The sequence below is a fragment of the Schistocerca nitens genome, chromosome 11, assembly GCF_023898315.1.
Source record: "Schistocerca nitens isolate TAMUIC-IGC-003100 chromosome 11, iqSchNite1.1, whole genome shotgun sequence".
NCBI lineage: Eukaryota > Metazoa > Arthropoda > Insecta > Orthoptera > Acrididae > Schistocerca > Schistocerca nitens.
The window spans coordinates 51,204,384-51,276,472 of NC_064624.1; positions in this window are offsets into that span (position 1 = coordinate 51,204,384).

The window sequence follows — 72,089 nt, forward strand, 5'->3', positions numbered from 1 at the left end:
TAACACAAACCTACTTTTTTTAAAAAATGGAACCACGTTAGTTTTGTTAGCACATCTGAACATATAAACAAATACTTAATCAGTGCCGTTTGTTGCATTGTAAAATGTTAATTACATCCGGAGATATTGTAACCTAAAGTTGACGCTTGAGTACCACTCCTCCGCTGTTCGATCGTGTGTATCGGAGAGCACTGCAACATACATCGCGTTTCTACAGAATGATCTGCCAACGTTGCTCGAATATGTCCCACTGGAAACGCGTCGACGTATGTGGTATCAGCATGATGGTGCACCTGCACATTCCGCAATTAACACTAGGCTGACCCTTGACAGGATATTCGACGGGCGTTTCATAGGACGTGGAGGACGCATAAATTGGCCAGCCCGTTCTCCTGATCTTACACCTCTGGACTTCTTTCTGTTGGGTACGTTAAAGGAGAATGTGTACCGTGATGTGCCTACAACCCCAGAGGATATGAAACAACGTATTGTGGCAGCCTGCGGCGACATTACACCAGATGTACTGCGGTGTGTACGACATTCATTACGCCAGAGATTGCAATTGTGTGCAGCAAATGATGGCCACCACATTGAACATCTATTGACCTGACATGTCGGGACACACTCTATTCCACTCCGTAATTGAAAACGGAAACCACGTGTGTACGTGTACCTCACCCCTCATGGTAATGTACATGTGCGTCAGTGAAAAAGACCAATAAAAAGGTGTTAGCATGTGGACGTAATGTGCTGTTCCAGTCTCTTCTGTACCTAAGGTCCATCACCGTTCCCTCTGGATCCCTACGTAATTCGGTGCTCTCCGATACACACGATCGAACAGCGGAGGAGTGGTACTCAAGCGTCAACTTTAGGTTACAATATCTCCGGATGTAATTAACATTTTACAATGCAACAAACGGCACTGATTACGTATTTGTTTATATGTTCAGATGTGCTAACAAAACTAACGGGGTTCCATTTAAAAAAACGTAGTTTTGTGTTAAAAAACATACTTCCGTGCATTTTTGTATGGTTTCTATTAAACAATTACACTAGCCCCTCTCCTCACGTTCGGTCTGTGGAATCGGTTCGTCAGTATTTGATGTGGTTTACGAAATATATCCAGCGGTAACGTTAGGTGACTCACCCTGTATATGTAGCATTTTATTCTTATTTTAGTTGTCATGTCACTCGGCTGAAGAGCGCGGATTGTGCTGCTGACAGCCCTTCCCTGCTCATATGGGGCAGGGGAATGAAATCACAATAATGAAAAAATATATAGGCTCATTGGGACAATGGGTCGCTGTTGTAATACCATATCGCTGTTCTAATATTATTACTCAACCTCATGTTCCTCCCAGCAGCTATTCGCTTGTAGCTCGGCATCAGGCTATTGTGAAAGGTTGCTGTCCTATCATTGTTACCCACCCTTCCCATGTAGGGCTATTGGCTAGAATGGCTGGAGCAACTCCCTAGTGCTTGGTTAACAGTGAACATACCTTCTCTACATCCTGCAGTTATTCACTAAACAGGATAGAGCTATTGTCTAGAGCAAGATCAGTGGCATCGCATCCTCAACTCACATGCTTCACAGCCAGAAGAAGAAAATTCGGATTTCCTTGCCAATTTTTGAATTTCCCACCAATAAGAATAGGGACATTCGGCTGCACCAGTGATCGGGATCGGCCATCCTGGATTGTGAACTCTTAATTAGAGTGTGTTAGTATTCCAAAATGATATGCAAATTCAGTTTCTATAAAGAATACATTATTATTAATTATTATTACCTCCTCTGTAATGTATTGTAATTAACTTTTGAATTTACCGCCAAAATCCGAATTTACCTCGAAATTTTAAACCTCCCACAAAAATTTGAATTTTCGCCATTTTTTCTAGGTAAAGGGAGGGGAGGGGCAGGGATTTCCCAGAAGGTTGTTGGGTGAAGGGGACACGCACACTAGCTGTGAAAAACCCATTATGTCATCAGGGGATGGGGGTAATTAGTTGATTAATTTAATTAATTTGCGTAATTCATTTCATATCAATTGGCATCAAAAGTGTCCTCGTACTACCATTTCTGCCGGCCGCGGTGACCGAGCTGTTCTACGCGCTACAGTCTGGAACCGCACGACTGCTATGGCCGCAGGTTCGAATCCTGACTCGGGCATGGATGTGTGTGATGTCCTTAGGTTGGTTAGGTTTAAGTAGTTCTAAGTTCTAGGGGATTGATGACCTCAGAAGTTAAGTCCCATAGTGCTCAGAGCCATTTTTGAACTACCACTTCTAATGCTTTTGACGACAAGAAGCGATGTGAAGTTGGATTGAATTCAAAATTCACGCCTCACTCACATCAATTGACTTACTTGATATGCACAGCCAATCTCCTTCTCTGGATAGCCGGATACATCGATCTCTGAAAGCTTCTTCTTCTCCTAAGAATAATGCTGGTTATAGGAATTAATCAGACTCAGTTCTACTCTTGAAATAATTGGGTACTCGCAGAATACTTTTGATTCAGTCATGGTATATTCCACTTTCCACAAAGAACAAATTCACTATTTTTCAACATCAGTATTTAAACTCATACAAGTCAACTGACTTGTCTAGCGTCAGATCTAATTTGAATACGTTTACAATATACAGTATTTGGCTTAATAAACACCAACACTTATGAACATGTCTTGATTATCTCAAGTTCAATACACAAAGTTACTTGAAAGTCTAATGTCAATTGTTCACTTTTCTTTTAAAATAATCATAGTCACTAAAACAGCAAAGAGTAATACATAATTACTCCTTGTTCTTTCATCATGGCTTTCGTGATGCTAGTGGCAAACACTTGTCGGTGCGGTTCGACAGCCGCGTCAACTGTCTTCTTACGCTAAACTTCGAACCTGCACACACAGACAGTTGGTGCCCAGTAAATAGGGTTCCTTTCTTTCACTCACATCTAAAATATGGGGTGTTCGAGACGGTGGAAGGCCGAGTGTTTCTAGAATTTAGACCGAAATTTTTGAAGCACTACATATCCCTCCCCTCAGCTCGAACACGCGATATTTTATACATAATCATCATGTACTTTAATATCCCAAATAATGCTAATTCACATTTTAACCAGTATACATTATATTCTTTTAATAATTGTGAATAGCCTTTTACTTAATACTTAGCTCTTCTTTTTTTTTTTCATTCTACTTTGATAATAACAACTTGAGCATTTCGCCTAATGTTAGAGGCATTTCTTTTATATCTAGGAATCGTGCGGACAAAATTTCTGATTTCTAATCGTAAAATCCAGGTGTCATGGACACCTGAGTATTTCATCCTCTATTCTAATTCTTTGTACTATTTTTTCCTTAAGCACGTACTAGTTTCATTATTTACAGGAGTTTGTAGTCTGGAGGAACTCTGGGAAAATGACAGTGTTCTTTCCGACACTTGTAAACTCACGTTAAACATAATAATACGAGAGGTGCGTAGAATTAAAACTTACCATAATAATTCCTACTAAATGTTGTGACTTCTGTCACGATACTGTCCTTTTGCCCTAGCATCAGTACCTATACCTTACACGCGGGCTGGCCCTATGAGTGCACTTCCTCCTTCCGTTGTTGTAGGTATGCCCCTTTTTAAAACATCCCTATTCTTCAGGCCACAGGTCGTCCTGCCTCTATGTAGGTATGACTGCCCTATATCTTAGCAAATACCTCGTATGTCTCCCTTATCCTTTAGGAGCAGGCCTCATGGTTCCTTGCCCTACTATACATTTTTATGTACACTACAATTAAATATTCTCGGGAAAACAATATAAGTCTTTTATGCACTTTGCATATCCTTCTTCATACTAAATCCAATCCCCTAGAGTCCTCCACCACTTCTCAACTCCTATACTCTTAATAGACACTATGTTTACCTATACTCCAAGTCTTAGTAGATACTATGTCTACCTATATTGTTCAAGTACTACGATCCTATTTTTCATCAATTAATCAGAGTATTTGCTACACTGACTTTTGCTAAACAAGCAGCACAACTGACTCAGATTTGGCTAGTATTATCCTTCATTACTCGTGCCTCTTTCTTATGTATATATATATATATATATATATCAGCTCTCCATGCTACCCTATCCTGTGCAAGCTTCTTCATCTCCCAGTACCTACTGCAACCTACATCCTTCTGAATCTGCTTAGTGTATTCATCTCTTGGTCTCCCTCTACGATTTTTACCCTCCACGCTGCCCTGCAATGCTAAATTGGTGATTCCTTGACGCCTCAGAACATGTCCTGACAACCGATCCCTTCTTCCAGTCAAGTTGTGCCACAAATTTCTCTTCTCCCCAAATCTATTCAGTCCCTCCTTATTAGTTATGTGATGTATCCACCGAATCTTCAGCATTCTTCTGTAGCACCACATTTAGAAAGATTCTCTTCTCTTCTTGTCCAAACTATCAATCATGCATCTTTCACTTCCGTACATGCCTACACTCCATACAAATACTTTCAGCAACGACTTCCTAATACTTAAATCTATATTCGATGTTAACAAATTTCTCGTCTTCAGAAATTCTTTCCTTGCCATTGTCATTCTACATTTTATATCATCTCTACTTCGACCATCATCAGTTATTTTGCTCCCCAAATATCAAAACTCATCTACTACTCTAAGTGCCTCATTTCCTAATCTAATTCCCTGAGAATCACCCGAATTAATTCGACTATATTCCATTATCCTCGTTTTGCTTTTGTTGATGGTCATCTTATATCCCCCTTTGAAGACACTGTCCACTCCGTTCAAATGATCTTCCAGGTCCTTTGCTGTCTCTGACAGAATTACAATGTCATTGGCAAACCTCAAAGTTTTTATTTCTTCTTCATGGATTTTAATTCCTAATCCAAATTTTTTTTTCCTTTGCTGCTTGCTCAATGTATAGATTGAATATCAGGGATAGGCTACAACCATGTCTCACTCCCTTCGCAATGACTGCTTCCCTTTCATGCCCCTCGACTCATAACTGCCATCTGGTTTCTGTACAAATTGTAAATAGCCTTTCACTCTCTGTATTTTACCCCTGCCACCTTCATAATTTGGAAAATAGTATTCCAGTCAACATTGTGAAAAGCTTTCTGTAAGTCTACAAATGCTAGAAACGTAGGTTTGCCTTTCCTTAATCTGCTTTCTAAGATAAGTTTTAAGGTCAGTATTGACTGATATGTTCCAACAATTATACAAAATCCAGACTGATCTTCCCCAAGATCGGCTTCTGCCAGTATTTCCATTCGTCTGTAAAGAATTCGTGTTAGTGTTTTGCAGCCATGACTTACTACACTGATAGTTTGGTAATTTTCACATCACCTACCTTTTTTAGAATTGGGATTAATATATTCTTCTTGTATTCTGAGGGTATTTCACATGTCTCATACATCTTGCTCACCAGATGGTAGAGTTTTGGTCAGGGCTGGCTGTCCAAAGGCTATCAGTAGTTACAATGGAATGTTGTCTACTCCCAGGGCCTTGTTTCGACTTAGGTCTTTCAGTGCTCTGTCAAACTCTTCATGCAGTATCGTATCTCACATTTCATCATTTACGTCCTCTTCCATTTCCATAATATTTTCCTCAACTAGGCCTACATCGTCCTTTTATAGACCCTCTATATACTCTTTCCACCTTTCTGCTTTCCCTTCTTTGCTTTGAACTGGGTTTCCATCTGAGCTCTTGATATTGATACAAGTGGTTCGCTTTTCTCCAAAGGTCTCTTTAATTTTCCTGTAGGCAGTATCCATCGGACCTCTAGTGATATATACCTCTACATCCTTACATTTGTCCTCTAGCCATCCCTGCTTAGCCATTTTGCATTTCCTGTCGATCTCATTTTTGAGACGTTTGTATTCCTTTTTGCCTGCTTCATTTACTGCATTTTTATACTTTCTCCTTCTGTCAATTAAATTCAATATTTCTTCTGTTACCCAAAGAGTTCTAGCAGCCCTCATATTTTTACCTACTTGACCCTCTGCTGCCTTCACTATTTCATCTCTCAAAGCTACCCATTCTTCTTCTATTGTGTTTCTTTCCCCCGTTCTCGTCAATGGTTCCCTAATGTTCTCTCTGAAACTCTCTACAAACTCTGGTTCTTACAATTTATAAAGATCCCACCTCCTAAAATTCCCACGTTTCTGCAATTTCTTCAGTTTCAATCTACAGTTCATTACCAAAGATTGTTGTCAGAGTTCACATCTGCCCCTGGAAATGTCTTACAACTTAAATGCTGGTTCCTAAATCTCTGACTTATCATTATGTAATATATCTGAAACGTTCTGGTGTCTCCAGGCCTCTTTCATGTATACGATCTTCTTTCATGATTCTTGAACCAAGTGTTAGTTATGATTAAGTTATGCTCTGTGCAAAATTCTACCAGATGACTTCCTCTTTCATTCCTTACCCCCATTCCCATATTCACCTACTACCTTTCCTTCTCTTCTTTTTCCTGCAATCGAATTCCAGTCACCCATGACTTTTAAATTTTCGTCTCCCTTCACTATCTGCATAATTTCTTTTATTTTCTAACCTACCTGCCCAATTAAGGGATCTGACGTTCCACGCTCCAATATGTAGACCACCAGTTTTCTTGCTCCTGATAACGACGTCCTTCTGCGTAGTCCCTGCCCGGAGAATCGAATGGGGGACTATTTTACCTCCAGAATATTTTATCCAAGAGGACGCCATCATCATTTAACCATACAGTAAAGCTGCAAGCTTCGGGAAAAATTACAGCTGTAGTTTCCCCTTGCTTTTAGATGTTCATAGTACCAGCACAGCGAGGCCGTTTTCGTTAATGTTGAAGGCCAGATCAGTCAGTCATCAAGACTGTTGTCCCTGCAACTACTGAAAAGGCTGCTGCCTCTCTTCAGGAACCACACGTTTGTCTGGCCTCTCCATTGTGGTTGCACCTACAGTATGGCTATCAGTATCGCTGAGGCACACAGGCCTCCACACCAATGGCAAGGTCCATGGTTTATATATATATGTGATAGTCCTTATCCAAATAAGCGATGTAGAACTGTCATAATAAGAAACGATGTGTGCATATTTCCCTATGTACACATTTCTTTCCCCCTACACCACTTAGCGGTATTTACATCCTTCCAATCTCTAACTTCATTTTTTGTGTATTCGTATTTCTTTGTGTGTATGTCGAAGTGTGTTCGTGTAGTCTGTGATGGTTGTCTGAAAGGTGTGATATGTGTTGTCATAAACCATGCAGTACCCACACCTTTCACAATCGATACAATACCTCCATTCCACATAACGTATCATAAAAAGTGTAAAACATTGTCTGCTAAATAGAAAATTATGCACTACTGTATAATAGTTATTTAAATTGGTCACATAATATTATGTTTTACACAGATATAATATTCCATTCAATTTACTCCATTTATGATGTCTAAATATCACTCCATTTCTTATTCTGTGATTTTCTAGGATTGTCTTTTCCTTGACTGTCATATCCGGTTTTCTACATTCTAAAATTATATAATAGTTTACGAATTCAAGAATAGATGACAAAATAGTTTAAGACTTGAAGATAATGGGGTGCAGGAAAACTGTTTTTGAAGAAAGACCGAAAACAACTCGGGATCCGACGGCCGTCACTCCAGCCATTAACTGAGAACGTTAACGCCCCTGGGGGAATAGATGACTCCGTCTGGATTCCATGGATCTAATATTAACCTTATTTGAGTACTTGCAGACCAATACTTCTCTTTACATTTCTTTGGACATTTTTCCCATTGCAAAATGTCTAGGTAACACAACATTAGGTGATGTTACCCTATTATCTACTTGGTCCTGCATGAGTTTGGTATTACCAAGTGAGATGCAGATGAACTATAGTAAGAATTCAAACATAATAAATGTATCCCACAAAAATTACGACAGTCACACGAAAGATACCCAACCTAGTACGCACTTTTTCACACGCAAAACAAATTTTTATCTTTGATCGAAACAGTGGAATTTACAAGCGAGAAAAAAAAACACACACACATATAAAACACACAAATATAGAAAACACACAAATATAGAAAACAAAACAAGACAAACAACGCAACGCCGATCAACAACGCCGTGAATCTTTTGAAAGTCTGCTCAGAACAACGCAGAAGTTGTTTGAGCGCTGCAGGGGAAAAAAAATTAAGATTATAACACGCTCGCAATCTAACGTTTCAGAGATTCCAGAGTCTAGCGCAATCACAGAACAGGGTCGCCATGTGTAAGTTTGCTACTTTAATTTTGCTATGATGAAAGCGGTACTGATATACAATGAAACCGGGTTAAAAGCTGTGAGCTGTCTGGGGAAGTTAATCTTGCATTACTAAGCAACTGTGTCATCAGGTATCTAGTCTAAGTTTACCAAATTCCCAAACAGACTAACATTAATGATAATCTTTTAATAGTCATACAACAACCGGTAATATATATATATATATATATATATATATATATATATATATAAAGGAGAATTTAGATAAAAAGAAAGAAATCAGTTTATATTAGGAAATTTATTTTAAGATTGATCATGAAATTCCAGCATATTAAATTCTAGTCGTAACAAGCTGGTGCCTTATTTAGGATTGTGAAAATCTTACGGAACACATCAAATATAGAGTCAAGATTGGGAGTCTGCATACAACACTGCATTCATAAAACAACACACAAAGAACATTGAAACACATGCAACAGAAAATTAACCACTACCAACAGATTCAAATTTTCACCCAAAGAAATTACGTTCGTAGCACAATCCTGTCCGTCATGTAATTACCACACACTGGTATACTAAATTCATATTAACTCTTTGTGAAATCTTCCCGAAAAGAATAGCTGAGGGCTACTTTGGTGATTACACCACATGCTTCACGTGGTCAACTTGGTTTACACAAAGAGTGTAACTCCACAATAATTCTGATAACTAAAATAAATTAGATCAAAAGCAATTTCCAAAAGAAAATCCTCGAACTGGTTATTAACGTCTTACTGTTAACGTGACGGGTCAAACAGTTATATAAGCACGTGGTACTGGTCTCGCAAAGTACATCCCACGTGGGTTGAACATAAAGAAAAGTTGCTATATTGAGAATATTGTCAAGACGAGCCGTTATAATCACACAAGCATTTGCATTTAAGATTGATCTTAGTTAGAGTTACTCATCAACACGTGGTTCCACTTTACTCATAAAGTAGTGACAAAGCAACAACCGGAAAATAATATGAACTTCACACGAGAATTACACTACGCTGCAATTTAAGATAACCTTAGATATTTTAGAGCTAAACCCGAAATAAAGGTGATTAAATTTTCAGTTAGGCTGAACTTAACAAATCCATTGTCCTATGGACTTAGCAGACACACGCTTAGCCGGAGATCTTACCACTTCAGACGCTCGCCACCGCCAGACTGCAACTGCGCTACTACCGAGCGTGCCTCCTGAGGGTGGCTCACAAAGACAAACGGAAGGGGCCAGAGGGGCAGCTTCCTATACCAACATGACAACGGACGGACAGAACCATAGTAAGGATAGAAACCTCTCTGCTTTAGAAAGCGTAGCTACCTGTTCCGACGTTGGTCCTACTGTTCTCCAGCAGACAGCCTTGTCTGCTACCCTCAAGCATGCAACTACAAACACATTTGATCATTCATCCTCTCACACAGAAGGGAAGGGGGATGACAGTATCTTATCATATACAGTATATAAAAGAAAGCGGGTGTAGGTTCCGTATGGGACTGTGTGACATGAATTACATATAAATTGTGTTTTAAAGTGTAGTAGTGTGACAGATCGTTCTTGTTTATGTGTAAAAGTAACACGTTCCACTACTCAGTCTCCTCCCAGATAGTCAGAAACGCCACAGTAAATTTAGAAGAGGAATTTATGCCGTAAATAACAACAGATTTAAGAAATCAAACATGAATGGAATCCAACAGAGACCTTTCATAACCCCAACGCTCCGGGAAAAGACTGTGCAGGGAATTTTCTGGCCATGCTAGGACATTCCCAAGCAGGCTTCTCACACCCTACTTAAACCAAAAGTGTAAAGAAAAGGCAAAAGGTCACCAGCTACTTGCTAAAACACAATAATTTCAACAAATCTTTAAAATCTACTAATTTCAAACAGAAAAAAAAGGACACAATCTGTGACACCTATTTAAAAGATAGTGTAGACCTAATTCGGTCAGCAAGTAAAAACAATGGTTCCTGTGTCATTAATATGAAAACAATTTCTGGTTGTTACCCTTATGGAGTTCACCAGTATTTGCTCATTGCAAGAGCCAACTGATCACAGGAAAATTTATGACTGTATTAACAAGCAAAATTTATGAAAATAGCAAAGGTGCCACAGCAATTAAAAAAGAACATGAAATAACATCAGTATTATAAAGCAGAACATTACAATGCACAATCCGCAAAAGAGAAAAAAAATGATAAGAAAAAAAACATGTTTTACAAAGTGGTTATCGCAAAAAAAATTATATATCTTATGAAACTAATAATTTGTAGAATTAAAATAACTATGTGGCACTAATTTAATCACTCTACTATATTTCAGTTAGTTAGCAAACAATGATCACTGTGTCGTTATACTGAAACTACAATTAATTAAGTGATTGTTACCCTTATGGGGTTCCTCACTATAAATATGCCCCATGCAAAGGCTAATCGATCACAGTTCAATGAGAATGAAAAGCTATCTGACTGATAAAGGAAGCAGCGCCACAGCAATGAATTTACGAAACAAAATATCACAAATCTAATACATCACACAAGAACAAACATTGATCAATAAAACAGTACAATAGTCAACATCTAAAAAAAAACACCAATAAATGAAATACCTGCAAAATACAAGAATCAAAGTCTTAAAAAAACAATAAATAGAACACCTGCAAAATAAAAGAGTCAAAGTCAAAAAAAAAAAAAATAGAACACCTGCAAAATACAAGAGTCAGTCTAATAAACACCAATAAATCGAATCCCTGCAAAACACACGAGTCAAAGTTTCTGTGACAGAAACACACGTATATGCATTGAACTAAGAACCGTATAATCACTGTTCACTGATACACTCACTAGTTCCACTGTTCCGAGGCACAATATAAGGGGAGGGGGAGGGGGTTCGTCGCCGCAGCTGTCAGTAGGGATTATTGTCCATCAGTTGCGTGCAATCCCGCCGTCTCTGCCCTCTCATGAAGTTTCTCTTGGTGGTCTGTGTCACGTACATCTCGATTTGGTTCCATATTTGTGTTGTCAAATTCGTGCGGTATCCTCGATTGACACGCCAGGTTGATATTCCTGGGCAAGGATGACACTTAATGGTCTTCTTTTGTGCCACCCTTAGCGACCAGAGAACATCGAACCATGATTTACTGTCGCTTGACAGCAGGCATCCATCAGGAAATGTTGATAGGGGTCGTTGAAGTCTGCCAGTTTCTCTGGACAGTATGTGTCAAAAGGCTCCATGCCCCTTGTGTCGTTACATTATTGAGTTATCCTCAATTGGCTCGCCGGTTTGATATTCGTGGGCAAGGATGACACTTAATGGCTCTTCTTTTGTGCCACCCTTAGCGACCAGAGAACATCGAACCATGATTTCCTGTCGCTTGACAGTAGGCATCCGTCAGGAAATGTTGATAGGCGTCGTTGAAGTCTGCCAGTTTCTCTGCACAGTACCTGTCAAAAGGCTCCACGCCCCTTGTGTTGTTTCTCCGCGGCCGTCTCGTCACGGTCGCGTGCGTGTGGTGCGTTGCCAGCAGATGGATTTCCGCGCGGTGGACCGCTCGCCCATCTCAGGTCGTCGCCTTCAGGAAGGGTCGCACGGGGCGGCCGCCCATTAGCTCCAGGTACAAGGGAAAGTGTTTGCTGCGAGCCCTTCTTTTGTTGTCGGCCGCGCTCCCAAAGTGGCCCGGTTGACAGCGTGTCCTGCTGGGAAACCCGCCAGTTTACAACTAGTCCGGATGCTCCCGCTGTCTCGTAAGAGTTTAGCCGGTTCGCTTTCACGTTCTCAACTGCATTCACAGAAATTTTTTTTATCATAGTTATGTGATTACACAATGTCATACATCATACCACTTAGTATTGTCTTTCACAATTTTTAAGAACAAAAGTGAGACTTAATTTTTTTTTAAATAAAAAATTAGATGAATCGACAATATAAAATAAAAGTTAAATGACATGACAATGTAAAAAAAATAAATGATGACTAACTGACAACCTCAGCTGCTGATAGGTGTTGTTGTTATACCTCGATGTGGACAGCTGAAAATGTGTGCCCCGACCGGGACTCGAACCCGGGGCACACATTTTCAGCTGTCCACATCGAGGTATAACAACAACACCTATCAGCAGCTGAGGTTGTCAGTTAGTCATCATTTATTTCAGGGAAAAGCTGCACGGTCATCAACAATAACTGTTCTTTCGAGAACAAGTTACTGTCTTTGTATATAAAAAAAATAAAATTAATTGACTGACAACATAATATTTAAATCCTCATCACTAATGTGGTTCACTTACGTTTTAATAAATCAAATGCTACTTATTAATTCACTAAAATGAATAGGATTATGCCTTGTGCAAGTATAGGTCAGGACAGCATAGGGTTCACATGTTATTTACACACACACATGCACACCTGTTGTCTATTCTACAAACTAACTACCCATAAACATGCATTACTCAAAATTCTACTTCACTCCACTACTAGTTAAGCCCACAAGCTACTTCAATGCTATTTCAACACCGTGTATATACCACTACAACATTGTTCTAATTCGTCCTCTTCTTGACGCTCGCAGCATACGTCTTGTCACATGATAAATATGGAGAAACTTTCCTTAAACATACACAGTAAAAAGAACAATGGTTATTTACACGCCAAAACATTTATACCAGTTCACACACCTGGAAAGAGACTCGCAATTATACATTTATCATACTCATATATTCACACATAAAACACTAAGAAAATTTCATCTTAAATTACGTTATCACAAGAATTAATCACACAGATGACTCTGAGAAGGTCAAGATGTCTGCACTATACAGGTTATACTACATTTTCTTACCCATTTTGCTGCGATTTCGTTCCTTCTTTAAGTTACCTTTCGCTTCCAAATCAGTTATTTCGCCTGTGGTGGTTATTCTGGATTCATTTCTCATGAATGGCAAAATTGTGGTCACCTCTATTCTGTAAAACAGTTTCATCTTAACATATTGAACTTACAACAGACACAAAAGATCCGAATCCTCCTGTAGTTTAAATGACAAATGTTTTGCTTTATCCTTATTACCTTAAACCAAGCTTTCCTTCGGTCCCATAATCAAAATTATTTAATCATCCTCTACCTTCAAGAGGGAAACTTCCTCAGTACAAATCATATAGGCTGCAGTGCATCCCGCACCAGCGAAAACAGTAAGCTGTAATGCTCACAGCATCAGCAAAACACATAAACGTCGCTTTTCTGGGACAAGTATTAACGCAGAATAAGTTTTCCAGGCTTTGGCTCAACATCAATCAAGACTACAAAAAGGACCCATATTTCTGTACCATTCTCCATTTGCTGAAAAACTGCTCGTATTTGACTACCACAATAATATTTCAGGGCCACGTAAATTACACAAACCACAATTCTTCTTTCACCTTGAAGGGAATCAATATACTTACGAAATCCACAGAAAGCACTTTACGTACTCAGCTATAAAGAACACAAAAGACATATATCATCAATATTAACATATCATCACATATTGGGAAGCCAATGGTTAAACAATCGTATTATCGCATCCTGTTTTCAAGAATCTAAACTTACTCATTCCTTTCTCAGAGTTCTCCTATCTTAAAAATATTCATACAGCACGCATACTATAGTAAGAGATCCTCATTTATACTGACAGATATAGAATAGTAATAGATAGATAGTAGCACTGAAAGCAGAAAATCGGAAACAAGGCTACTAACAGCTGGGGCCCTGGGTTTGCCAGACCCATAATACCCACAGATCGGATATTCCCCTGAGTTTTTGCATTAATTCAACACAGATCTTGCTTCTCTCAGGAGCGACTCTTTTCAATTTACACAAAAAAAACAAACAGCATTTCACTCGTTCACAAGGAAACCTTTTATGTTCACATTAGCATCAACCTAAATCCTAATTGCACAAGGAAAGAGAAAAAAAATTAAAAACATTATTTCAATCAATCACATAGAAACATCTTTATCATTATTTTTACCAACATATTATTCAAAATGCATTTATCACAAATGTAAACTAATCAATTGTTTCTCTTCTCTATATACCGTATGCACTCCTTTGCCATGTCGTTCATTGGTTCCGATTGGGCGCCTTCTGCGCTGGTCGTTTGTCATTGCCGGTTTTGTTCATTTCCATTTGCTGGATTATGTCTAGGGTTAGCTGGCCGAATTTTAACATCATGAGGTGCTCCGCCTATAGTCCTATTCCCACCGTGTTCACCGTAGTATCGATTCTGGTTGCCGTAACTGTTCCGTTCACGATTCTGTCCACGTCCTCGATCATTTCCGCTGTTCCACCTGTGTTCGCGACTGTTACCCCAGTTTCCATACGGCCGGTCCCGATTATTGTTCTGTTCGCGTCGCGACGACCAGTCACGCCGTTGATTAGTAATACGGCCACGACTGCGGTCGCGCTGCTGTGCCCCGTAATAACTTTGTGCCTGATTAGGCGGGCATTCTGCTGTATTATATTCCAACTCTTGGAGAAGTGTTTTAAACGTTTCCACGTCCTCTTTGCATCGTCCCGCAAGAATGACGTGCCGCAAGTGCATCGGCAATTTGGTGATGCATATCCTAATTAGTTCCGCAGGCCCGTATGGGTCGTATAAAAATTGATTTGCCTGCAGCATGTGGTCGAATAGGCGTGCAGGGCTGCCGAAACCAGACTGGTTCAAATTTGGCAGCATAATTATGCCATGTTTGACCCTATCTTGTGCCGCTTCCGACCAATAGGCGGACAGAAAGGCTTGTCGGAACTCCCGAGTGGAGTTGCAGTGACGCGCTGCCGACCTCATGCGAATCGCCGGTTCGCCTTCCAAATAGCCACACATATATTCTATCTTATGTGAACTTGCCCAGTCGGGAGGAAGACAGAACTCAAATTGCTCGAGCCATGCTCGTGGATGTATTCCTTTTTGTGAATTTCGGAATATCTCAAACTTTCTTACAGTAAGGAAATGTTTGAAATCAAATCCCCGCATTTCCTCCTGGCAAGGCCCTTGAATGTTTCTATTTTTCTCATGTCTGCCCCTCAAATTACATTCTTCCCTGTCGTCAAAATCTCCCTCGTGGCCGGAGTCCCTCTCTGCACTGTTCGTACGGCTATTTTTAGTGCTATTGGCGAGTTCGGAATCACACGCCATGCGGTTTTCCAGATGCGCCACGCGTTCTTGTAATTCGCCTGTTACAGTTTTGTGTTGTCTGTTCACTTCGAATTGACCCTTCTGAAATTTAAGAAGCGAACGCACTTCTTCGGTCTCTGCGGCCGCTACCGGTGTAGTATTGTTCTCGCTTTCCGTCAGCTTCATCGTGCCTACAATGTCCGCTAATGCCGCAATCTTATCATCTATTTGTCTCTTGTCCTCCGCCCCAGTCTGCTTCAATTGTTCTATTTGCTGTTCCAACGCGTGGATCGCTAAACTGTTGTCCGCTATTGTGTTGCTAACGGCCGTGGGACAATGCGTTTCCGCCTCTTGGACCCTCGAGAGTACCTGCTGGTGCTCCCTTTGGCATTCTTCTCTCAGCACTTGGAAATTCCTAAGTAGCTGTTCTTCGCTCTCTTTAGATTCGGCATCGCCACTCCGCTTGCTCTGTTCCAAGGCTTGCAGACGGTCATCGATTTGTTCAAATGTACGGCCTAATTCTTTCATAATATCACTTTTTATTTCACTTGCCAGATTGTTTATTCTTTATGAGATATCATCGGACACTCTCTGCATCGACTTGTCGACTTTATTTGTCTGCTGGATTAGTTTTTCGTCTATTTGTTCGCCTAGCTCACGGATCGATTTTTCAGATTTCTGCGTCATTTGTTCGCCTAGCTCGCGGATCGATTTTTCAGATTTCTGCGTCATTTGTTCGCCTCGGATAGATTTTGCGGATGATTCTTTTTGTTCTCAGAACGATTTTTCTGATTTCTCTGCGTTTTCTTTATTTTGTTGCAATAAGGCTTTCATGAGTTCTGCCAAATCAATTTGGTTAGTTGGAGGCAAACTAATTTCTGGCTCTGCTGTGAGCCCGTTCGTCCTGTTTTGCATTTCGTCTGAAGTATTCCCCATTGCATTTTCGGAACCGCCCGACGCGTTAATATTCGAAATCAAATTATCCTCATGGTCCATGTTGCTTAAGTTGTCGGACCGCTTACTTTTAGCTTGGTTACGTGTCTGTATTAGTGCACTTTATACCCAGTACGCAACACACTAATCACAATAAATGTATCCCACAAAAATTACGACAGTCACACGAAAGATACCCAACCTAGTACGCACTTTTTCACATGCAAAACAAATTTTTATCTTCGATCGAAACAGTGGAATTTACAAGCGAGAAAAAAAACACATACACATATAAAACACACAAATATAGAAAACACACAAATATAGAAAACAAAACAAGACAAACAACGCAACGCCGATCAACAACGCCGTGAATCTTTTGAAAGTCTGCTCAGAACAACGCAGAAGTTGTTTGAGCGCTGCAGGGGAAAAAAAATTAAGATTATAACACGCTCGCAATCTAACGTTTCAGAGATTCCAGAGTCTAGCGCAATCACAGAACAGGGTCGCCATGTGTAAGTTTGCTACTTTAATTTTGCTATGATGAAAGCGGTACTGATATACAATGAAACCGGGTTAAAAGCTGTGAGCTGTCTGGGGAAGTTAATCTTGCATTACTAAGCAACTGTTTCATCAGGTATCTAGTCTAAGTTTACCAAATTCCCAAACAGACTAACATTAATGATAATCTTTTAATAGTCATACAACAACCGGTAATATATATATATATATATATATATATATATATATATATATATATATATATATATATATATATATATATATAAAGGAGAATTTAAATAAAAAGAAAGAAATCAGTTTATATTAGGAAATTTATTTTAAGATTGATCATGAAATTCCAGCATATTAAATTCTAGTCGTAACAAGCTGGTGCCTTATTTAGGATTGTGAAAATCTTACGGAACACATCAAATATAGAGCCAAGATTGGGAGTCTGCATACAACACTGCATTCATAAAACAACACACAAAGAACATTGAAACACATGCAACAGAAAATTAACCACTACCAACAGATTCAAATTTTCACCCAAAGAAATTACGTTCGTAGCACAATCCTGTCCGTCATGTAATTACCACACACTGGTATACTAAATTCATATTAACTCTTTGTGAAATCTTCCCGAAAAGAATAGCTGAGGGCTACTTTGGTGATTACACCACATGCTTCACGTGGTCAACTTGGTTTACACAAAGAGTGTAACTCCACAATAATTCTGATAACTAAAATAAATTAGATCAAAAGCAATTTCCAAAAGAAAATCCTCGAACTGGTTATTAACGTCTTACTGTTAACCTGACGGGTCAAACAGTTATATAAGCACGTGGTACTGGTCTCGCAAAGTACATCCCACGTGGGTTGAACATAAAGAAAAGTTGCTATATTGAGAATATTGTCAAGACGAGCCGTTATAATCACACAAGCATTTGCATTTAAGATTGATCTTAGTTAGAGTTACTCATCAACACGTGGTTCCACTTTACTCATAAAGTAGTGACAAAGCAACAACCGGAAAATAATATGAACTTCACACGAGAATTACACTACGCTGCAATTTAAGATAACCTTAGATATTTTAGAGCTAAACCCGAAATAAAGGTGATTAAATTTTCAGTTAGGCTGAACTTAACAAATCCATTGTCCTATGGACTTAGCAGACACACGCTTAGCCGGAGATCTTACCACTTCAGACGCTCGCCACCGCCAGACTGCAACTGCGCTACTACCGAGCGTGCCTCCTGAGGGTGGCTCACAAAGACAAACGGAAGGGGCCAGAGGGGCAGCTTCCTATACCAACATGACAACGGACGGACAGAACCATAGTAAGGATAGAAACCTCTCTGCTTTAGAAAGCGTAGCTACCTGTTCCGACGTTGGTCCTACTGTTCTCCAGCAGACAGCCTTGTCTGCTACCCTCAAGCATGCAACTACAAACACATTTGATCATTCATCCTCTCACACAGAAGGGAAGGGGGATGACAGTATCTTATCATATACAGTATATAAAAGAAAGCGGGTGTAGGTTCCGTATGGGACTGTGTGACATGAATTACATATAAATTGTGTTTTAAAGTGTAGTAGTGTGACAGATCGTTCTTGTTTATGTGTAAAAGTAACACGTTCCACTACTCAGTCTCCTCCCAGATAGTCAGAAACGCCACAGTAAATTTAGAAGAGGAATTTATGCCGTAAATGACAACAGATTTAAGAAATCAAACATGAAAGGAATGCAACAGAGTCCTTTCAATATTAGAACAGCGATATGGTATTAGAACAGCGACCCATTGTCCCAATGAGCCTATATATTTTTTCATTATTGTGATTTCATTCCCCTGCCCCATATGAGCAGGGAAGGGCTGTCAGCAGCACAATCCGCGCTCTTCAGCCGAGTGACATGACAACTAAAATAAGAATAAAACGCTACATATACAGGGTGAGTCACCTAACGTTACCGCTGGATATATTTCGTAAACCACATCAAATACTGACGAACCGATTCCACAGACCGAACATGAGGAGAGGGGCTAGTGTAATTGTTTAATACAAACCATACAAAAATGCACGGAAGTATGTTTTTTAACACAAACCTACGTTTTTTTAAATGGAACCCCGTTAGTTTTGATAGCACTTCTGAACATATAAACAAATACGTAATCAGTGCCGTTTGTTGCATTGTAAAATGTTAATTACATCCGGAGATATTGTAACCTAAAGTTGACGCTTGAGTATCACACCTCCGCTGTTCGATCGTGTGTATCGGAGAGCACCGAATTATTTAGGGATCCAGAGGGAACGGTGATGGACCTTAGGTACAGAAGAGACTGGAACAGCACATTACGTCCACATGCTAACACCTTTTTATTGGTCTTTTTCACTGACGCATATGTACATTACCATGAGGGGTGAGGTACACGTACACACGTGGTTTCCGTTTTCAATTACGGAGTGGAATAGAGTGTGTCCCGACATGTCAGGTCAATAGATGTTCAATGTGGTGGCCATCATTTGCTGCACATAATTGCAATCTCTGGCGTAATGAATGTCGTACACACCGCAGTACATCTGGTGTAATGTTGCCGCAGGATGCCACAATACGTTGTTTCATATCCTCTGGGGTTGTAGGCACATCACGGTACACATTCTCCTTTAACGTACCCCACAGAAAGAAGTCCAGAGGTGTAAGATCAGGAGAACGGGCTGGCCAATTTATGCGTCCTCCACGTCCTATGAAACGCCCGTCGAATATCCTGTCAAGGGTCAGCCTAGTGTTAATTGCGGAATGTGCAGGTGCACCATCATGCTGATACCACATACGTCGACGCGTTTCCAGTGGGACATATTCGAGCAACGTTGGCAGATCATTCTGTAGAAACGCGATGTATGTTGCAGTGCTCTCCGATACACACGATCGAACAGCGGAGGAGTGGTACTCAAGCGTCAACTTTAGGTTACAATATCTCCGGATGTAATTAACATTTTACAATGCAACAAACGGCACTGATTAAGTATTTGTTTATATGTTCAGATGTGCTAACAAAACTAACGTGGTTCCATTTTTAAAAAAAAGTAGGTTTGTGTTAAAAAAACATACTTCCGTGCATTTTTGTATGGTTTGTATTAAACAATTACACTAGCCCCTCGGTCTGTGGAATCGGTTCGTCAGTATTTGATGTGGTTTACGAAATATATCCAGCGGTAACGATAGGCGACTCACCCTGTATATAAGGCGATAAAAATGGAGAACATAAAACAGAGTAAGGGGAGAAAATGGAGGTAAAAATACACTGACATGGAGATATTCATGGGGAGACAATTAATAATGTCACCATAAAGTTAAAAAACACAGTTGGTGATTCTTAAAACACAAAGAAGACACTGAATGCATATGCACAGGCTAAAAGTCGGCCACAGTATTAAAAACACTCCAGAACAACACACTTAAAACCCATGTGGAACGCACACGATGAAGAATAAAAATGCCAGGTGGGACCTGCCGAGGGAGAGCTTGAAGAGGATGGAAAAGGAGGGGAGAGCAAGAGGCAGCAGGGGAGGCGGCAGGATGAAGAAAGTAGGGGTGTCAACGGGTACACTAAGAGGCAGGAGGCTGGTGGGGCAGGAGATGAAGAGGGAAGACAAGGCAGGAGGGAGTGCAGAGAAACTGAAAGGGAGCACAAGAGAGAGGGGGGAGTAGGAGGGGGAAGCCGCTCAGGAGAAGAGAGGGGGAGGAGAGGGAGCCCTGAGGAGGAGGCAGGAAGATGGGGTTAGAGTTGGTAGGAAGGGTAGATAGGGCGAAGTTCAACTTCCGGGAGGGGTAGACGGTGGAAGTTGCATTGGGAAAGGAGGCGGAGGGTGTGGAGATGGAGAGAGGGTGGCACAAAACGGTAAAGGCACAGAAACAGGTTGGGGATGGAGAGGCAGGGAGACACCAGGGGGGAGGGGGATCAATGCAGGGGACAACATATAGTGTGCGGATGTGTTCAAGGAAAAGGAGAAGGTGGAGGAAGGGGATGAGGTCGTAGAGGATGTGCATGGGGGACAGAAGGCGGATGCGGAAGGCGAGGCGGATTGCACTGGCCAGTGAGCCTATAAATCACTGCCCGTATATAAAGGACTCCTGTAGCGACATCGTTGGGGAAGGAAACATATTTAACCTATTAACGAGTCGCAAGTCTTATCTTAGCCAACAGAAACATGGGAAATACATCGTACAAATTTTTAATGATAGTAATGTTCGTTACCTTACTTGAACATAGCATCTCAAGACGAAAAAGAAAACTGACAAGTGACCTTCAGTGGAGTTCAGCGCTATCTACCGTGTGCATCGTGTAAATGTATAGTTGGCCACTTGGGATAGCCTTAAGCCACGTCTTCCTGTCGCTGAACCCTGGTGAAAATTCCTAGCACTGCTGTGACACAATGCAAGACAAGCATGTGTGACATGGACTAACTGACATAGAGTCCTTAGTTTAAAAAAATACCCTTTACTCAGTCTCAAGTGAGGATATTGTTTTGTCAATACACCTTGAATTTATCACGTGAATTGTAGATAGAAACTGGACCATACAAGTGTTTTCACATCGCTAAAGTACTGTTATTTGTTGTAAAAATCCGGTACAACATTATGGCATAGGTTACATTTCCTCTAAGCATTTTCTAATCAGGAAGAAAAATATGTTATTATCAGCTTAATATCTAACATGTCCAACACCGCAGGACTAGAACATTAAGTTCACTGTTGGTTCATGACGGAGTTACAAGAGCATGTTCCACCTCTGTCCCAGGATACCTCCCCACTTTCGAACTAACTTAAAGTAACCAAACGACTGTGTTACCTATGAAGTGTTTCAAGAAAGCAGCACAAAGGAGTTGTAAACATCAGATTTATACTACTATCACTGTACAAATTCGGTAATATAGCTGATTTTATTACGATGACCATCTCTCCCTGTGTAGGTGGGATATTGAAATTCCGTTAACAGGTCTCGTTGCTACTCAAAAAAACCCGTTACAGGCACTTCTGTGACGTCTCTGGAGGCTCACCACAGCCGAGGTAGTCATTTCCACTGATACCAAAATGGGTGCTAAACGCCGTAAAATAGCTGAAGACAGCCAACGCTAACGCTTTCTGACTCTCAATTGCCTCATCACGCTTGTGGAAGTAAGTCACTTAGAATTCTGCTATACTGTTTCCGAACTAATCATGCTGAGACCTGGGGAGAGTAGGATGTTTCACTCTCTACTCCACCTATCTAGTAGTCCCCCAATGCTACAACTGTGGCGATTTGGACCACATGCACAAGCACTGTGAAAGAAAGCCGGCTTGTTCCCGGTGTCGGGCGGAGGATCACGTCAGAAAGAATTGCAGTAAAACTGGGGTATGCATCCGTGCACAAAAAGAGGAACAAAATCGTGTAATATCACCGGAAGGGGCTGCCCTACGTACAGCATGCTAGAGCAGAGACTATTGTCTCGAATTGATTATGGCTGAGGCTACACCTGGACACAGGAAGCTGAAGAGGAAGTCTCCAAGCAAAAGGTTGAGGGATGCAATGAGGGCGAATAAATTTAGAGAATTTATTCAAAAATTCACAAAGCCACAATCTCACACAATAGTGATGAAAGACGCATGCATTCAAACAGACCTCTGTGGTCAGGAAGATGCTCCGTCTCCTCGAAGCCAGGGACTAAGGTCGACTGAATATCACAGATGGCCACAAGTCATCCTGTGGTAGGGAGTCCGCCAATGAAAAAGGGCAATGAAATAAGTACTAAAGAATAAATGCAGAGCGATGACGTACACAAGCTCACCCACAGGGTCACCACCTCAGAGAGGGATGGGAATTGATCCTGCTAGGAAAGACCCCAACCTGGAGCATGCTTTACACTTATCTCGTCTAGAGGAACTGGCTGGCCTCACCACAGCCTCAAGGCATGTGGCGCGTGTCAGCCACGAATACGGTAGAGACATTACCTTCCCAGTAACGGAGGCTGTAGATAGAATTCAGCTCAAGACAATGAATCTCCCCACTGACTCTGGGGCCCTATGGGATGTGGTAAAAAAGGTCTTTGAAAGACATAACGAAAAATTTGATCTCGATGAACTGTACAACCACTCTCTCATCACTAACGGAAGAGTAGCACACGACTGGAGTAAGAACTGGCCAGAGTCACACATTCATACATATTTTCCACACGAGCCGTTTAAACGTGGGACAGATAAACACTCACAACAGTAAATTAGTCCTGCAGGAACTCCGAAGGGTGGTGGAGGAGAAGAGTCTGGACGTGCTCTGTCTGCAGGAGTCGTACTCCAAAGCTGGGTGGATCCCGTTCATGGCTGCCAATTGGCAAGTGATTTACTGTGTTGTGGAACCAAGGGCAGCAGTTATAGTCACCAACAGAGTGATGAGAGCCACAGTGCTCGCGCAGTTTTCCGATGACCACTACAACGTTGTGGAGCTACAATCACCAGCAGGAGAGCTATATATCAGTAATATTTACTTCCAATATGGAAGAGGAATAGATGAATTCTTGGGTAAGCTAACACAAGTAGCCACGGCATTGCGGGGGCGCAAATTCATCATGACTGTAGACATAAATACGAACTACCCTGTGGTTCACTGGCACTCAAGACGACCGAGGGGAAAAGGCGGAAGAAATGACCATGGCACTGCAACTTGTGGTCTTTAACAGGCAAGGAACCCCCCCCCCCCACCTACTCCGGCGTAGGGGCGGGGGGGGGGGGGAGAGGTACAAACATTGACGTTACATTAGTAATGTCAAATCTTGTCACAAAAATTACAGACTGGAAAGTATGGGACCGGATAATGACAAGCGACCACAATTTAATAATCTTTAGTATAGGGGACAGGGAGTGCCACTGGGACATGGAGTGGGAGATACAGCTCAATCACAACAAGACAATCTGGGACCACTTGGCGAGGGAGTGCAAGATCCCACTATTGCCGGATGGTCATGAAAATGTGGAGGAATATGCTGAAGAACTGGTACAAGTAGTTACCAGGGCGGTACGCACTCTGTCTTCAGGCTACAAGTGGCCCATCAGGACCATCCAATTGTCATGTCATCCTCAGTTGAGGATGCGGGAATTCCCAGCAATTTGGAAAAAGCAAATGTAGTAATAATCAAAAAGGGTCCGGGAAAAGATCTCACAGAAGTTAAGTGATACAGACCCATTTGCTTGTTGGACCTACTGGGCAAACTTTTCGAGAGGTTTCTAGCAGACAGACTGACAGCACACCCTGTACTGTGCAGGATGAATGACAGCCAATTCGTTTTCCTGTTGGGGCGATAGCGTCTGACGCAATTGCCCTGGTTGCGGCTGTCTGTGACTCTGCCCCACACAAGTATGTCGTCGGCATCATGGTGGATATCAGTGGCGCCTTTGACAACCTGTGGTGGACCTCACTCTTCACCTGCTTGGGGGAGAAGGATTGTCCAGGGCCACTATATGGCTGTCTTAGGAGCTATTGTGAAGACAGGGAGGTCTGGCTATCGGCCCCTACCGACAAAGTCAGTAAGAAGATAACCAAAGGATGTCCTCAGGGCTCTGTCCTAGGGCCTCTCTTTTGGCACTTCAATATGGAACCACTTCTGGAAGACCTACAGAGCTGGTTGGCGGTCGAAGCCACAAGGACTTTGAGCTCAAAGTAGAGAGAGCTATAACTATTCTGACTGCATGGTGCCGCAAAGCAAAAATGACAATTGCGGCTAGTAAGTCTACATATCTGTTACTCAAGGGTCAACTTGCTAGAAATCCAATCGTAAGAATTAACAGCTCACCAGTTCTTCAGCGCCGTGAGGCCCGATACCTACGTGTAGTCATTGACGAGAGGTGGAACTATATGTCACACATTGATACTGTATCACAAAGATCCCTGGTATTGGTAAACAACAATATCGAAATAGGTCATAAACGTTTCCATCTCCCACCTGACCTAATTAAACTTTACCACAAATGCATCGAAACATCGACAGTAGGATACAGATCAGGGGTCTGGGCACACAGGCTCACGGAGGGCCATGCCTGCCATGGTTGTAAAAAGGGTGCAGCAAAATATGCTCCTGCGTTCAGTAGGAGCATGTAGAACAACTCCTGGGGAGGGGGGGGGGGCGCTTCTAGTGCTAATGGGTATCTGTCCACTAGATATCAAAATTAGGGAGCATGCTGCCCGGTATTGGGTGAAGAAGGAGATGAGGGAAAAAAATAATGGAAATAATGGGAGTTTATGTTGGGGACAAGCCTGGAATAAAATGAAGAGGGTTAGAACTATGGCAGGATCAATGGAATAATGAGGAAACGGGGCGCAGATCTTATTATCTGCTGCCAAACATAGAGGAACGTTTAAAGCTCGCATACCTCAAACAAACGAGAGGACTGTTGCACTTCCTTACTGGACATGGGCCCTACCCGACATACCTGTGTCGGTTTGGGAAGCGGGCTGCACCAACGTGTGACTGTGCTGCTGTGCAGGGCACTCCAGACCATGATGAGTGTCCCCTCTGCGATGATGTTGCAAATCAGCTCAGACAACAACTTGCAAACAACGACATGCACCACTTGCTTAGGCAAATAGAGTAATTCAATGTCCTTAATAAGCTTTCAGATGAGATCTCTAAAAAAGTCCTTAGAGAATTTCTGAGGAACAACCAGTAAATAATTACACTGACTTAGACTCCATGCACCTTCCCTGTTCCGCCGGGGCCTGGACTTGGCCAGCCGCTTCACAGCTGGGATGCACCTTGCCTTGGATTAGGGTGCATCACCTACCGATCAAGACACGCACCAAATTAGACGATAGACATAAGAAATAAGTTAGTTGTAGAAGGATAGGATAAAACTTCTTAGCATTGCACTGCAGCGAAACTAAGCCATCAACCAGCCCTGTGCCAGGGGCACGCCCACTGGGTTAGCTGAGTGGGCAAGGCCAACAAAACTAGGTTTATAGATTACTGGCACACTTGTAACGCTGCAGGTAGTATAGGTTAGTAGGATAAATTAAATGTACGTTAATAATAGAGTTCAGAGAAAGATATAAAATAACAAACACTTAGAGATAGGTAGAAACTGAACAATAGACGATTAGAGTTCCCTGTAATGGTAGAGGAATTAAAAGCATTTACCTGTAGTGTAGAAACAGTAGCTGCAGAAATGTAAAATATGAAGTTAGGACTCACTAATCTATTTAGGTAGTGGGTTAACATGTATAATTACAATAATTTTGAATAAAGAATTTAAAAAGAAAAGGAATAGGACCCAAGGAAAACACGTTACATTAATGGTGGCCAAATGTGATCGAATTTGATGCACCGTCGACAAAATAACAGCATCAGCGACTGTGTGATCCCTGTGAATGTCATCCACAAGCGAGTGTGAACACTGACACTTGTCTTGATAAGCTGTGCAAAACTCACCATTCAGAGTTAATAAAAATTAAACTGAAGTCGGACCACCAACTTTAAACAATAACAAAAGTAGGTAAAAATATTCGTCATTGTTCGGATGAACTGTGTAAATGCACTCCAATGCATCAGTTAAACATATTCTGATGACCACCTGTTTAAGAGCTTGTCCGTCCGTCTTTGGAACGAAATACATCAATTACTCTGAGCATCAGGGAGATGACAGTTTGTTGATAGGTTTGTGGGGGTATGTGGCATTACATGTCTATGCACAGGTCACGTAATTCACGTAAATAACGGAACGACGATCTTTTTATGCCGGGATGGCGACCTATAGCGATCCAGATAGGTTTCATAGGATTCACATCAAGCGAATTTGATGGTCAAGACATCAACGTGTCTTCACTGTAATGCTCCTCAAGGCACTGTACGACGTTTCTGGCTCCCAGACACGCACAATTACACTGAAGCGTCAAAGAAATTGGTATAGGTATGCGTATTCAAATACAGAGATGTGTAAACAGACAGAATACGGCGCTGCGGTCGGCAGCGCCTATATAAGACAACAAGTGTCTGGCGTAGTTTTTAGATCGGTTAGTGCTGCTACAATCATAGGTTAACGAGATTTAACTGAGTTAAACGTAGGGTTATAGTCGGGGCACAAGCGATGGGACACAGCCTGTCCGAGGTAGTGAAGAAGTGCGGATTTTCCCGTCGACCAATCTATCTCCAGAAGAGCGCGTATTAATGGTTAACCGTAACCAGACGAACGCAAACATCGCAGTACCCACGTCGTGCGAAACCTCACTTAGTGAAAACTAACCAATATGCAGAGACGGCAGTAGACCTTTTGTTTGGGCCATCATGCTGGTGTGGGCGTGAAGGGACTCCTTTCTATTTAAAAAAATAAAAAATAAAAAATAAAAAAAGGTCTCATACGTCTTGACTACGGTCGCGACTCACTATTTTCCTTGTCTTCCTTAAAATACTCACTGATAATGCATGCAACTATTAATTTATATCGCTGTACGAAATTTCAAGTAAGAACTACAGTACTTTTTTTTTGTACATTTTACCAGAATACTTTGTGTCAGTTGGTCCTAGAAATTTCAGCACACTGACTTACTTGAAAACTGAAGAGCAAAATTATTTTTTAATATTCCAGATTTTCCGACGAGCGAGTAAGATGATAAGTTGTAAGTCGAGACCGTTAAAATCTTGTCTTCCTCTTATATATGCGTATAAACGCCACTGCCAAGGCCACGGTCCCCATGGGTATCAAGATCGATACCATGTATTTCTAAAGACGATTCTGGACTTCAGCCTGCAGTTTTAAATTCTGAAGTGATGCGGTATTTGATAGAAAACGTACCCAAACAAATCAGAAATCATGATTACCCTCGCGGCGCTTCAAATAGAAGGTTTTCGACTCACTGTTACGAAAGGCGTTTAAGAAACGGTGAGAAGTCTTACAGAGAACGGCTATTTTATTCAGATTCCAAAAATGCAGTCATGTTGTAATCTTCTCCAAAAAAAGAAAAAAAAAACGTAACAAATTTCGTGAGGGGGTAAGTAATCATAAAACATGGACTGAAATTGAGCTGAATAACTCTAAAAAACGAGACAGGTGATGAGAGTGCGGTTCAGAAACTTGCAGACGCTGAAAATAAGCTCCGGTACAATGTTATTAAAAGGATTACGTATTTGAGTCGGATTACATTGGTCGAAAGGTGAACGAAGTGTAACTGTTTGAAGAGCAGAGGAGAGGGAAAGTGCCAAGGTAAGAATCAAGGGAAAAAAGCCTCTGCGATAGTTGGGTCGGTTAGAAAGAGCAGTAGCGGATTTCTCGCCGCCTGCCGCAGGTCTCGTAAGGGTAGGCTTTGCTAGCAGTGGGTAGCGTGGAAGCGGATACGTCTGACGTTGCGGAGAGGTGTTACTCGGCGGCTGCAGCTGGGTGACCGGTGCTGGCTTCTCGGCCAGCGTCAGCATGCCTTCATTACCGTTTAGTTTCCGATAGGTCATATATCGAATCCACAGTGTAGGGTAGTGTTTGCGATTTGCTTGTAGAATTTTATTGTCACTGAGTAGGGTTCCGTCTGTCGACGTTTAAGCACTCCATCTTTGTACATAATAGTTTTCAGCTGCATATATCTATACAGTTTTTTTTGTTTTGTTTATTCTTTTTTCAATAACAATGCACAGTTCAGTAACTAGTGAGCCATTATCCACTCGTGTTATATCTTCTGCACAACATTTTCAGATCGTAAGAAGGGACAGACAATTCATTGTGAGGGTAGTGAATAAGGAAGTATGGAATATTGCAAAATCATGTGATCTACACTCATGCTCATAAATTAAGGATAATTCTGATACATGGTGAAACAACGCTCTGGTGGGCGGTTTGCAGTTTTAAATCACTTAGAGGTATGACGATGCAGTGCATTTGACCTGCGGTCGTCGCACGGTGGCGCTGGCAGCAGTCCACATACGCAGAGGTGTGTTGGTGCATGTCAGAGTACGGTGCAGCGAGCAAGTGTGCAAACGTTTTCAGACGTGCTAATGGTAATTGTGTGTTGAAATTGGTTCAAAGAACACATATTGATGACATTATGATGGGTAGAATACTATGGCGACTGGAGGCTGGTCAAACACATTAGGTCGTAGCACGGGCCCTCCGTGTGCCACAAACTATGATGTCACGATTATGGTAACGATTCCAGCAGACAGGAAACGTACGCAGGCGCTACAGTACGGGACGTCCAAAGTGTACAACACCACAAGAAGACCGATATCTCACCATCAGTGCCCGCAGACGGCCACGGAGTACTGCAGATAGCTTTGCTCGGGACCTTACCGCAGCCAGTGGAACAGTTGTCTCCAGACACACAGTCTACATACGACTGAACAGGCACGGCTTATTCGCCCGCAGACCTGCAAGGTGCATTCCACTGACCCCTGGAAACAGGAGAGCCCGTAAAGCCTGGTGTGAAGAACACAGTACATGGTCATTGGAACAGTGGTCCCAGGACCAGGTATATGAACAGTGATTATCACAAGGTTTTCATCTGGCGTGAACCAGGAACCATATACCAACCCCTTAATGTCTCTGAAAGGGACCTGTATGGAGGTAGTGTTTTGATGGTGTGGGGCGGGATAATGACTGGTGCACATACACCCCTGCATGTCTTTGACAGAGGAACTGTAACAGGTCAGGTGTATCGGGATGTCATTTTGCACCAGTATGTCCGCCTTCAAAAATGGTTCAGATGGCTCTGAGCACTATGGGACTTAACATCCGAGGTCATCAGTCCCCTAGAACTTAGAACTTCTTAAACCCAACTAACCTAAGGACATCACACACATCCATGCCCGAGGCAGGATTCGAACCTGCAACTGTAGCAGTCGCTCGGTTCCGGACTGAAGCTCCTAGAACCACTCGGCCACTGCCGCCGGCAGTATGTCCGCCTTTTCTGGGGTGCAGTGGGTCCCACCTTCCTCCTGATGGATGATAACGCACGGCCCCACAGAGCTGCCATCGTTGAGGAGTACCTTGAAACAGAAGATATCAGGCGAATAGAGTGGCCTGCCTGTTCTCCAGACCTAAACCCCATCGAGCACGTCTGGGATGCTCTTGGTCGACGTATCGCTGGACGTCTCAAAACCGTAGGACACTTCAGGAGCTCCGACAGGCACTGGTGCAAGAATGGGAAGCTATACCCCATCATCTGCTCGACCATTTGATCCAGAGTATGCCAACCCATTGTGCAGCCTGTGTACATGTGAACGGTGATCATATCCCTTATTGATGTCGGGGTACATGCGCAGGAAACAGTGGCGTTTTGTAGCATATGTGTTTCGGGACGGTTTTCTCAACTTATCACCAATACCGTGGACTTAAAGATTTGTGACGTGTGTGTTACCTATGTGCCTATGCTATCAGTTCCAGTCTTGTGTAGTGCCATGTTGTGTGGCACCACATTCTGCAATTATTCTTAATTTATGAGCATGAGTTTAGAAGCACTCATTCCACTCATTCAGTGTTAAAAATACGATGGGTTACAGGAATTCAACCTATTCTAAATAGGCAATCTATTTTTGTGTGAATTGTTAACTTAATTCGAAGAAGCATCACCATTTATGAGTAACGGCCATATTTCTCTTGTTGACAGTATAAGTTTCACAAAGTCACCTTGCAGCACCTATTGCAACAGAATTCTGAAACAGTGTCCCATTAAACAAGTAACTGGCGACCAGAGAGCTCAATACCTTACGAAAACCCTCATTGTGTCGGTTTGCAGTAACATTAGATCAGAAATTTCATGTTTGTTTACATACTACGAAACTCTTGTTTCACAAGCTGTCGATAACTCATAAGATTTAGCCCTTTGAGCGAAAAAAAAAAACAACAAAACAGGAAGTTTAATTTGAGATATACCGCCATAGATAAGAAAGTTCTGTGTGTTTACAAAATTGACAAAATACTCCTTGTGTGCTATAATTTTCTATGAAACTTTGCATGTGACTTTTACGGTAACTTCTGAGAAGTGTGCAAAGAATTACCGGCCGGGGTTGCCGTGCGGTTCTAGGCGCTTCAGTGTGGCACCGCGCGACCGCTCCGGTCGCAGGTTCGAATCCTGACTCGGGCATGGATGTGTGTGATGTCCTTAGGTTAGTTAGGTTTAAGTAGTTCTGAGTTCTAGGGGACTGATGACCTTAGAAGTTGTCCCATAGTACTCAGAGCCATTTGAACCATATTTTTTGGAAAGAATTGTGTGTTTACCTCAAATATTTCATCTGTTATAATATATGTTATTTGATAAAGAGTTGTAATACCTGAAATATGAACAACGGTATTAGGCATCAGAATACGCAGTGCGGCGTATAGACTAATTTATAAGCTACAAAGTGTCCTGCTAACTCTCTTAATTCAGTTAAAATCTTTTAGGCCTAAAGCTTTCAGACAATTTCTGCCTTTTCGTCACTTTGTAGATTACTCGATGAATTATAATAATTTTAAGAATAATAAGGCCCTCGTACACAAAGGGAACAATTGTTTAAGGCTTCGATCGTAAAGTACACAAATGGTAAAAGACATAAGAAACAGATTTATGCCCAACAAGTAATGTAAACACGTGAAAATGGACAGATTTAATCACGGGAGATGCGATATGCAGAGGTACAGTAGCTAACCCGCTAGGGGGCGGGCGGTGGCTGGGGGAGGGGTGGGGGGAGTTAGAGAACGTAGAGGCACAGATGATTAGAAATTTCTTGCTCAGAACTGCCAGCTAACAGGCGCGCGTTACGCATGACTGCTGCGGTACAAATTTAAGTCGGTAACGTAGAATTGTAAATGTTCGTTGTAGAGCCAATCACCTCTAATGGTGATTCGAAGAAGCATCACCATTTATGAGTCAGTTTTTATTCTACTCATCGCATTAGGACCTACATTACAACAGCTGCCACATAATTTAATATTCCTTGTTACGAAGAACCTCGTTTGAGGGTGACTATCTCAATTCATCAGCCATCCCTAATGGGTAATGGGGAATATGAAACTAAATTAACGCTGTTGTACAATAAACAAGAGAAAAATGATCACTACTAATCGCTAACGCCGGTGATAATACGAAACAGAAGGTAGCCGGCGTCCAGTGCTGCGAATGGGACCGACATGCAGAGCCGGTTCGGAGGGGATTTTGCAGCCCCGTGCGATGGTTTCAGGCGCCCCTCTCCCCCTCCTCACACATGAAGACACAACCATACAGTATTTTAGTCTCATTGTCATTCCTCAAAGATATCTTACTGTAACGTATCGATGGTAGGCAACGAAAGTCTCGTAAATTCATTGGCCTGTGAAAACTCGTTTTTCCAGTAACCAGTAATGTATAATCAACGAGAGATTTGTAAGTGCATGGATTTCCCTTATCTGCAGATAATTTGGCTTCTACTATACAGTCACAAATCTAATCATATATATATATATATATATATATTCTGAAGCGCCAAAGAAACTGGTATAGGCATGCGTGGACAGAGATCGGTAAACAGGTAGAGTACGGTGCTGCGGTAGGCAACGCCCACGTTAGACAACAGGTGTGTGGCGCAGTTGTTAGATCGGTTACTGCTGCTACAATGGCAGGTTATAAATATTGAACTGAGTTTGAACGTGGTGCTACAGTTGGCGCACGAGCGATGGGACTCAGCATCTCCGAGGTAACGTTGAAGTGGGTATTTTCCCGTACGATCATTTCACGATTGTAGCGTGAATATCAGGAATCCACTAAGACGTCAAACCTCCGACATCACTGTGGCCGGAAAAAGACCCTGTAAGGACGGGACCAATCATGAGTGAAGAGAATCGTTCAACGTGATAGAAGTGCAACCCTTCCGCAAATTGCTGCAGATTTCAATGTTTGTGGAGGTATGTTGCATTACATGTCAACTCAAAGGCCCTCTAATTCGCGTACATAACGGGCGGCCGATTTGCGTGCGCAGTGATGGCGCCCTATAGCAACCTAGATGTGTTTCATATGATTCACAACACACGAATTTGCTCGCCGAGACATCAACGTGAGTTCACTGCAATGCTCCTCAAATGGCTGTACCACGGTTGTGGCTCCGAGACACGGACAGTCACATTGCTGAAAGATGACATCGCCCTCGGGGAGGACATCAGGCGTGAAGGGATGCAGGTGGTTCGCAGCTGTCAGCGTGTCTTCGATCACTGCTACAGGATCGATGAAAGTGCAGGAGGATGTCTCCCATAGCATAACACTGCTTCCACCAGCCTGCGTCAGTGGCGCGCTGCACGTTTCGATGACGGCGTTTGTGGAGCCGACCAGCGACCCAGTGTAGAAGAAATGTGATTCACCCGAAGAGACATTGATCGACGGTGGAATCCTAATGGTCCAATGACAACTGCGATCGTAACTGAAGATGTCGTTGAGTCAACATATTAACATGTAGGGGTGGTCTGTCGCGCTGTTCCAGGTTCGACAATCTACGATGAATGGTGTGCTCCGATACACTTGTGCGTGCACCATCATTGTGCTCTATCGGCAGAGATGCCTCACATCACCACCTATCGTACTGTGCAGAGCAGACAAGCATCAGAATCCTACATTCTGCTACGAGTCGTGGACGTCCAACCATCTAGCGCCTAGTGGTGATTATCGTATTTGAAATATTGTACGTTATTAAAATACTCATTGTTCAGTAGGGTGGTGAATGCCAGGAAAATTGCTCCGGCTAACGATTCCTAAAAGCGTCAGACTGTCCGAGGCTACCATGTATTTTTTGTTGATCTCTAGTAGAATGCTGTCACAAGGTACATAGCCGACCAGCAGCTACAGTATAAAGTGCACACAAGGGAACGTGGTAGCGTGAAAGCGTTTTACAGATCGTTCGTATCCAAGTGTATTACTTATATGCCATTAATTTACTTCTGAACTGACATACACTCAATACATTTCTCCACTCTGCTACAACGCTGGAACTGTCAGATCTATGGAGTTGCAAACAGCTGTAAGTATAGCGATTTTTACAAAAATGTGCGTATCAGAGCTACGAGTCGAAGGTCATATACCCCTAGTCAAGCAGTTAAATTGCTCCCTTCACCACAAAGCCATTCTATTAATTAGTAAATAATTAACTAATCATACACTACATGCAATAACAAATTAACTAGTTCAATTTATTCGGCCCATTTTGATAGTGAAAAAACGAATTATCACTACCGTACATATAATCAAACTGAAAATTACCCTTGTTTCTAATTTTAATTCAGAAAAATCACACCAGGGATGCCCATAGCATCAACAGAAGCCAAACAGTTGGTTTTTTGGAGTTTCAATCAGTCTGAACGATTGTCTGCACATGCAGCGCTACAAAACTGTTAAACTACAACTGAACAAGGTACTGATTCGGGACTAAGTTAAAAGACAGTGTTTGTTTAATCAAATTTTTTTGACTGCGAGCTCAGATCTAAAATGAGCGGTGCATGTTCAGTTGAAAGCGGTTTCCATATAAGAAAGTACCGTGAGGTAAGTCGCACACAAAGTCAGTTTATCCTCTTGGTAATTTTGAAGAAGGTGAGAAAAGCGAGTTATGTGTCCACGACTCTCACTTAGGTTGTTAATCCTCTTGTTCTAAATCAGAAACTGCGACTGCTGTACTACTGTTTTAGACGTTAACTCGGCATACCCCAACTACACTTTTTAAGCCTTTTAATTTAAAACCTAGAAACTACCAGACCTAAGTGAAACTCGTGGACGGACGGATTGCTGACTGCGAATGAAGGAAAAGACGTCCTATGGCGTGAAGGACTGCCACAGTAGATGGCGTTGACGAGTGACAGTTTCTCTGAGCACGTGGTGTGTGTTGCAAGCTGTGTGACTGATGCAGAATGCTGTAAGCAGCGGAATGGTCCGATATTTATGCCGCGAAGAAGCTGAGATGGTGTTTGTGCACGGCCAAGGAGATGGAAACGGTGAAGAGACAGCACGACTCTACCGGAACAAGTACCATCACAGAAACCAACGACATCAGGCTACATTTCAAGCCCTTTGTGGCCGTTTGTGTGATCATGGTTCCTTTCAGACCGACGAACGTGCAGGCAGGCACCAGACTGTGCATGCACCAGATTTGGAAGACTGGGTTCTACAGGATATCTGGACGAACCGAGTGCGAGTCTCACTACAGTCGACGCCACACTGGGAGACTCGCGTGCCGGTGATGAGGATGGAACGATGATGAGGACTACAAAACACCCAGTCCACGAGCGGAGGAAATCTCTAACCCGGCCGGGAATCAAACCCGGGCCCGCTTGCGTGGGAGGCAAGCACTTAAACACTGAGCTAAGCACGCGGACGTTCCGGGGTGACTTGTTGTCGTTGCACTCACACCATCCATCTGTTTCATATGACCTTTCGTCCTCTATTTCGAGTGAGTAATCCGTCCGTGCAGTTTGTTGGTTTTACTGATGTTCAGCCTCTATTGTTTTGATAGCCTTCTTCAAAATTGCCAAAAATTATGAAGGAGAAGTAAAAATACAATCCCTTACCCTTACGACAAAACTATGAGGACAGCTGTTACATTGTACTTGTATTTGCACTAAGTTTGGTGATAGCGTTGTAGGGAGACCCCACCAACGTTTTCTAACAGTAATTAAAGCAAAACAGTGCAGCTACACTATCACGACACGGAGAAAATACTTACCACTGAATAAGGGAATTACAGTTACGAGCAACCAAAATGCTGAAGAACACGTAGAAAATGTTGATGTTAAGGCGAAGCAAAGACTGCGCTTCTTTGGCAGAACAGTTAGAAGTAGGAATTAGACCATCTATGTTACGTTTGTCTGTCCTACTTAGGAGTTCGGCTGCGCAGTGTAGAATCATTATCAGGTAAGGTTGACGGAGTACAACGAGGAAGTTCAAAGAGGACCAGCACGTTTTGTGTTATCGAGAAACAAGGAGACAGTGTCACGAAGATGATACAGAGTTTGAGCGGGAAACGATGTAAACAATGGAGTTTCTCACTGCGACGCGCTCTTCTCACGAAATTTCAATGACCAACTTTCTCCTCCGAATGTGAAAATATTCTGATGACGCCCACCTACATAGGAAGAAACGACCATTATAGAAAAATCAGAGCCGGTGCGGAAAGATACACGCGTAAATTTTTTTTCGCGCACTGTTCGAGAGTGGAATAATACGGAGTTAATGAACCCTCTGACAGGCACGTAAGTTTGACTTGCAGATTAGCCACGCAGATGTAGATATGTATGTGGAAGGCCCTACAACATCAACAGTTGATTTATTATTCCCAAAGAATTCAGAAAATTGTTTGGAAGCAGATGAAAACGTTCAATAATAATTACTAATTTTTGTTGAAGTTTATCTCGTTCTTCTTCTCTTACACGATTTTGATGGCCTGATAATTTCTTATTCATCCCACATTTTCAGTAGTCAGTGCCAAACCACAATTCTATTACACTTATTTGAGGTTTAGTCAATCCGGCAGTGACTGTATTTACTCAGAGGACGACTAGTACAAGTTCACTCTTTCACCACTTTTTAGTGAAAAGTGCTATCTGATCGTTGTGACTGCGTACCAGAGCTATGCGCATTCTAAACGTGCAAAACAGACTTCAGTACCGGAACCACTCGGTACCTTTCAGATCCCCTTGTGCCGATTTCTCTGAAACCAACGATTGCGCCATTTTTTAATCTACTCATCGCATTAGGGCCTACATTACAACAGCTGCCACATAATTTAATATTCCTTGTTACGAAGAACCTCGTTTGAGGGTGACTATCTCAATTCATCAGCCATCCCTAACGCATATCGCTCACTGGCAAACATGAACGTTCACGAATCAGTGTTGCTACCGTGTGAGATTTACAGCACACCCTCTGATCAGTGCAAGGCGCACAAACACGTGATTTATCGGCACTGCAAGATTAGGGAGTAGATAAGCCGACCGGTTAAAACCGATACCGGCATTTTGGTTCAGAATATACGGGATATTTCGGTATTTGTTTGGTCTAGGTTATAACAGATGCTTTACATTCTTTTACTAATAACCGTGTGAAAATACCGAAGTATCAATCAGCCATAGCAGCAGAGCCAAAATTTCTCGTTTTTAAATAAACGTTTTTTAATGAAGGAGTACTTTTTCCCTAAAATCTGCATTGGTGTGAAATATTACGCCGGTAGAGAAAGTGGGGAAGGCGCTGAGAGCTATTTTAATAACAATGCAGACAGAAATGAGCAGCAGTCACGCAGCATAAGAATTGGTACGGCATTGCTAAGTCAGTACGTCCCTGTTGCCGTGTGTCGTTGCTTAAGCGACGTGTGGTGTGTGAGTGTGTGTGTGTGTGTGTGTGTGTGTGTGTGTGTGTGTGTGTGTGTCTGTACAGAAGTTTCTGGCTGCCGTCCCCGGACATACGTTGCATTGCAGAACGGCACCACCCCTTGCCTCTGAAATATTTTTACGAAGTGAAGTACGAACGACATACAGTGCTTCATTTGCTCTAAGAGATTAAATATTTTTCTGCCATTTCTGCGAATTAATAACAGAGGAAGGAAAATATGCTAACAGTAGTAAATTAAAAACTTTGCAATTCATTCACAGTACAGAATGAAAATAGAAAGTATCTGATCTGCTGCCTGTGTCTACCCAGTACAGCATTATGTGCTTGTAGCCATTGCAAACGGACAAATTACCACGAAAACAAGAGTTCTCCAAACCTCAGTTTTCACCCTTTAGCTCTGACTATTCGTAATCACCAAATAGTGGTATGATCCCCGATTACAACATGATGTTTGAGCAGAGTTTCAAAAAATTTTAATCAGCATGAATAATGGTGATTTTTAGTAGTATTCACCCACTCATCACTCATCACTTTTCGGGAAAGGCAGCGAATGCTGGAAAGCCTAAGTTTTCTTTTATTTCCCTATTTAACTTCCCCAAACTGAGAGAGTCAAAGATTTTCAATCTGTTCGATTTCTGCATTTATTACAGTAAATAACAGGTATGAAAGACTGTAAATCAGTTGCTACAGATACAGTCACGTTAAATTGGCGTGGAAAAACTTATATAACCGAAACCGGTTGGTTCAGCAAAAACCTACATCCCTGTGGGAGACAAACGAGAAAGCATTCCCAACAAATGAGTGATCATCTTCTCCTGCCGCCCACTGAAAGAAATGGGGAAAGAATTCTCGCCTCAATCTCATACCGCCACCGATTTGAGTTTTTTCTGACTAAATCACAGCGACAACCAGCGCTCGTTCCGCTGATCATACGTAACGCGACATATCGGTAATCACTGTGGTGTAATGGTAATGTTTTTTAAAAGTAGACGTTAGAATATTAAGTTCCTTCACGTGTCCAGTAATAAACGACGAAGCTGATTCCCCCCCCCCGGTACACAAATCAGACCACCACACTGTCGCAGAAACAACGAAAAACGAATGCCAAATTTAAACAAACGCAATAGCCACAAGATTGGCATTCTTTGAGAGAAGCTCGAATTTAGCACGGATGTCAGTGCGATGTTCTTATCGTTTCCACACCGAAACCTAGTCTCGAAACCTGGCACAAAATCCAAACAGATTCTGATCGTATGTAAGGTTTGCTAGCTGGAAGACATTATCAACACCTGCTCTGCGCTGTAGCAATGGAAATACTATCGATGACAGTGCTGTAAAGCAGAGTTACTGAACACAACCTTCGGAAATTCGTTCATCAAAAAAGACGAAGAAAATATTCCAAAATTCGAATCGAGAACAGTTGCCAGCATGAGTAATTTAGAAGTAGATATCCTCAGAGCAGTGAAGCAACTTAGATCAGTTAATAAAAGCAAGTCTTCCGATCTAGACTGTATGCGAATTAGGTTCATTTCAGAGTATTATTATGCAATAGTTCCATACTTGCCAACCATATACAACAGTTCGCGGGACGAAAGATCCGTTCCCAAAGACTGGAAAGTTGTACGGGTCACACTAATATTTCAGAAAAGTAGTAAGGGTAATCCACTCCATTACAGGCCCATATCATTAACGTCGATATACAGCAGGATTTTGGAACATATATTGTGTTCGAACATTATGAATTACCTCGAAGAAAATGGTCTACTGAGAAACAGTCAACACGGATTTGGTAACCGTAATTTTGAAACGTAGCTAGCTCTTTACGCGCACGAAATGTTGAGTGTTATTGACAACGGATTTCAAATTGATTCCGTATCTGTAGATTTCGAGACGGCTTTTGACAGTCTACCACACAACCGGCTTGTACTGAGATTGCGTACTTATGGAATATCGTCTCAGCTATGTGACTGCATTCGTGATTTCCTGCGAGAGAGGTCACAGTTCGTTGTACTTGACGGAAAGTGATCGAGTAAAATAGATTTCTGGCGTTCCCCAAGGTAGTGTTATACGCCCTTTGCTATTCCTTAGCTATGTAAACGATTTGGGACAGAATTTGAGCAGACTTACTAGGTTATTTTTAGATAACGCTGTCGTTTATAGACTAATAAAGTCATCAGAAGATCAAAACAAATTGCAAAACGATTTAGAAAAAATATCTGAATGGTGCAAAATTTGGCAATTGACCCTAAATAACGAAAAGTGTGAGGTCATCCACATGAGTGCTAAAAGGAATTCGTTAAACTTCGGTTACACGATAATTCAGTCAAATTTAAAGGCAGTAAATTCAACTAAATACCTAGTAATTACAATTACGAACGACTGAAATTGGAAAGAACACATAGAAAATGTTGTGGGGAAGGCTAACTGCGTTTTATTTACAGCACACTTAGAAAATGTAACAGATCTACTAAGGAGACTGCCTACACTATGCTTGTGCGCCCTCTTTTAGAATACTGCTGCGCCGTATGGGATCCTTACCAGATAGGACTGACGGAATACATCGAAAAAGTTCAAAGAAGGGCAGCAGATTTTATATTATCGCTAAATATGGGAGAGAGTGTCACTGAAATGATACTGGATTTGGGCTGGGCGTCATTAAAAGAAAGGCGTTTTTCGTTGCGACGGAATCTTCTCACGCAATTCCAATCACCAACTTCCTCCTCTGAATCTAAAAATATTTTGCTGGTGTCGACCTCACAGCGAGAAAAGACGATCATAATAAAATAAGGAAATCAAAGTTCGCGCGGAAAAATGTAGGTGTTCATTTTCTATGAGAGCTTTTCGATAATGGAATGACTGAGAATTATGAGCCGTGGTCGGCTAGGATGGATCACGTTGCATCGAAGAAATCGACGTCGTCGTACCAAAGATCTTTGGACAGCGTGCCTCACGACCCTTGTCTCTGGCCGCATGAGGGCAGTGCGGCGGAGCCTACGGGGGAAGTGTGTGGGCCTTCCACTGGCAGGGCGCAATGCATGGCTGTGCTGCCTTGGGAAGAAGTTTTGTTTTCTGCTCTACATGGTACTGATCGTTTCGGAGTTGATTCGTTGCTGGCATCAGGACAATGTCAAATGTCAGCAATACAAGTGCACCAGAGGGGCTGCACGCCGGTCGTCGTTAACGGTGAGGATTTGCGTTTGTAAACACTGAACGCTGCGTCTGCTCATATCTAATTTGCTTCCGTCCGTGCTCCGATTACATCCATACGCCGACAGTAATTGCTCTGCTCTTTCTCCGTGACCTGTTGGTGATATTTCTCAATCTGAAACAAACTCAGTCTACGCTTATGTACGCTCAGTTATGCTTTCTGGTCATGATCTGTTGTCTATTGAAGTAAGCTCTCTGCGCCCGAACAGGCCATGAGGACCTAACGGTACCGGCCGGCTGCCGTGCCGCCTCCAGTGACGCCTGTGAGCTGAGGACGAATGTGTAGGGCCATGTGCTCGGCACACCGCTCTCCCGGCCATAGGTCAGCTTACGAGACAGAAGCCGCTACTACTCAGTCAAGCAGGCATTAGAATACGCAGTGCAGCGTATAGGCTAATTTGTAAGCGATAAAGTGTCCTGCTAACTCTTTTAATTCAGTTAAAGGCTTTTAGGCAGAAGTCTTTCAGGCAGAAATCCTTTTCGTCACTTTGCAGATTACTTGATCAATTTGAATAATTTTAGGAACGCTTGCATACACAAAGGCAACTGTGGTTTAAGGCTTTAGTCGTAAAGTACACAAATGTAAACAGACGTAAGGAACAAATTTACCCACAAGCACTGTAAGCAAGTGGAAAACCGGCAGATTTACTCACAGGATATGCAGGTTGAAGAGGTACAATAGCTAACCCGCTCGGTAGGGGACAGAACATAGAAGCACAAATGATTGGGAATTTCTTGCTCAGCACTGCCCACTAACAGGCTAGTGTTACGCATGAACTGCTACAGTATAAATCTAAGTCGGGAACATAGAGTTGTAAATGTTCATTATAGGGACAATCACTTTCAAGTATGGCTGTCGTTTGTAGCGGAGAATATGAAATTAAATTAAGGCCGCTGTACAGCGCACCAAGTAGGGGAAAAATGGTCTCTAGTGATTGCCGACGCGGTAATCATTGGAAACTGAAGGTAATCGACATCAAATGCTCCAAATGGGGCCGACGTGCAGAGCCGGTTTGGAGGGGATTTTGGAACCATGTGCGATAATTTCAGGACCCCCTTTCCCACTTCTCACACACAAAGACAGAATTTTGCAGTATTTTAATCTCATTATCATTCCTCAAAGATATCTTACTTTAACATATCGACGGTAGGCAACGAAAATCTCGTAACATCATCCGTCTGTGAAAACTTGTATTTCCAGTAACCAGCACCGCTATAATCAAAGAGAGATTTGTAAGTGCATGGATTTCTCTCCATCTGTTTGTGAAAAATCGTAATTCCAGTAAGCAGTAACTCTAAAATCAAAGAGAGATTTGTAATTGCACGGACTTCTCTTACGTGTCAGGAGATACACTTCTAGTACACAGTCACATACACTAAACAGCCAAAGAAACTTGTACACTTACCTAATATTGTGTAGGGCCCTGCCGAGCACGCAGAAGTGCCGCAGCACGACGAGGCATGGACTAGACAAATGTCTGAAGTAGTGTTGCAGGGAACAGCCAACATGAATCCTACAGGGCTGTCCATAAATCCATAAGAGCACGAAGGGCTGGAGATCTCTTCTGAACAGCACGTTGCAAGGTATCCTACATATGCTCAATAACGTTCATTTCTGGCGTGTTTGGTGCCCAGTGGAAGTGTTTAAACACACAAGACTCTTCCGGGAGCTACTCAGCAGCAATTCTGGACGTGTGGGGTGTCGCATTGTACTGCTGGAATTGCCGAAGTGCGTCGAAATGCACAATGGATGCAGGTGATCAGACACGATGCTTGCATACGTGTAACCTATCAGAGTCGTACCTAGACATATCATGGGTCCCATATAACACCAACTGCGCACACCCCACACCATTACAGAGCCTCCACCAGCTTGAACAATCCATGGATTCAGGATGTTGTCTCCATATCTGTACACGTCCATCTGCTCGATACAATTTGAAACGAGATTCGTCCGACCAGGCAACATGTTTCCAGTCATGAACATTCCAATGTCGGTGTTCACAAGCCCAGGTGAGGCGTAAAGCCTTGTATCGTGCACTCATCAAGGATACCAAGTGGTCCCACTCTTGCAGGATCTTTTTCCGGCTGCAGCGATGTTGGAGATTTGACGTTTTACCAGGTTCCTGATAGTCTCGGTACATATATACTGACATGATACTGAAACAATACACTCAGGCCGTGTGGGGTAGCCGCGTGGTCTGGCGCCTTGCCACGATTCGCGTGGCTCTCCCCGTCGCTGGTTCGAGTCCTCCCTTGGATATGGGTGTGAGTGTGTTGTCCTTAGCGTAAGTTACTTTAAGTTAGATTGAGTATTGTGCAAGCGTAGTCACGGATGAGTTCAGGAGTTTGGTCCCAAAGGAACTCACCACAAATGTGCCAATACACTGATGAGCCAAAACATTATAAGCACCTGCTTAATAGCTTGTTTGTCTGTCTGTGGAACGAAATGCATCACTTATTCTGCGTATCAGTTTGTTGGTAGGTTTGTGGAGGTAGGCCGATCTGCATCATATGTCTAGGCACAGGTCACGCAATTCGCGTAAAAAGTGGGACGCCCATCAGCGTATGAGGTGATGGCGGCATATAGCGACCGAGCTGGGTTTCATAGTATCCACATCAGGTGAATCTGGTCTCCGAGACATCAACGTGAGTTCACCATAATGCTCCTCAACCCGCTGTACCATGGTCATGGCTCGAAGACAGGGACAATTAGTATTGCTGAAAGATGACATCGCCATCGGGGAGGACATCAAACATGAACGGATGCAGGTGTATCGCAGGTGTTAGCGTGTCTTCGATTACTGCTACAGGTCCCATGTAAGTGCAGGAGAATGTCTGCCGTAGCGTAATATTGTTCCCACCGGCCTGCATCCCTGGCGTGCTGCACGTTTCGAACCGCTTCGATAACGGCGTTTGTGGAGACGACCAGCGACCCGGTGTAGCAAAAATGTGATTCACCCGAAGAGCAGACATGTTGCCACTGATCGCCGGTCGAATCCCGATGGTCCCATAACAGCAATCGTAATTGACGATGTCTTTGAGTCAACATATTAACATGTTGCACAGATCCACGTTCTACGGTGTAAAATGAATGGTGTGGTGTGAAACGCTTGTGCGTGCATCAGCATCGTGCTCTATCGGCAGAGATGCCACACATCAGCATCTATCCTGCTTTACAGAGCAGACAAGCCTCCGAAACCCACACGGTGTGAAGAGTCGTGGATGTCAATCCATTTGGCGCCTGATGGCCATTTCACTGTCCTTCTACCTGTTTCTGTAGATTCTCACAACAGTCACACATTATCATTCGACTAGCTTCGCCGTTTTCGAGACACTCATTCACAGGCTCTGAGTAATAATAATCTGCCCTTTATCAAAGTTAATTATCTAAATGGATTCCCGCATTTGCAGTCTACATCTTCGCTAGAGTAATCGCTCGTCCGTGTATGGAGGGCTTACATACACTATGTGATCAAAAGTATCCGAACACCGCCAAAACTTACGTTTTTCATATTACGTGCACTGTGCTGCCACCTACTGCCAGGTATTCCATATCAGCGACCTCAGTAGGCATTACACATAGTGAGAGAGCAGAATGCGGCACTCCACAGAACTTACGGACCTCGAACGTGGCTAGGTCACTGGGTATCACTTGTCATACGTGAGGCCTATCTGGCAGAATTGTCACGCTGCGAATGGGGAAAAGTGCAGGGTAGCCTATCAATCTGTGATTTTATATGGCCAGTTACCTTTTTGGTGGCTAAGGGGTTAGCGGTACCCTTACTCCTGGGCTGTGATTTCATTCAGCATACCAGGTTGGTATTAGACTACGCTAGTCGCACATTAAGCTTTGAGTTCAGACCAGAGGAAAAGATAGCACTGTGTGCATGTGACCATTCTAATTTGGTCAGTATGGTGGGTAGCAAAGCCAACAGTTTTGAGGTTAGTCGCCTTCCTGATGATCACGCGGCTCACTTAATAGAATTGTTAGATGAGTTTCCTGACGTGCTTTCTGAGAAATTTGGTGTAACTAGCCTTATTGAATATCACATTCATTTGTATGATGGGCTACCGGTTCTGCAGTCGCCGTATAGACTTTCCCCTCCCAAAATGAGAATCCTAAAGGAAAAATTGAACACTATGTTGCAGGATGGCGTTATCAGACCGTCAACCTCGTCTTACACTTCACCAATATTTCTTGTTTCTAAAGTCGGCGGTAAGGATGATACACCTGTAGCTGATTATCGATTATTAAATACGATTATCTTGGAATCCGTTCCCTTACCCGATATTCATAATTGTTTTACGTGGTCATCAGGGGCGAGATGGTTCACTGTTCTTGATCTTAATCAAGCTTATCTTCAGATTCCCCTTAGTGAAGAATCAAGACATGTTACCGCATTCTGCACCGACTGGAATCTCTTTGAATTTAAGAGAGTTCCCTTTGGTTTGGCTTCCAGGGGCCGCAGTATTGTCGCGCTGGTTGTACCGTGTTTTGGGAGAGTTAAAATTTAAGTGTGTGTACAACTATCTGGATGATGTTGTGGTGTATAGCCAAACCTTCGAAGAACACATGTCCCATCTTGAGTAGGTGCTGTGTAGATTTCGTTCCGTTGGATTGACCATTAAGCCAGCCAAGACACCAAGTGTCGTTTTTTGGTCATCTTGTCTCAGGCGACAGAATCAAGAGCGTATCATTCGGATTAAGAAATTTCTGCCCCCAAGGACAAGGAAGCAGATCGCGAGTTTTATTGGCATGGTGAACTATTTTCCCAGGTTCGTCCCTAATTTTGCACAATTGGGTGCCACTCTCAATGACTTGCGAAAGAAAGGCCAAGAATTTACCTGGGCAGATAGCCAACAAAGTGCTTTCGAGGCGATTAAGACCGCAATTGCGAACCCTCCCGTTTTGGCAGTTCCCGATTTCTAGAAACGTTTTGTAGTCCAAACAGATGCTTCCAATGCCGGGATAGCAGCCGTCCTTCTTCAAGAGGATCAGGGTGTGAAGCACCCCCTTGCCTTTGCTTCAAGGAAGCTCACCGCTACATAGTTAAACTATTCTGTTTATGTGTGTGAGGCTCTTGCAGTGCTCTTCGCCTTGGAGAAATTTCGATTTTATTTTGAACATACGGAGTTCGACCTTGAAACCGACAATGAAGCATTGAGTTGAGCCCTAGCTCCACCTCGAAAAACCGGAAGGATTGCTAAGTGGGCAGTCCGTATTTCCACCTTTTTTTCTTAAGGTGTGTGATATTAAAGGCTCCGACAATCAGGCAGCTGACGCCCTAAGCAAGATGTTTAGTGAAGTCCCCGAATCTGAGCAAGGGGGAGAGCGTGGCTCCAGTAGTCAAGTGGTGAATAGTGTCCTCACACAGATCCCTCAATTATTCATTGACCTTAAAACCAAGCAGAATGAGGATCCACATATGGGTCCGATCAAGAGGAAGGTCACTGCTGGTGAAGGCCTGCCCAGTTACTCTTTAAGAGGTTGGTAAGCCTGGAGATGTAAGGATTTGCTCACCACTTGATATAGTTTCACCTCTCTTTCAGTATTTCCATAATTTTGTACTAGGAGTGCACCTCGGCCCCTATAAAACTTCGGCCAAGTTGGGGACCCAAGTGACATGGCGTTCTTGGTACCATGATGTGCAGCGGTCAGTGGGACGACTGTAGAAGGAGCAAGGCCACTTCTCACGCTCCTCTGGGTCTACTTCAATCTCAAAGAGAGCAGCGACCGATGGATAAGATGTTCATCGACTTTGTAGGACCTATGCCTTGAACTAAGGGAGGGCACCGTTACATCTTCGTCGCCGTGGATGACTTTTCGCGGATTGTGTGGTGGCTGCCCAGTACTGGAATCACTGCGAGTATAACCACACGTCATCTGACCCGTATTTTTACATGGTTTGGCCACCCAAAACAACTCGTTAGCAAAATGCACCTGCCCTTGTGTCAAGAGAGCTTAAACAGTTTTCCGTCCATAGTAGAATCAGGCATATTACGACTACCCCTTACTATCCGCAAGCATCCTTGGCAGAAAGGGTTAACCATAACCTAAAGACAGCGCTTGTAATTTACGACGCCAAATCCCCCAGTTGGTGGGATACTACACTCCCGTGGTTAAATACCGCGTTCAACACGGCCCAGTATGAGACTTCTGGGGCATTTTCGGCTGAGTTAATGTTGGCATATCCAGACACTTTGCCTCTCTCCAATCTTTGGCAGATCAATGACTTGTTGCCGTTTTCCATTATTCCGGATACCCTTAGGGAAAATTCGCAACATGCTCGAAACAATATGCAGTTAGCCCCTCGTCAGCAAGCCCGACGTTATAACCAGAGCAGAAGGGTTTCTCAGGCTAAGACCAGGGATAAGGTGTTTATTAAGAACATCACTGGTCAGAATGCTCGTGGTATGGGAACTCGTAAGTTTGAGCGGCGTTACTTGGGACCGTGTGTCATCACCAGTTATTTGTTAGTAAAGGAGCTTGCAATGGGCAAGAGGTTCAGAGTGCACCTTAGTCAAATCAGGCCTGTTAGATAAGTCTATTTCCCTTCTTTCAGTGGTAGTAGGACCAAAGATGAGGGGTCCTGGTCAGGTTTCAGCGGGGGAGGTTGAGGCGTGGTGCGCCTTTTCTGGCACGACTATCGATTACCCGGTTGTACTACGATCTTTGACTCTGTTGTGATCTGTCTGGCGCCGAGTATTTGCGGTCGACGAGTTGGTCGTTGGATCATACGAGGTGCTAGGACGTGCTTGAGGGGACGAAGGAGCAAAACACGCGGGCTCAGCCAGATGCAGCGCGGCCAGTCTATCTCGCAGGACAGTTGGGAGTTTGTGGTGTATCTGCCTGATGTCAAATCCGGGCACTGCTCGTCGCATTGCTTTGGTGCCTATTTTCTTGGACAGTCCCATTTCTCGAGACCATCTAGAACGGCGTTGTCCATCGAAGCTGTAAGTGGTTTTGTTTCCTTCGTTTCACGGAACTATTTGCGTTGCTGCAAAATTTAAGTCGTTTCTATTGAAGGCACTTCTTGGTTTTTTTTAACTTATATTGTTTTTTCATCTCTTATATTAATTGATGTTTGCTTGGTATTTTCCATGTTTTCTGTGGTGTGTTTGTGTTCCAGTTTTCTGCGAGTTGGAGTGTGTGGGAGCGGCGCCACATTCCGCTTCGGTGCTCTGGTGCTTAGCTGTTGTTTTGGATGGTTGGTTGGCTGCTCCCGGCATTTTAAGTTACGTAACATCTCTCATATATATTTTAAAAATCTAAATTTGCTAGCCATTGAATCATATTAAGTGTAGCGTAATGTGCTGGTTGTGTTATCGCTAAAAAAATTCTCTGAGCTACCTTTTTGAATTACTTCAGATTGTAATTTATTGTTCATTAAGTAATTCTAATTTGCTGCCTGCTTGAGAAGGAAGCTGTTTCTCATGTTGCATATTGTTTTTAAGATGGCCACGTGTTGATTGTATGTTAGTTGTTTTATAAATGTCGTCTTGAATGAACCGTTAATTTATTGATCTGCTAGTTTTTGTATTTAAGGAGTCACATTATAGGGGATTTGACCATACATGCTAATCCCGACTTCCTAAGTCACAGATGACATGTGATAAATGATCTTTTGGCATTATGCATATCTTTAATTTTAACAGAATCATTTCAGAAGATAATTCCCTACTTGTTTAAAAGTAGATACCAATCTTACACTTTTGCCACCACAAAAGTTAACTTTGAGGAGCACTGTGCATGTACATTCAAGCACTTCCAGCCAATTGTTACATTAGTTATGTACTACAAACTGAAATTAAAGTATGTTAATGGTGTACTTTTACATCAAAGAATAGTAAATCATACTCAATCCAATGACTGCCACAAGCCCACCAATGACCACACCAGCACCTCGCTCCTGACACCGTACGCCTGCTGGCTGCCACAGCAGAGCCCTACTCTTGACTGTGAGCTTGACTGGCAATCAAATACACACACACACACACACACACACACACACACACACACACACAAGCGCACATGCGTGTGACAACCTTACTCAAGTACCACCACCGTTCCTCACTCCTGTTTTCCACATCAGTCATGTGGGTAACCTAGAAATTTAGATATAGTCTATGCACAATTTTTCACCTCCCATGCTTCATTTTTTGCAAGAATGTAATATCCTAAACTCACAGACTGTCAACATTTACTATTAGAATGTAGTACATAGGCGAAATAAAAATACCCCACTTGAATATTAAATACATTTTATTCAGCACTATGTTAGTTAAATATCAACAACACTACCAAATTCAAAATAAACAGACAACACTCCCATTTACTATAAATCTCAAGTAACAATACCTTTATCATTGAGAGAGGCACAACTGATCATAAAATACACCAGAGCACAGTAATAGTAACATGATAATTACATAACTAAGTATTTCAACAATATTCTCTAGCAATTCAAGTTAATACTAATATATGTAACAGAAGACACAATCTATCGCTTACCAGTCTGAAAATCATAACAGCTAGCCAAACTGCTTAAATCTCTGCAATATGCAAAACTAATGTGTACTACAAGATAAATAAGAAGATATGCATTTCATGGTAAATGATTCATTTTCACAACAGCAAATACATTGTACCAAACCATTACATGGCTGTAAGGACGGTTCATGGTGGATCTCGTAGTTTTAGAACAAGAAGCATAAAAGAAATTTAACACCTCCACAGTCTATATTGGTTGTCAAAGCACATTTGGCTTATTTCTCCACACTTGGCTTACCCATCTGTTATTTCTACAATATAAACTATAATCAGCACAGCCACGTTTTACTGGAAAAATGAGAAAAAGGTCTATATGTTTGGTACTCCAATGATCTTGTAAGGTCTATGGCTTTGTGATAATCACTCGATCTGGCCCTAGACCTCTGTATATCTTTACTTTCACCATTGCTGAAATGTTTGAAGCCCAAGCCAGGACTGCATAAGCACTGGAGGGGGAGTCACTTATCAGTCCTATATTAAGACTAATTTTGTAAACCATTGGGCTTTGCTATAGTCTGAATACTAATCAGAATTCGTTTCTCAGCATATGCTATCCTATACACGCTGCCTGTTTGTCCATGGAAAGCAAATTACTGACAGCCATACGTCTGGCTGTATTCTCTAACTTCACTCGGAAAATCAGACTAGTTCATTATGATAAAACCATTTCTAGTCATGTATATGTATCAGTTTATAAGATAAGAAAAACACAAAATTGATCAGGATTCTCAATAGAATAAAGTCAATGAAAGGAAACATGAATCCACATGTAGCATCTGTTTAGGACCTTGTTCGAATGTTGGAGAAGAAAAGCCACTTCTTTTGGTGTGACACTAGATGGCACACATAAAACCATCTAATATGACAATACATTATTTTTAAAATCATGAAAGCAAATGTTATTTTGTGTTTCATTTATTTTTGTTCAGGTGGAAAACACAAGCTTAACTTGTGAAACATTATTTTTTTTTCAAAAATTGCTACACAGACATCAAGCGTACATACTGTGTTACTGTGTTCATAGAGTCCGAAATAAATGCAATTTAAAAATTGGCCTCTTCTATGTTTATCTTTGTCTGTTTCACACAGAAGGGACCAGAGATAGTTAAAAATATGACAATTTAACTACAGCAGCTGATAAAAATACAATTCTGGATCTGTGAGGACATACTGCACAATCAGCATCCTCTGAACTGTTCAGAGATACAAATACAAGTCATCAATGCTGGATAAGTTTGATGGCATCGTATAACACACAGCTGTACAACTTCCTTTTGATTAGAATCTGACCATACTTGGGTCCCAAAACAGTGATCAGATGAAGAAGTTAAGATTGATGACCAAAATCAATCATCTTTAATAGAGAGGAAGTTGTACAGCTGCGTATTATACAGTGCAATTTTTAATGTTAAAAGATAATATAAGAAATTTGAGAAGTAATGAATTTTTTAATAGAAACCTCAGCACGGTAACGTATTTTAAAAATGAATGCTCCAGTGTCAGTGCAGGTAGGTAAAATAGCATTTGCGGACAAAGATGCATTTGCCAGTATAAATAGAACAAATCCATCCTTACATTCTACAGGCACAACATTTGAAAGGTGTTGTTATGGTTGTAGTTAATTAAAGAAATGAACAGCACAATATTCCTGAAATATCAAGCTCTAATTCAGAACCGCATCAACAGGAATGAGATGTAGAAGAATTTAATAAATCTGACTGTATACAGTAATAAATTTTTGATAATCTTTCAATATTGCAACGAAATAAAGTGTTGAAGCCTACACTGTCTTCTATTAACAGTGGTGTCAGTTACCAAAACACAGAAATATACACTTTAACAGTGATAACACTTCTTCTGTGTATATATGGAATTGTTGCTTCAGCACTAGTTCATTCATGAAGCAATGTCAAAGTACAGAAATGTCTTTGGATTCTTCACTTACTCCAAATTTTGCTAAAGGCTAGAACTACATGTAATACACTGCAGAGGTTTCAATTAAGCTTGCTGGAAACAGTTAAGCAAAATGGAATTATAATTTTTTAAGTTCCAGCCTAAAAATACATACACTTAAAACTTTGCAATTTAACAGATTAAGTTTTCTGGAGATTAAATACATTTTAGAGAAAACTTACTGTCACATACCAGGTTATGTGCAAAAGCAATTGCCTTTTCCTCTGATTGGGCACAAGACTACTGAATTACCAGTGTGTTCCACAAAACTACTACTCCAATGCAGATGGCTACATTTTGTTTTATAAATGCCAGAGGATAATTATTACCTGAAAAAAGCTTCCATAAAATTGAATGTGCTTTATCATCCAAAAACATTCTCAGAACAAGTTCATTTTCACTACTCAGTAGTGCATATAGAATTACTTGCTGTGATTATCAGTATTGTTCATATTGCGTCTACTAAACCCTGGCCCAGAGAAAAGAACATGTGAAAAGATGCCAGGATAACACTCATTCTCAGCTCACATCTTGACACAGTTAAGGAACAAAGCAATATGTCACAAAATATGAATTTCATTAAATTTCATAAAAGTCTGTATTTCAATGAAAATAATTTATGAAAAAATAACTGGATACATTAAAAAATTAACGACCAAGAGGTGACAGTAGTAAATGCAGGAAAAAGGTACAAAAGTGCATTAGCTTTCGAAGCTTCTAGCTTAAAAGTCTGTCAGAATTTAAGAGAAAGGAGGAAAGATGAAGGAAAACTATGTTTATGAAATATGGAGACTTATGGAAAAGTCACCGAGAATCCCTGGTCAACAGAGACTTAGCAGATGTGATGTCTTCCCTTCTCATCCTGTCCAGTACGTCCCCACTGACACAGGTGTTCTGGGCAATTTTTCGATAACTCCCCACATCTCCTAACCCTCACCAGTCCTTTTACTTCATCCTGCCTCCTTTCCCTTAAATTCTGCTAGATGGATCAGTTACTAACTTCTAAAGATACCACATTCCCGTAACTTCTTTGTTTACTTTGCTGCCACTTGGTGAATAGATTTCTTAATGAATCGAGTCAGACTAACGAATATGATGATTTACTGACACTTTTTCATCAGGAGTGATACATAATAACAGACATACTACTCTGATCTACTTCATAAATCATTCGCCTGGAACTTTGAAAATTTTACTGCATCTCTTAAAGCATGCTCTCACTACAGGATTGAGAACACATACTTTTCAAGAATCTATCAATCGCAGATGTAATCGTGGGATGAGTGAATAGGCGATTTCAGTCTAACTAGTCTTCTATAATATCATAGAGCTAATCATGAAAATAAGAAAAACCATTCCTATTTGCAACAGCACTATACATATGTATCTGCTCTTAAGCAGCTGATGAAATTTGTATTTTGTGGTAAGAGAATGAGCTGACTCATCTATCAGTTCCAAGCCAAAACTTCTTTTAGACACTGGTGAAACTTAGACTGATATATTGTATTGGCAGACCTAGTTACAAAACGTTATGCCTTGAAACCAAAATTCAGTAACATGTCCACAGTACTTATTTTCCTTAACTTTACATTGAAAGCCCTAGACTGCTGCATTTAAATAAAATGGTTCCTACAGATATTACTTTCACCTATAATATATTTCTAAAACTGCCCTAGAGTTCTTATTGAGGCAGTATGTCTCATTCTGATCTGTGACTAACAATGACTCATTCTTCACTGTACCAGTACATCACAATGAGAAACACTGGCCAAAGACAAGCTGTGGGCAAAAAGTAATTTACTACACTTCAATCTCTAAGCTGTACTAATGACCAGTCTCACCAAGCAAGGCTAAAAAATTAACATGCTCAACCAGATATTAAATTTCAGTGTCATCACACACTGTGTGGCCTTATAGGGAGATTATTTTCTCTATCAGAATGTTTTTACAGAGAGTGGCAGCCAGGATACAATACACTGAATATTACATGCATGACAAGAAAAGCATTCACCATTCTGCCTGATTCTATTTTTAGATACGTAATTTACAGGGATGAATGATGCTTTGCCCTTGCAAGCATTGAGTTGCCTTTATTGATCTCTACACGAATGGGATGTAAAAAACCAAAGCACCACTCGGGTCTGGTATGAGCTAGAAGTATCAAGTATCTCCAGGCCTGTTGCAGTCCAATTTGTGGTTGCTCTCTCTACTTCTGTACTGACTAAAGTATAATTAAAATGCTTACACGTATTGATAACAATGAGCAGTTTTAAAAATGAGTAACATCAGTGACTAGACCAAATTAAAAGTTTCTCATAGCTTCATGTTAATTCTACATTACACATGGAGCTTATTGTAATAAAAGCATTTGCGCAAGATACTTAAATGCCACCAAAGTGGTATCATTGTTAAAATGTGATTGTGTTTTCGAAGTTGAAACTTTTTGACTACCAAACCAGACCATAACAAATTCCCCCCCCCCCCCCACCCCCAACTGCAGTACATTAAATGCTTTTGCTGAATACCAAGAGAAATTACATCACTGTTAAAACTTACATTTCTATCTTTTAGATGTTGATAGTACTGCTAATGGAAGGCCATTGTCTGCTGGGTTCAAGAATTCTACATCTTTTTGCAAGATTGTGAGGCCATCAAATATTTTCTGAAGTGTTTCATTACTGGAATTGTAAGTCAGATTTATTAAATGCTTACACAGCTCTCTCGCCCGTTGACACAGTGTTGAATTAGAGCTAGATGCTCCAGAAGTAGTGTACTCTGCATATGTCTCATAATCTTGTTCATCATGTGCCACAACAACCTATTCACCATATGCTGCAGTAGTTTGTGCACTGCAACTGCTCTTTGTGCCAAACCCATACGTCTCCTCTAAGCAAATTAATGGGATGGTCCCATAGTTTACATTCAATTTTTCAAATCCCCATTCAGGAAAGAAATGAAAGATAGCACAAAAGTGTTTCCAAGAAAACTTCCACTTTTGGAATTCTGTACTGCAAAATTAACTATATATTGACAGTGTACAGTTACTGCACTTTTTACAAAAAACAACCTGTCATCTATAATCGATACAGATTCAGCACTGAAATCACTTTCTACCAATTCATATTGCATCATTACATGCTTTATAAAATCAAGAGTCTTCCTGCGCAAGAATACAGGCACCTCTTCATTGTTAAGATTTAACTGAAGAATCTTACTTACAACATTTTTTAGTGAGGCTCGGGAGAAAACTTAACCAAAATCAAAACAACACTGTCAATATTTTATCTGCAGATTGCAGAAGATGTGAATATTTCACTGACTTGTTCATTGCTTCAGTACCATTCGTTGTGTTAATGGTGGCAAAGACACCTTTGTCCCCAAATGCTTTCACCCACCTGTCACCTACTGGAATCCACTGGTTATTAAGATGTTTTGCTGCCTTCATGTTGGTATTAAAAACCGCATTACTTCTCAACTTTTCTATATTTACTCTGAACTGCACCTCAGATTGTGACACTGCAATTTCTTCCCACAGTTTCCAAAGTGTGCCCTTATCAGATGCTGCTTTTAAACTTTCACTTTTATGGAGCCTTCCTTTCATATACTGTTTCCTATGAAAAGAACATAGGTAAAATTTAGAATAGGGGAATGGTTCCTCAATTGTTTTTATCTCAGACTTCCAGAAATCAGGAATCCAGTAGGTAGGATTCATGACTGGGCTCCAATTCTTGAAAATCTTAAATGCCTCTCAAACTAAGATTGTGTTTTCCACCTGAACGAAAAAAAAAATCCTACCACTAAGTAACAAACATTTGCTTTCACTGTTATGAAAAATAAGGGATATTATACTCGGTGGTTTTATATTCTGCATCCAGCAAGCTTACTAACCTATACTTTTTAGTAATTCCACCCAGTTTGGTAACAAAAGAGAAGGGGCTTTACTTCTCCACCAAATTGTGAATAAGGTCTGAAACAGATGTTGCCTGCAGATTCATTTTCCCACATATTGACTTGGTTCTGAAGAGTATCCTGATCAATCTTGGTTTTTCTTAACTTGTAAACTGATTCTTGTATATGGTTTTAAATTATTTTGTCTGTTGGATGAAACAGACTTTTATGATCTGTAACCATGGCTACACATGAACCAGAGACCAAATTTAACCATCAATTACATCTTAACATGAAAAACAAAACTGTCGTGCGAATTGGTGTATTACCTAAAGGAATCATTTTTTCTAACTTCCCTATTACAGAAGAAGATTATAATAAAGTGTACTACATCAAAGGGTGTGCAAGTTACTGCTACATGAAATTATATGCAAGTTACACAATTGTATTTCTGTTAATTAACATGGGACAATTAAGAGCACATTTAGTGAACTTAATATGGTGTAGTAAAATGAGCTATGAAAAATTATACTGCATTGTAACAACTACCTTAACAACATTTTGGCTTTTGGGCTATTTACAGTTTTAAGACATTGATGATATTCAAAACTGCAGTTTTCACAGAATGTAATTAACCGTTACTGTCATGACTGCATAGATCAATTTTAAGAATCAATGCAAACATCTAACTTTTGTAACCAAATAACAAGACATAATAAATGTGTGAATACTTTTCTTAGTTTCTACTGTATTCTACCAAGTAATATTGTCTACTGATGGTTTAACAAAAGAATTTGATGTTACAAACAAAGTGATCTGCAATAACATCCTCATTTTCCTATGTGTACTTTGGGCCGAATATGCACTCTCGGCGGCTTATACCTTCCACCGAGCAAAGAGATCCACAAAATCTGATTTACACACTCCCTTTCATTAGACTAAAGAAGCATCTTTGAGAACCTGCAACAGTAGAAATAATATGTTTGTAACAAAGTGGTCAGAAAGTGAGCCAAAATTACAGCTAATTACTGTATTATTGAAACTTCCTGGCAGATTAAAACTGTGTGCCCGACCGAGACTCGAACTCGGGACCTTTGCCTTTCGCGGGCAGGCAAAGGTCCCGAGTTCGAGTCTCGGTCGGGCACACAATTTTAATCTTCCAGGAAGTTTCATATCAGCGCACACTCCACTGCAGGGTGAAAATCTCATTCTGGATACTGTATTATTGATAATGACAAACAGATTAGACAGATAAATTCTGTTTGCTCTTCTGGGTATAGCCAGTAGATTTTCTTTTGGTATTCAATACCACATGGTACGAGAACTGGTGTACAACCTAAGGTTTTGCGAAGACAATATTGGTTTGCAGACGGACACAATTCGACAAAACTGCATCTGAATGTTTGTTTCTCCTCATGGAACAGAAAAACCCAATCATCTTCAGACGATCAACGATGCTGAAATCTTTCAGCATTCCTTCTAACAAACTCTCCAAAGTGAGCTCATACTGAAACACGTATTACGTTTCGTCAGAAAGCCATGAATAACCGCTAAAAGACGAACGACAGAATGTCGCCAACTTGCAGAGGGTCTTTAAGGACCACAAAAGTCGATATACCGACTCTGCCGCTTCCGATATAGCATGTACAAGTCATTTTGACGTCACGCCTGACTCTATCGGAGTGCAAACATCGTCTCCCACTGCGAACAGCTTCTCCCTGAATGCAGAAAGCGGCAAGAGGCAATGGCGGAGATTCCACACTCGGCCCACTCCACGTAGTGTACGGAAGCGACGCGAGATGGCAGCAGCTGCTGGTGTCGGCTGACTGCCTGACCCCGTAGCACGAACTGTCACCGACAGATAGCAGCCGCGAGTTGCAGAACGGACTATTCGCCACCTCCTGCAAGGTTCTGGCCTGGATTTTTCGTTACACCTTTCTACCTTTGGACACTGATATTCTTTCCTTCATGGTATAAAAACAAATTAACGAAACACTGTTGCAAGTAACGGAAGAAAGACTCAGCCATTACACACTCACACACACGCAGCATGGTTTTGTATTATACGTCATGAAAAGGAATAACTATTGTTGTATTTCAAGCATTTCCTCCCACTTCCCCATCCCCCCTCCACTTCTTTTCCCTCCTCGCCAACCTCCAGTCCCTCATCCCTCACCACCTCCTGTGGTATTTTTTTTATCCTTTGTGAGTGTTTCGTCGTTTCCAGTGGTTATGTTTTTTAAGTGCCTCGCTAATACGCCAGCATTTGGGCAGCTTCATCGCCTCTGAACTCTTACGTAAGTCATTCGAGTCCACGAAACGCGTTTCCTGTCATACCGGGCATGAGTTGCTAAATTGGCTGCAACAGCTAGTTCTAAGTTTCTGTTTTGTCATCTCCACTGGCTCTTGAAGAAGAAACTAACGAAAGGCACTTTGGACAGTTATGCAGAATCGATTATGTGGATCCTGGTTTAAGGTGAGGTTTCGAAAGAGGCACAGAATATTTCTTACCTGTGGAGCTGTCGAAATATTCACCACGTCTCAGAACGAGATCCTCAGTGAAGTGGAGCCTGAAGACCTTGAAACTGAAAAACTTTTATCAGCTACATACGATAATGCACGAGGGAAATGATGACACTAAGGAAAGACGGGATTAGCGTCGGTTACGTTCGGAGCAAATATATTAATACTGACTCGGTATTTTAAACTAAAAAGCTGTTGCTGCACATGTAAATCAGTCTGCCAGTGATTCAGTACTGTACACAGCCAACTTGCTCTGCTATAGAAACGCTTCACGCCAACCGAAATCACGTTGTTACCAAACAACTAGACTTTATGCCAACTTAAACAGACGACACGTTGCTCATGCTCTCTATATTAAAGCACACGTACTGCGAGACAATGTCAACTAAGGGTACAGACGGTGAACTTGCCTTTGAATTCTGTGTAAGCTGGAGATTTTCGCGGTGTGTTGCAGTCAGCTATCCATTTCTGTAGGAGTTCTGTGCTTCTAGGAAATGAAAACACCGCCACCCGCAGCCCATTTTCATACTCTCCTCTCCCACGTGGCACACACAACTTGTAAACCATTTCGAATACGACATCGAAACCTCAGAATTGAAAAAAGACGTATTTCTGTAGATCAAGTCTCACGATGAAACAGTATACTTTGAAATCAACGTAAACGGTAAACAAAGGTTTGTTTACTGGGTAGGTTAGCCAACATAGAGACTACATTCCGAATTGCTTGTACAGATAATTCTACAGAAATTAACCACATTGTTATGCACCGCAGAGTTTTCACCGCAAATTACTCTATAACCGTCGTTTCTTTTTCTTGCAGTGCTTCATATGTTTATGAAATGAACAACCCGCTCAATAGGAGTGCTTAGTTGCACTGTACGTACGGCCACCATTGGCTCTTGTAATACAGAAACTGCCTTATTATACAACCTTTCGTCCTTGTAACACGACGGCCACCATCGCTCACGCGACGTACAGCCTCCAAAAATTTCAGCAATCATAAGTATCAAGCAATATAACATTGAGATAATACGAGCTGCGACTAATGTAACACACGATGTAAAACGTTGGACTGAGTAAGAAGCATGCCCACGAAAAAGATTTAAGTATTAGTGTGACATATACCAGGTGTACAAATGAAAACAGAGCAAGTAATGGATGCTACTGCGAAAACTTCAGTTGGTTGAGATATTTTCCTGTAAAAGTAGAAAAAACGAAATTAAGTCGGCTACGGCTGGTAGTGACATCTAGCGGCGCATTACGCAACTAATTCCTTGTTGCAAGCTATTGCCACGAGATGGCAGCACAATAGGCAGCTTTACAATTGTACGCGATCGTTACTCGACGAAAGTTTCGACGTAGAGCGCGACGTCGTCAGAACTCTGACCCCCGTTAACCGCGCCGCCCCCCCTCCCCCTCCCCCCCCCCTCCCCATCACCACTGATGGTACTCCACGCAGCGCCGCGACTGGCGCCACAGCTCTGCAGGCTGCGCGGCTGAGCGGTCGGCGTCTTCGTCGCCCAGGCCTCCATCTGCAACCAACCCACCAATGTTTGGGACTAAACCTCGACAGAATACTAACATGGAACACACACCTCGTCAACACTCGTGAGAAATCACTGTTATCGCCTGCAAGTCCCTCCTCAGTCGCTGTCCCACAGAATGGAGCAGAGCTGATCCTGTCTGTGCCCCTATGCAAGTGGATGTATTTATGGAACTTTTTAAGTTGTATGGTATGTTTAATAAAAAAAAGTATTACTTGAATGCGCTACATAACTAAAAAATTAAGTATCTTTCGTGCGAATAAAAAACAAAATGTATAATAAATTTCCTAAAACAATTGCAAGCGAAACAAAAACTATTTCTATTGTTGATGGAGCTACTACTGTAGTTCGATATGATGTATTATAAAGAATTGGTCGTCATAAATTGTTATTGGCCATGATATATATATATATATATATATATATATATATATATATATATATATATATATATATATATATATACACTAAACCACTGGACCAGTTTCAACCAAACCGGGACACATATCACACAGCTATTGTCTTAAAATATGGAGGAAGACTCCTTTCTTTACTGTTCGAACACATAATTTGCAGTTCTCATTAGTCAGGTAAACTATTCACGCATCAATTGCAGCGGTCACCCCACACCTTTCTTTTTAAATTTTACACGTATTGTCGCAGTTATTACAAAATCACTGGTGGACCTTTTCAGAAAATTTAGGAATGTATATGTGCTAAGGGAAGTTATTCTATACTTTTTAGTCCGTTTTAAAACGTGTTAAATGAAGCATTTCCTTAATTTTTCAATTTTCCTGATAAGAAATGGAACTGGGTGAGCTGAATGACGCGCGCCCCGCTTCTCTTCGTTGTTTGTCCGTTCCGTTGTGTTTCGCTCTGCGGAACCATGAATGCAGAAAGCTGCAGGAGGTAATGGCGGAGATATCACACTCTGCCCGCTCCACATAGTGTACGGAGGTGATGCGAGATGGCAGCAGCAGTTGGCCTCGGCTAACGACCTGCACGCCGTAGTAAGAACTGTCACCGACAGATGGCAGGATAGACTCTTTGCCACTAGAGCCCGGTACACGGGAGAGTACCACCAACTTGCCGGCCGCCGACACATGCCCTTAGCGCCAGGATTTCACCCGGAACAAGTCCCGCCCATTCACCCCCCTCCACGCCTATCCATAGTGTGAGGCCCTCCCCTAAACAGCCGCCAGTTCCACAAACTGGAAGCTACATCAAGGTTGTTATCGTCACAGTCCAACACATGTTGCACTGTGATGAGATTCAGTAATGATAAGAAATTTAAGTTTTCCTGGATAGTAATATAATATGAATGTGCATTATTAAAGAAATAAAAATATTTATAGAGAATTGAAAGCATCGCCAGCAATAGAAAACAAAAAACAACGTGGTGTTATTTAAGGGCAATAATGAAAAATTTTCATCAACTAATTCACTTGTTATAATACGTTTATTTGAGGGAAACAGCAGAGCAAACATACAGTGCGAAAACAGTGGTCTTGAATCTGTCATGTCAGTAGTAAAGCCAAGGATGCAGTCGACTAACTCAGTTGTCTAAAATCAACATTATATAGAAATAAGTAAAAATCGTTTTGTTTACGGTATGTAGGCCCTCATAGTAGCTCACGAAAATTAAAGAATATAAGAATGCCATAAAGTAGAGATGCCTAATGAAAGCAGAAAGATATTTGCTTATATGCCATATTTCGTTAGTATTTGCATGGGTAATGGGTGAATTTTAACTTGTAAATTATTCCAATGCCATACCTGCTCATTATAAACGAGGTTACAAAGAATTGTGGCTGTTTCTGTGTGATTAGTGACCTATATGCTGTTGCAAACGTCTCTGGAAAGATTTATTAATTTCGTAAATATCATTCAAACCATTTTTTAAAAATAATAATGTGATGTGTATGTTTGTCACAGAGCAGTTATCGAGGAAACAAATGCTGCAGTGTTTCACAGCTGTAAAACGTCCTTCACGTTGTGCTAGTTCTTCTTCCACCCGTAAGACTTTTCAGCAAAACTATTCAGTCAATAACACGCAAAAACAGCTTGGATCGATCTAGCAGGAGCAAAGTAATTTTGATGCCATCTGGAAGTATAGTGAACATTGGTGCTTGTTTCACATATACTGTCTGAGTTCTGAAACTTAAGTGTGAAGTATACTGTGGTTCCTCTTTCTCCAAGCAAATTATTCTTTGAGGGTAAGTTTATCCTGTGTTAGTTTTGGGTGCTTTTTCTCACATATACGTATGTTTCCTCATAGGCTATTCATCTGAATACTGAGTTCCCGTGTTTAAAGAATTCAGTGCTAAATTGTTTTCTCTTATGTTTGCTGTGGAAGTACCTGGCACAGCTGAGGCATTGTGCACGTGTTTTTGTAACGTAACCTGGCAAAATTTAAGACCTAGCAAAATATTAATTTAACATTCACTCCAAGTGCAGCTCAATGCGGTAAACCACGTGGTCAACTGAAACGATGCCCAGGCGCCGAACAAAGACCGGGGAAACTGGGGGTGACTGGGCGGGACCTGTTCCGGGTGAAATCCTAGCGCTAACGATTCCTGCCGCCGACGTTATAGGCCTACTGCACAATGGCAGCTCTATGGACCGAACTGTAAAATTCGACTTTATGAAGAAGGGAACCGACCTGAATATGACAGTGCGTTAAGTGAACAAATAACTATCGTTATTAATCGTTGCATCCTTGATAACTCGGCGTCTACTGTGAAAATTAATGAAAATTTGCTACTCTGTCATGCAGATCAAGTCGCTTATAAATATAACTAGCAGTAATTTTTTTCTCACGCTGACCTTTGTGAAAAGTATCCAGTCAAGGTCTTCTGAGGTACATACATGACTAATGCATACTTCGATTTGCATAATTCCTTTTTTAATGTTTGTTTGTTAAAAACAATGGTATTTATTTGTAATTAAAAATAAAAAAGCACAATTTCAAATTACCGGTACATCAGTTTAGCCAAAACATATGAAAGACGATAAACCTCTTCTTCTTAAAATATCTTTACTGCATTTCTCATACCAATACTTCTACTACTGCACTTTGCTGTGGCATCCTTGTGTACCTGGCAGTTATATTTCTTCAGAAGAATATAAATTCGAGTCTTCAAAAATTCATGTATAACTCTGTCCTCGACTGATTTGTGTGCAATTGCCTCCAGTGCTTGGAGGGACAACTTAGATTCCAGGAACAGTTTTTCATTTACATGAAAGACTATTTCTGTCATCTCAATAATGCGAAATATTTCTTGGGAAATGCATGCCAAGCTGTCTTGAGCTGCGCAATTTTTTAGTTCAGTGAGTCTTCATACTGCTTCACAATCAGACTTCTCCTTTGCTGAAAGTGATTCTCGGCACGCATCACAAAGCAAATACTTTTGCTTCACTTGCTTTATTGTTCTGCCAGCTAAATAGTGTAGAGACTGTGCTTCCTCAGGTGGCTTCTCTTCAACGTCGCTTACGTCTGAATTCGCACTGGCAAGCAAGTCTGCATCGTCTGTGCCTTCTGCTTCGTCGTACGTCCGTCTGTGTTCCAAGTAGTCGACAAGAAATTCAACATCTTCTGTCTGATAACTTCCATGGCGACTGGGACGAAAATACTGTGATACAGCAATAAGCCGCAGTATCATCTTGAAACTGAGACAATCTGGAACAGGAGTACTGGCTCGAACCAAACTGAAGGGTTTTTGATAGCATCCTGTGACAGCCTGCACAACAGAACACACAGGAAACCTTTTTCGTTCAGAAGATAATCCTGGGCACTAACAGCTGTGCATGTTGCTAGGATAACTCCAGATTGTACAGGTTTCCAGATACCCCTGTTTCCAATTTGAAAATTTGAAAACAGCGAGATGACACTCTTAAGGAACTGTACAGCATCATTGTGTTTGTCCTCAACAGCTCTACTCATGGCAGTTTTCCTGTTCCTTGAGGTCATTACTTTAAACCAATGGAAAATTGTGGCTATGGAAAACGCTGTTGATGTGGCAAATCTTCAAGTACATGTTTCTCTATTGCATACTGTAACGCTGCTGCAACGGTGTGATTTAAAAGTGCGTAAGCAGCACCAACCTTTATTTTATCATAATGCCCTGGCCTTATGACATTATTTTTTAAATTCCAAGCAAATTTAATTTCTTTTCCTTGTCAAACTCGTACAATTTTTTGATAGGCTCAATCGAGACTACCGGTCCCTCCAAATTATTGTCTGCAACTACTTGATGTGGTAGGATAAAGTGGTCGGAATTCGTTAGGTGATTCCTCACATTCTTGAAGATATGATCTACATCAGACATGAAGTACAGCTTCTGCTCTGGAGACAATAGATGTTGGCAGAAATTCTTTGTTTCATTATAACTGCCAGCAATAATACCACATTCACGACACAGTGCCTGATTTTGTCCACCCATATCTCATACAGTAACTTCCACCATCAGATCAATCGCTTCACACTTCATAATTAATTGCCACAGGAAAGACTTTAGTTCTTTGCCTGAAATAGATTTCCCGGTGAAATGGTAACCAATTATTTGTTTCCATCGTGTACTTACACCACCAAGCATAAATAACAAGGCGTGACAAGCATGTTTTTCGTACGAACCATTGTCTGCTGGAAGTGTTGGACGGCCAATTATGTATTTCAATGAAATGTCATAATATAGGCCTTGTGTGAGACTCATCTCATCCATAATTATTGCAACATGTCTTTCAAAATGATTCACGGTGTCTACCTTCACTTTAAGAGCGGCTACGAAATCCTCCAAAGTACCTGGACTGAATGCCAGAGACTCAAGTTTCCTTTGTAGAGTTCGTTCGCGTGGTAATGGTTGTCCAGTTCTCTTACCGCATTATATCCAACGCTTCCACAACCTAACCGAATTTTCAAAGCATTCTTAACAGTTTCCGGTGACCACTTTGTCCCTCGCATAGTTTTTTCCTACAGTGCTGAGATTTGATCGTCGTTTAAAAAAGATTTCACAGATGCAGCCATTGTACCAATTTTACCATTCGCACTGTGTAGTTGCTTTCGCAATAACTGGATTTTCCTTTTCAAAGTTTCTAGTTCCGTTTCAGTGTCATTCACAGGAGGTAATCCGACGTCAGAACTGTGAACATCCGGCAAAAACTTCTTGAGGAAGTACGCAAACTTGTTCATTACCTGAAAAGAAATAATATTAATAATAACAAACAAAAATGTTTTGTAGAACTACAACACGAGAAATTTAAGTTTCATAAAAAGTTAGTTGTGAATAGGATAGTTAAGTTTCTCTTTAGTTACATGTATGTAAACAGTACCTGGCTCTGTCTGTGTAGTGTAAGTGCACTCAGGTTCCCTTTGCAAACCTCTGTCCTTTGGTGGCTGTCGTATCTTAATTTGAGGATGATGGCTAAATGTAGTGGGTACCGCATTAGGTTTCAGTTTTTTAACACCATCCTTACGATTTGCTTCAAACTGACCAGGTTTGAAGTGAAGCTAAAAATGACAATCCAAATTACACTGTTAATTAAAGTTCAAAACTAATACTTGTAAAGTAGTAAAGATGGCATTATGAATAGGTAACAAAATAAACCTTTTCAAATTTCATATACATGAAGTACATCCATATTTGAAGATCTGATTCTTCAGGTTCCGTCTCTCTTAGTCAATGGTGATTGTTAGCATTATTGTAAAAATGATGTGTATGTAAGTTTATTAATACTATCAATAACATTGTTAATGCATTTAGAGCTGTTTCTGTATAAATATTACAACAAAAATTTATAAAGTGAAGAAAAAAATTTCTAGTTCCTGGTGGAATTGAACCCAGATACCACCTATCAGAAATCAAATGTTATACAGACTTTTTTTTTCGGTATTGTTCGTTGCGTTTGGTCTAGGCGGACATCGCAAGAAATCCGTTTTAAGTTGATCGTTGATTCCGTTACTCAGTTTTTTTTATTACAGAGGGCGAGCAGCCCGCTGACCGAACACGCTGAGCTACCGTGCCGGCTGACTGAACTACACTTTCAGTGTCACATTGGGCTTTCCAATATGTAATTTACATAATTATCTGATACAGAGATAACTTTCCTTACCTCACACAATTTAGCTGTTTCGTATGGAAATGTATATTTTCTTCCCATACGGTGTAGCCACAATTCGCGTCTTTTCGAATTCCATTCGCCCTGTGGAATGCGGGAAAGCTTGATACCTCACACTGGTTTCGTATAACAATTAACAGCACAGCACTGCGGCATTTTCACTATAGAACACGCCACGTTAAGCTCTTAATTTAATACACAAAGAATATATATATTTCCAACACCTGTAAATACTAAAATATCGGCTAGTTAATTCAGATTTGCACACGTATTGCTTAGGCTCAAAATGGCTGCCTCCCTCCTCTCGCCTCAGCCGACCAATAGCAGCCTACGATTGTCTGCAATCCGCACAGGAAAGGTTGGCGGTACTCTCTGTCATACAGGGCTGCAAGTTCCTGGCAACCTGGCACTCCACAGCAAAACGCGATTTCACCGGCAAGAATGGATCCATTTTTTTTGTTTTTTTTTTGTTTTTTGGCTGGAGGCTAAAATTCTTTGCTCACAGTGAAAAAAAAATAAATAAAACGCTGTTGCTAGTAAGGGAAGAACAACTCAGGCATGACACACACACACACACTCAGATACCATGATTTTTTATTGTAAATTTTTGTTGTGAACAGGCACAATACGGCCCAGCGGTCGGCAACATCTATATAAGACAACAAACTTCTGGCGCAGGTGTTAGATCGATTACTGCTGCTGCAATGGTTGGTTATCAAGATTTAAACGAGTTTGGAAGTGGTGTTACAGTCGGCACATGAGCCATGGATGGATGGATGGGACACAGCACCTGTGGGGTAGCGATGAAGTGGAGATTTTACCGTACGAACATTTCAGGAGTGTGCCGTGAATATCAGGAATCCGGTAAAACATCAAATCTCCGAAATCGCTGCGGCCGGGAAAAAATAGCCCTCTGCATCAGCGGGAGACTGTTTAAGCTGATGGAGGCTCTGTAGTGGTGTGGGGCGTGTGCAGTTGGAATGGTATAGGAGCCTTGATTCGTCTAGATACGATTCTGACAGGTGACACGTACGTAAGTATCCTGTGTTATCACCTACATCCATTCATATCCATTGTGCATTCCGACGAACTTGGGCAATTCCAGCAGGACAATGTGTCACCCCACACGTCCAGAATTGCTACAGAGTTTGTCGAGGAACACTTTTCTGAGTTGAAACACTTCCGCTGGCCGCCTAACTCCCCAGACGTGAACATTACTGAGCATATCTGGGATGACTTGCAAGGTGCTGTTCAGAAGGATCTCCAGCCGCTCGTAATCTTACGGATTTATGGACAGCCCTGCAGGATTCATGGTGTCAGTCCCCTCCAACATTGTTTCCGACATTAATCGAGTCCATGCCACGTCGTGTTGTGGCACTTCTGCATGCTCGCTGGGCTCTGCACGATATTAGGCAGGTGTACCAGTTTCTTTGACTCTTCAGTGTACTTGTGCAAGGAGCAGTGAAAGCGTTTATAATTACAAAAAAGATGTCGTTACTTTCTTTTCACCGGGCAGGCTGTGCAGTTGCAGTAACTGAAGTTTACATTCCGTGCTGCCACCTCATGGTTCTCGGAAGGAGGACGAACACATGAGCTGTGGCAAGCGTGAATCATACATTATAGCACAGGTGGGAAAAGGTTCAGTTGCGTACGAACGCGGTAGCTCGCAACTGAAGAGGCTGTAACCATGCTGCCGAAGGCGGCCTGAGAGCCTTCTGTTGGCGACGCCAAGCCACAGCTGTGTAGCCCTCGCTCGGTAGCAGTCGATCGGTTGCAGTCGTTTCTGTTCCTCGCGTTTTGACGTTCTATGGAACAGTAAATCAAGTTAGCGCATGGCAACATCTGCACATTTCTTGTTCTTTAATGGTGTTGATATAAGTGAACACAGAATTACAATGCTTTAGCCGAGAATGTTTCATACTCGTTCTATTGATTCGTTGCGAATGCTATATACCCACACCTGCTCCATTGTACGCAATTTCTGATGGATTCAAATCATGTAAACACTACCGGTGGTGCAGGACGGTGATGCAATCGTATGAGTAGGAAGGTTCAAAATGGTTCAAATGGCTCTGAGCACTATGGGACTCAACTGCTGAGGTCATTAGTCCCCTAGAACTTAGAACTAGTTAAACCTAACTAACCTAAGGACATCACAAACATCTATGCCCGAGGCAGGATTCGAACCTGCGACCGTAACGGTCTTGCGATTCCAGACTGCAGCGCCTTTAACCGCACGGCCACTTCGGCCGGCCGAGTAGGAAGGAACTTACTGTTCTCAAACTGTGCACTTCGCCGTGCACCACAAGTCTTTGATAGCGACTTTCTGCAACTTTGCAGATTTGAGTCGTAGGACTATTCCTAAAAGTAATGGATCCTGCTTTAAGTCAGCTGCAGGCGTTTCTAAATAATAATTTACTTCCGTAGATATTTTGGTTTCACACTGTTCGGCCAAACCATCATTCTTCTCAGCAACAAGTTTATAGTCATCACTCTATGTGTCTGCGGCTTTCACCTGTGTTGTGGAATTCTCGGCAACCTTCGTTTTCAGTTTGTTCATGCAGCACTTGCCGATGATACAAGTATAGCTATCACACCCGACAGACAAGAATTAACTGGTGAAACTGTAAACGATGTTTTTCAGCCAATCATTAATTGATTCTCTGCAAATGGGCTCTCATTAAACTTTGACAAAACACAGTATATACAGTTCCACACAGTAAATGGAATGATCCCATTAATGAATATAAACTTCGATCAGAAATCGGTAGCTAAGGTAGAATATTCAAAATTTCTAGGTGTATGCATTGATAAGTGGTTGAACTGGAAAAAAAAACACACTGAGGATCTGCTGAAACGTTTGAGTTCAGCTACTTATGCTGTTAGGGTCATTGCAAATTTTGGCCATATACATCTGAGTAAATTAGCTTACCATGCCTCTTTTCATTCTCTGCTTTCGTATGGCATCATATTCTGGGGTAACTCATCATTGAGTAAAAGAGTGTTCATTGCACAGAAGCGTGTAATCAGAATAATTGCTGGAGCTCATCCAAGATCATCCTGCAGACACTTATTTAAAGAGCTAGAAATCTTCACTGTAGCCTCACAATATATATATTCACTTATGAAATTTGTTATTAACAATCCGAACGAATTCAAAAGTAATAGCAGTGTACATGGCTACAACACTAGGAGAAAGGATGATCTTCACTACTCAAGGTTAAATCTAACTTTGGCTCAGAAGGGGGTAAATCATGCTGCCACAAAAGTCTTTGGTCACTTACCTAATATCATCAAAAGTCTGACAGATAGCCATATAGCATTTAAAACGAAATTAAAAGAATTTCTTAATGGCAACTCCTTCTACTAATTAGATGAATTTTTGGATATAGTAAGTGGGTAATTTCCCAACCTCCACAAAAAAAAGAAAATTAAAAATTATTGAGTGTCATCTAATATTTTTTCTAATGTAATATCTTGTATAGACACCTTTTATTAACCTGACACGTTCCACATAATTACGAAGTGTCGTACTCATGATCTATGGAACAAGTACTAATGTAATCTAATCTAATCTAAAGCAAAATTTCTGAAATCATCTCCTTGACGCTCTTAGTGTCACTTAAAGAGGTAAATGCATCTCGAAAATGTGTATTTTTGAAATGAGGAGCCGAGAGCGTGGCAACAGCAAAGATATTAACATTTTCAGTGTGTACCAATTATTTTTTAATTTCGGCAGTTACGTTATTTTTAAAACTCTCGGCAATTGTTTGTTGCGGTTGAAAGCCAAGTACTTTTATAATAATCAGTATGGTAAGTCGTGTTACTATACTACAGGTTATAAATCTTATCCCACTGATTTTACGAGTCGTTATCTCAATTGGTCATAATATCTCGTACACTTCGGTTAAATCAATTATTTGTTTTGCATTTAACATTTCCGCTGCACTGGTGTGGCAACTAATAATCTTGTTGATGTCAGGCAGCAGTTTTAAACCTAGCATTACCAATGCGTTTTCCATAACCCATAAAACCATGGTTACAATGGAGGGGGAGGGGGGGCGCACTTTATGTTCACCAACAATCAAAAAAATTACTTAGGAACACCAACGCATTTTTCATAACGCTTACGTCAAGTGGTGGGGTACTTTACAATCATCAGAAAAGATTCTAAAAATGTGAAAATTTGTGAATTGTAGTTTTCGTTCAGTTATGCAGATGTGTAAGATGATTTGTTTATCTGAAAGTAAGAACAAGAAATTTGTTGCAAAATGCACATTAACTATTATTAAGACAAACTGCTAGACTACGTTTTACTGAAAAATTTAAAACGGTTTCGGAATTTGATACAAGAAACCAACAAAAGCAATAAATATGATTTTTTCAAACTTTTTAAATTAAAGTGCCATATTAGATTACGATATTTTCAAAAGGTGTACACAAATTACTCCCTGCCCATGGAATTGTGAGGGAAGAATCTTTCAGTCATATGAAATGTTGAATTCCAAAGTGTGGGGACATAGTGAATAAACTTCAAATCGGATTCCTACCTCAACTCATCATTAGCGGTAACACATTGTTTGACAGTTTATCTTTTAACTGCTGCTACTGAGTGAAGCAAATTAGATGTTCTTTCAACTGAGTCTTGTGGCACCAAATGCAACGTGTGTACATAGCAGTCCATATGGCGATTTCTACTAAAAACAATATCTACTGCTTTTAAGATGTTGATGCCAGTGTCATTGACCACTGGCTGAATTTTACTGATTTCAGTATTCCACTGTTAACTGGTCTTCAATAACGTATTTGCTAGTTATTCCACACTGGGATTTAGTTATTAGGTTTGTGCATATGTTTGTTAAGTTTTTGATTTTCATCTTGGTGTTCCGGTTGCTATGGGTTTATTTATCATTTGTCGTTTTCATCTTCAAATGGCTGTAAATTAAAAATAAATCATTAGCTGTAATTATTTATCATCTGAGAAAAGGATGAAATTAAAGAACTGCTTCAAATAATTTAATTTACTAAAAAACAACTAAATATTTAGTCTGTGCCAATTCAGGCAATGTAATTTAAAGAAGTAACAAGAAGTAATACAGTAATCAAACTGATGGAAAATTGTTTGATTTGTCCAAAACAATGATTTTAGTGGGCAAGGAAAGAGAATGCAATACAGATTTATGCATACCTATTTCGTTTGTGGCTTCGCTTTCCAGAGTGTACCAAACTTTTATTAGACCAACAAACTGAGTGTGGAGGTATCGATGTTCCAATTCTACTGTATTCTTATATCATCAATGCGTCGATGTTTTATAGGACTTAACAGTGATGTAAAGACATTGATATTTTCCTACTAAACATCTATGTATGTCTAAGATAAGTGGTTGACGATCATCCCTAGTTTGTGAGTGCTGCTACATGTTGGCGTACTGTCATGGATAACAAGCACTGACGAAGGTGAATGATGCCACAGTGTAACAGTGATGCCAGGTGACCCATGAAGTAACTGTCATGGTGAAGGTGTGCTTATCAGTAGGACTATGTGGCCCATGCAGAACCGCATGTAGCGACTAGAAGTCAGCAGTGTGGGTGAAAGGGGATTGGTGGGGAGGGGGGGGGCGGAGTTGGTTAAAATTCCGGCTGGAGAGGGAGGGTAAGGCATGGAGGTGCATGGAAGGTGTAACATGGGTCTAGTAACGCAGCAGGATAAGAGGATGGGTTATTGGTGGATGTAAAATCGTGTGCCGAGAATGGGATTTGCGGTTGATCATCACATTCGAAGGTGCTCTAGGAAGAGAAAAGGTGCGGGAAGTGAATGAGCTGGTAGAAATAAAGAAGGTTGCGACAACCTTTCATGTGTGTATAACAGACAGTTAAGTGCTGCCAGTGATCAGCTTGATGTCAGGTGGTACAAGGCATCCATTCTGGACCTGAGAGTAAGTGAGTGAATTAGGAAGATTAGCCGGTATCTTAGTATATAGGGATGTGTGAAGCATACTGATTCATTTATAAAAAGTTAAGAGCCTGACAAAACATGACAACTGTTTTGTAGTGAAGAATGCTGCAGTGTTGTGCAGGAAACTGCTGTTCGAAAGCAGAGGGTGGTGGCAGATCCTCCTGAAGGTGGAAGGACAGCCGAAAGAACGATGGCTGCATCGAATTTAGAGGAAAGACAAATATCTGTAAGAGTCTGCTGGACCATGTAAAAGAAACAAACATTTCTCTCTCTGTGCAGTGTTTAGCAATGAGCGTATGTATTCATTTACATGAAACTCACAATGTGTTAACACGTGTAGTGTAGTTATTAGCGTGCTGCACCGCCACTGCACTATTCGCAAGACGGATACTCAGTTACACTAACCTTTTTTTTTATTTTACTTTCCTGTTCTCTTCACTTAATACTGTCTCCTTAAGTATACTTTTTTGGTTATACAGTTACATAAGTGCTTCAAATTGGGTATCTTATTACATTTTAATGTTGTTGTTGTTGTCTTCAGTCCTGAGACTGGTTTGATGCAGCTCTCCATGTTACTCTATCCTGTGCAAGCTTCTTCATCTCCCAGTACTTACTGCAACCTACATCCTTCTGAATCTGCTTAGTGTATTCATCTCTTGGTCTCCCTCTACGATTTTTACCCTGCACGCTGCCCTCCAATGCTAAATTTGTGATCCCTTGATGCCTCAGAACATGTCCCACCAACCAGTCACTTCTTCTTGTCAAGTTGTGCCACAAACTCCTCTTCTCCCCAATTCTATTCGATACCTCCTCATTAGTTACATACCCATCTAATCTTCAGTATTCTTCTGTAGCACCACATTTCGAAAGCTTCTATTCTCTTCTTGTCCAAACTATTTATCGTCCATGTTTCACTTCCATACATGGCTACACTCCATACAAATACTTTCAGAAACGACTTCCTGAAATCTATACTCGATGTTAACAAATTTCTCTTCTTCAGAAACGCTTTCCTTGCGATTGCCAGTCTACATTTTATATCTTCTCTACTTCGACCATCATCAGTTATTTTGCTCCCCAAATAGCAGAACTCCTTTACTACTTTAAGTGTCTCATTTCCTAATCTAGTTCCCTCAGCATCACCCGACTTAATTCGACTACATTCCA